The following is a 71,516-nucleotide window of genomic DNA, read 5'->3' on the forward strand; positions in this document are numbered from 1 at the left end:
CCTGAGGTCAAAATATCCAGGAAAGGACCACTTTTATGTTTAAAAGAAAAAGATGAAGCTAACTTGTGCAGTCTCTCATTCACTTAGTTCCAACACACAAAGCGTGCTGACTGCCGCACAGGAAAGAGTATTTCACAAGAGGCCCAAGAGAAAGGGCCAGTCAGTTGCTAAACACATTAATCAGCCAACAGCCAAGGAGGACGAAGGCCCGCCAACACCCAGCGAGTGAGCTTACAGGTGGGTTCTCTGGCTCCACTTGACATGATTACAAACCTGGATGACAACCTGACCCCAACCTCATGAAAGACCCTGAGCTAGAACCACCCAGGGAAGCTGCCGCTGGCCTCCTGACCCTCAGAAACTGTGAGATGATAAACATTCGTTTTAAGCTGTAGCAATAGATGACTAATGCGATCACCTCCCCGACCACCGCAGTCACACTTGACCTTTGCTGCGCTGTAAACTTGTCTTTCCATCTCTGTCCCCCGCACTGTCCTTGTCACGCCTTGTGCCTTCCTCCCATACCCTCATACCTAACCGTTCTCTCTGAGGCCAAACCCAGAAGTCATCAAACCTGCCGAATCAGTCAAACAGATGACCGGTTAAAATTGGTAATTTGAGAAAAGTTTACTATAGGGCCTATTTGCAAAACTGTGGGTTGCATGGAAGCCATCAGAAGGAATGACTAGGGCTAGCAAACATTGGATGCTGTTATGGCCTAAGGCCTGGAGAGGCAAAGGAAGGGACAGTTCCTGGAACCTGGAGACAGAGAGAGCTGTGCGAAGAAGGCCCTGGACAGGACCCGGGACCTCTGGATCCAGGACACAGCCAGCCCTGGCATGGGGCTGGGGGTAGCATGCAAGATACCTCAGCGCCTGCTGCTGCAGCCTTCTTAAATGAACCCAAAGGGAGGCTGGACACCAAGGATGTCTATCTTAGTCTGGGTTCCCTCAGAAGCAGACTATGGGGTAAGGGTTTAAGTGCAAGTCATTTATTTGAGAGGTTCAGAGTACACCAACCAGCAGGGAAGGGAGAAAGTGATACAGGGATGAGAAGGTGGCCAATACAATTGTCTTATTAAACCAGCTATCACAGTGGGTGACCATAGCTTAGTCCCACAGTGAAACCCTGGGAAGTAACCTAAACACACCCCTCAGAATTATTCCACCAGAGGGTGAAGACAGTGGGGTATCTACACCCCTAAAGTCTTGCGTTGAGGGCTACTCCTGGGGAGGTCTGCTCATGTCTGCATGCTTTTGCACTGTCAGGCTGGCAGGCTGGCTTCCTGTGGTTCTGGAAAAAACCCTCAGACACAAAGATGCAGATTCTGGCAATTGGAAGTCTGGGAAGCCCAGACGTGGGTAAAGCCCTGGGGATTTGGGCAGGGACTGGCAGTGTCTGCTGCAGGGCCATTGATGTGGTCCATACAGGTGCACCCCCTGTTCCCAGAGCAGGGTGGAGAAGCATGTGGAGGGAGAATCTGGAAGCACAGATAAAACTTAAGTGCATACTTAAAGTCAACCAGTAAAATTTACCAGTAGTCTCTTAAATTCAGTAGCACTGCATAGGTTTCAAAACAGTATTTTTTTCCTTTAAATTCTCACAGTTACTGTCCTCTGCCCTCTGTCATAATTGTGTATCTAGCTGTCTGATTGTGCCTGCGCGTTGTGCAATGTGCACTGCACACTCTGTGCTTGCACATCCGAGCGTGCCTCAGCGAGGGCAGGAATCACTCCATTCCACAGAGCAGAAAACAGAGGCAGAGAGGACCTAACACACAAGAATCAGGTGCAGAACATTTAGAATCATCCCTGCCACTTACTGGTTGGGTAATCCAAGACAAGTTAACGTATCCTCTTTGGGCCTCTGTTTTCTCAAGTGTAAAATGCGGGTTAATAACATTTTCACTATAGAATTGCTGTAAGGACTGAGCAGCATAATACATGTAAAATGCTTGCTATAAAATACAGGCTAAAAAAGTATTTTTTTAAGTAAATAATCTTTTTTTGGGAAAAAAAGGCAGATGCTTTTTATTATATATTTTTTCTTGAGACCACAGTTTACTTCAAAAGTTACGCTGACCAAACTGAGATATGTCTGTCAGTAATAGACATTCTGTTCTCTCCTTGCTACATAACTGTGTAATAATTGAACACGTTGGAATTAAGCCATGATAATTGATTCAAATAATTATAACCATTTGAATGAGACCACATGACCATCACTCCACTTCAAAGCTGTAAAACGAAACCCTTCCATTTCCTTTTGTTTCTTCCCGTCTGCTGGGCAACTTGCTTTTTATCTCAAATTCCACATGTTTTGAAAATCCCATCATTTTACCTTCCTTCTTAATCATTAATTCGATGAGGTATTTCAGCTGCAATAAAAAAAGTTTTAATTAAAATAAAAATCCCTGCATCTCATTTTTAGGCTAAAAGCTTATTTCTTTTGAAACTTAGCAAGCAAGTGGAGCTTCCTGGAAGAGTAAGAGGGCATTTTGCCCAAGGATCTGTAGAGTGAAAAGGACTTTGGGAATTTTCCTAAGGGCAAAGGGGAAGGGAGGAAGACCAGTAATCTCAGGAGTCCCAATGCCCACTGCCTGACTTTTGGGAAGAACTGAGCTGTTTAGGGGCCTGTAAGGGGTGTGGGGGTGCCTAATGCCTGAGGCAGGACACAGTCAGACATCAGTGGAACAAGTCAGATCACCCTACACAGACATGGTTTTTTTTTTTTTTGGACTTTTTTTTTTTTGAGACAGAGTCTCACTTTGTTGTCCAGGCTAGAGTGAGTGCCGTGTCATCAGCCTAGCTCACAGCAACTTCAAACTCCTGGGCTCAAGCAATCCTGCTGCCTCAGCCTCCTGAGTAGCTGGGACTACAGGCATGCACCATCATGCCCGGCTCATTTTTTCTATATATATTAGTTGGCCAATTAATTTCTTTCTATTTATAGTAGAGATGGGGTCTCGCTCTTGCTCAGGCTGGTCTTGAACTCCTGACCTCAAGCAATCCGCTTGCCTCAGCCTCCCAGAGTGCTAGGATTATAGGCATGAGCCACCATACTTGGCCAGACATGCTTTTTTAACTTAAAAATGTAGTAACCTTAAGATCCTTGGACTTTAAAAGAATTCTTGAGGTGCAAGTGACTTGAGAGAGTATCTAATTCAACTCCCTTCTTTTCACTCTTGGAGCCCAAAGATTTAGAAAGGGGAAGGGACTCGCTCAAGGTAAAATAGCAAACTAGTGACAAAGCCAGGACAAGAAGCCATAGTCCAGTACTGCTTAGTGCCAGCTTAGTGACTTTACATTGTGCCAAAGGCACCCACTTCCCTCTGTCCCGTAAGCCCTCCAGCGTCCCAATGGGACCCCTTTGCAACATCTGTCTGCTTGCATACCTCCAGTGTTGGGGAGCTCATCATGTCCCAAGAAAGCCCATTCTGTCCATTTTCAGGCAGCTTTCTTAAAACCTTGTTTCTTAGGGTAAACTGAGATCTGCCTGTCCTCAACTGACATTCTCTAGTTCCAGGTCTGCTCCCTCTGTCTCAGGATATGCTTCAGAGGTTTGCTCAAAGTCCCCACAGCCCACAAGTCCCCTTATCTCTAGTCCAAACATCCTGTTTTCTTACAATTCTTTTTTGTTCCTGTTTTAGGAGCACTTTATATTCTAGACACACCATCACCTAGTTAAGCTTTCCTTTAGACTATATGGTGGCCAGAAGGGAATACAAGTGCCATGGTTAATTTTATGTGCCAACTTGGCTCGGCCACCATACCCAGATATTTGTTCAAACACATCTGGATGTTGCTGTGAAGGTATTTTTGAGATGAGGTTAATATTTAAATTGGTAGGCTTTGAATAAAGATTACCCTCTATGTTGTGGGTGGGCCTTGTCCAGTTGGTTGAAGACCTTAAGGAAAAGACTGACCTCCTCCAAGGAAGAGGGAATTCTGCCAGGAGACTGCTTTCAGACTCAAGTTCCAACATCCCCTCCTTCTGAGTCTCTAGCTTGCTGGGCTACTCTGCAGACTCTGGGCTTGCCAGCCTTCAAAATCATGTGAGCTAACTCCTTAAAATCAATCTCTCTCTCTACTCTCTCTCCCTCTCTCCTTTCTCTCTCTTTCTCCCCCCCCCCCATACACCATCCAATTGGTATTGGTTCTGTTTTTCTGGAGAACTCTGACTTAATACAGTAGATTTCTAAACATACAACTTTGCTTTAGGCACAACCTCAGAAACTGAAAGAGAGAAGTCTTGGTTGACCTATCATCATCCTGTCATTTATTCAGCTAGTGGAGCACTTATTGTGCACCTAGGTGCTGCTGATAGAAAGGAAAATACTGCAACCAGAATTTTGAACTTAAGGAGGACCTTGAAAAATCAGACCCTGCTCAAAATTATTAGTGCAGAGTGGCATAAAATGTAGGCCCAGTAGTCAGACAGTCCTGGGTTCATATTCTGGCTCTAACAGTTGCCAGCTGGTGACTTTGGCAAGTCACTCAACCTCCACGAGCCTCAGTTTTCCCCATCTGTAAAAGGAAGAATTTGGAATAGATTATCTTTAGTTTTCCCTTCAGTTTTGGACATTTGGTGTCTCAATTTAGTGAAAATTCAGGGAAGAATTGTACATCATATGAGGGATCTACTTCAGGGCCCAGGAAAAAAACCTAAATAAGAATGTCATTCATACATACTATCTATACAAACAAGTAATATTTACCAGTCACATGCTCTTTCACATTCATGATTTCACTTGATCCTATTTCATCCTTGCTAATACTCCTCGAGGTAGGCATTCATTTTCATATTTTGTAGCAGGGAAAACTGAGGCTCATAGACATTAAATACTTTGTCCAAGGTCACACAGTAGGGGCCAGAACCAGGATTCAAACTCCATTTTCAAAAATTCTGAACCACATGATCTTGCATTACTTCCTCTTGCTTGGGAATTCTTAACATTTGGGATGAATGGCATGAATTCAGAAAGTCCAAGATCTGTTTCAGCAGCACTATGTTCTCCTCAAATAGTTTATAGTTTGTCAAATCATAGTTTTCCAAATGCTAAAAATATAATTTGTATGCATACACACAGAGAGCTTATATCAACGTTTTATTTAGATGTTTAATGAAGGAACCAGTAGGATGACAAGAAATGCTGAAACAAAATTGATAAGTTAGATGCAAAATTGGTGAATGATCTATAGGGCAATTAAAATATAACCTTTGGGGTTATCTTTTCTCTCAGGCAGAAATCATTTGCATCTCTACTGGACAAAACAAAACAAAACAAAACAAAAAACTGTACCATATCAAACTTTCTACAAGTTAGCATCTAACTTTATAGGGTAAATAGAATTTCATTCTATCATGACTGGAGAATATACTTTGTAAGATTTCAGTCTACTTAAATTTCTTGAGACTTGTTTTATGGCCTGGTACATGTAATGTTCTATGTGCATGTGAGAAGAGTGTGCATTCTTCTGTTGTTGGGTAGAGTGCTCCTTAGATGTGATTTAGTACTAGCTTTTGCATGGTATTGTTCAATTTTTCTACTTCCTTATCGATTCTCTGCTGGTTGTTCTATGCAATGTTGAAAGTAAATCTCTGACAATTGTTACATTGTCTATTTCTTCCTTCAGTTCTATCAGTCTTTATGTTATTTTTCTCTGCTGTTAGTGCATGTGTTTATAATTACTAAAATTTCCAGTTGGATTGACCCCTTAACATTATAAAATGTACCTATTTATCTCTAGTAACATTTTTTATTTTAAAGTCTATTGTATCTGTTAATACAGCCACTTCAGCTTTCTTTTTTTAAAACCAGTAATATGGTCCTTTGTTGTTATTACCACATGTTATGAACTGTACATAATTATATATGCTATACTTTTATATGACTGACAGCACAGTAGGTTTGTTTATACCAGTGCCACTACAAATATGTGAGTAATGCATTGTGCTATTACTTTGTGATGGCTATGATGTCACTAAGTAATAGAATTTTTCAGGTCTATTATAATCTTTTTTTTTCACTTCAGCTTTCTGATGTTGCTGTTTGAATTATATATTTTTTTCATTCCTTTACTTTCAATCTATCTGTGTGTTTGAATCTAAAGTGTGCCTCCTATAGACAGCGTATAGCTTGGATCCTGTTTTTTCTGTAAATCCAATCTGACAATCACTGACTTTTGACTGGACTGTTTAATCCATTTGCACTTATTATTATTAATATAGTTGGATTTACATCTGCTACTTCATTTTTAAAAATATCGTTCATGTATTTTTCTCTTCTATTTCTCTTTTACTACTTTCTTTCGCATCAAATGAATATTTTCTAGTGTAATGACTGATATTTTATTTATTTATTTACTTATTTTTGAGACAGAGTCTCACTCTGTTGCCTGGGCTAGAGTGCCGTGGTGACAGCCTAGCTCACAGCAACCTCAAACTCCTGGGCTCAAGCAATCCTCCTGCCTCAGCCTCCTGAGTAGCTGGAACTACAGGCATGCACCACGGTGCCCGGCTAGTTTTTCTTTTTTCTATTTTTAGTTGTTTGGCTAATTTCTTTCTATTTATAGTAGAGACGGGGTCTCACTCTTGCTCAGGCTGGTCTCACTCCCGATCTCAAGCAATCCTCCCACCTCGGCCTCCCAGAGTGCTAGGATTACAGGCGTGAGCCACTGCGCCTGCCCATGATTGATATTTTAAAATTTCTCTCCTTTGCTCATCTATTCCAATACCAGAAAACAAAAGCCAAGAAATTAGTCTTTTAAAAAAATTTTTTTCTTCAAAAGCACCAGTTTGGTGAAAAGAAATTAGTTTCTTTCAGGTTTTACATGCAGTCCTTAAAATTGAGTGACTTCCTCTTTTCTCAAGGTCCTCAGCATTTGCTCAGTTTGCTGCCTTGCCAGCAAGTAAACTTCCTTACTATCCTACTGAGGTAATGCTGGGACCTTATAAGCCAAAGAATAGGTATGCGACTAGTCACCTGGTAGGACTGTAGCCTTGCTTCCACCAAGGAAGCACAACTGTTGTTCCTCACTGGCTATGTGAATATAGCTGGCTAAATGAAATTTATTTTCAAATGTAAAACTGTTTGGATGGCTTTGATTATATAATAGATTTGTTCAATATATCCTGGCAAAGAGGAGGGCAGATTCTTTGAATCTATTCAAATAATTACATAGCCAGGGACTCAGTAAAAGTATTTACTCTTCATTTTAGAGCAGGCAGTGGGAATAAGATGTTATTCAAAAATATTTCATTTCAGTTTGCATAAGCATAGTTTGCTAAATTGAGTGTTAGCAACAGATCAAGGAGGAAGCAAAAAATAAAAAATGAAACATAAGGCCGGGCGCTGTGGCTCACGCCTGTAATCCTAGCTCTTGGGAGGCCGAGGCGGGCGGATTGCTCAAGGTCAGGAGTTCAAAACCAGCCTGAGCAAGAGCGAGACCCCGTCTCTACTATAAACAGAAAGAAATTAATTGGCCAACTGATATGTATATAAAAAATTAGCCGGGCATAGTGGCACATGCCTGTAGTCCCAGCTACTTGGGAGGCTGAGGCAGAAGGATCACTCGAGCCCAGGAGTTTGAGGTTGCTGTGAGCTAGGCTGACGCCACGGCACTCACTCTAGCCTGGACAACAAAGTGAGACTCTGTCTCAAAAAAAAAAAAAAAAAAAAAAATGAAACATAAAAGGACTTCCTCTTATGCACATCAGAAAGTAGAACATTAAGAACAATCCAGCAATAGTCCAAAACAAATAATCATGATTATATTTTCCTCATGAGCTTATTAGGCTTACATGATTTATTCTTGACTCACAAATCTTGGATCAACAATATACTTCCATGTTCATTTGCTTCTGAACTCAAAAGAGTCCTAGCAATCCTGATTCCGTCGTGTGGTTCAGCCTGTAGATGTCTACTTGTGGCTAGAATGCCAGCTAATACTGAGAAGCCTGGCCCTGCAAGGCTATTCCAGTTTAGAGTACCTGGTAAAATCTTTTCCACCAAGGTTTTGGGATCGTCCTTCTTTGTCGAATACTCTTTAGCTTATAGCAGAAGTTTTCTGGCAAGCATGGAAGGAAAGCAAAAACATCTGTTGTTGATTAAACTGAAGCTCTGTTAATTTCTTACAGTAGACAACAATATCAGAATAGGGAAGAATGAAATCCTCTTTTGGGCTGTCAGTGTTTCCTCAAGGGGAAGAATATACTGTGGACATGGGGACAATGACAAATCTACTTTAAAAAGTAGCTTAGGGAAGATAGAACTTATTTTTTTGATTGGGCAGTTTGTCACATTTTGTGGGCTTAATACATGATGCAATTTTTATAACGTTATTAAGCCAATTAGGAAATATGGAGCAGCTGGGCCTGGTGACTCACATCTGTAATCCCAGCACTTTGGGAGGGCAAGGCGAGAGGATCCCTTGAGGTCAGGAGTTTGAGACCAGCCTGAGCAAGATTGAGACTCTGTCTCTACAAAAAAAAAAAAAAAAAAGAAAGAAAGAAAAATTAACCAGGTGTGGTAGTGAGCACTTGTAGTCCCAGATACTTGGGAAGCTGAGGCAGATTGATCACTTGAGCTCAGAAGTTTGAGGGTGCAGGGAGCTATGATGATGATGCCACTGCACTGTAGCCCAGGAAAGAGAGAGATCCTGTCTCCAAAGCAAACAAGCAAGCAAACAAATATGGAGCAATCAAACATACCTAATTAATTCTAGCATCCCTCTTGCTTGTGAATGATACATCACGTGTTTTAAGACGAGAGACTAAAATACTAAATCTTTAGCATTTTAGCCATACAGAAAACACCAAAGATGGTTTGACATGTAAAAACACACTAACAATTACATTTTTCTAATATCTGGAACTGATCTTGAGAAGGCAACATTAAAAAGAATTTTCAGGCCGGGCACGGTGGCTCATGCCTGTAATCCTAGCACTCTGGGCGGCCGAGGCGGGTGGATTGCTCAAGGTCAGGAGTTCAAAACCAGCCTGAGCAAGAGTGAGACCTCATCTCTACTATAAATAGAAAGAAATTAATTGGACAACTAAATATATATATATATATATATATATATATATATTTAGCCAGGCATGGTGGTGCGTGCCTGTAGTCCCAGCTACTTGGGAGGCTGAGGCAGGAGGGTTGCTTGAGCCCAGGAGTTTGAGGTTGCTGTGAGCTAGGCTGACGCCACGGCACTCTAGCCCGGGCAACAAAAGTGAGACTCTGTCTCAAAAAAATAAAATAAAATAAAATAAAATATAAAAGAATTTTCACAGAAGAATAATCACTATCATAAGACAGAAACATAACCCCTAGGAAAAATGAGCAGTTATAGTTGGTTAGCTATTAACCAGAGCGACAGTACGATTACTAAGTAAACATAAAGGAAGGTATAATTATAAGGAACACCAGCTGTTTCAGAAATAAGGAACTTTTGCTATGGTTTTGTTTTATTTTTGGAAAATCAAGTGCATAACAAAGTCAGCACAAAGCACAGAAAGTTATTCTGGTTAAATACATAATATCTCCTATTTGGGCCAATTACTCAGAAGTTAAAAATAACTTTTACTATCTCTTGTCAAGAGCAAAGTTAATATTCCAATACTAGTTTGTCATTTTAACATAGAGAAAAAGAAAACTAAATTCTACTTTTGCATTAATATAACAATTGCAAGTAAAGGATTCAGACTCCCTTTTAAAAAGTCTCACAAGTAAGCCCATTAAAGCAGAGTCAATTTAGTCAAAATTTTAACATATTTCATTATTTCTTTCCAGACTCATTATTTGTAGGTATTATAGACCTACAATGTTTTCTTTTCCCTAAGCTTCTACAACTTGCTCATTCAAATATTAATTTTTACTAATCTTTACATTCTGGCACATTTATTTTACTTGCTGACGAAATTACTTACTCTTTCCCTTGATAAGCCAAACAACACTTATCATCGTACATGCACATTCATGTTTCTTTGCTACTTCAGCTTTTAGTATAGTCTCCATGGCCCATATAAATTACAACTTTTAACAAATGTAACTACTTTTATTTCCTCACAGAGATGCCTGCAGGCAAGTAACTGAGACTATTGTGAAATATACAAACATTTAGCAGACTAGCAAAGATCAGAAGCAATCGCTATCAAACCTCCTGTGGCCACAAAACCCTTTTACAATTCTTAAAGTGGAAAAATAGAACATATATATTATTAATACTGTAGCCCAATGGTCTATCTGCTGTCAAACATATAAAAATAAGAGGCAAAGATGTGCGCATGTGTGCACACACGAGGCTTGGTGACCAATGCTTTTGTATTCTATCTTCCTTAGAAATGTATCCAGGCAGCTAAAAATTATTCACCAATTTGCTTGGTTTAATATCAGTCTAAGTTCTCAAAGTTAATTAAAGACCCTGGAAATTGTGTTTAAACTGATATATTAGAGAGTAACATAATCATTGATGATATAAACAATTTAGGAAATTTAGATTAACTATAATCTCCATGATAAAATATTGTCTATCACTCTATCTCATCGACTTGTATTATGTTCTTCATGGTTTCACAAACAGATATTATAATGCTTGTTTATTTTCTTGTTTACTTATTTACTGTGAATATTTTCCCACTAGAGGTAAGCACCATAAATAAAGATAGTTTGTCTTACTACACACCTAGAACAGGTGTCAGGTTTCAGTCTGAAATGTTGGTTCTTGGGATTCCCATGGCTGAAGAATGACCAGACACACCAAAGTTAGGCAAGCACAAAAATGAGGTTTATTGAGGAAAGAAAGATAGGATTATAGAGCAAGGGTAAGATACAGGTTTACAGAACATGGTACATATGTCACATATAATGACTGGGCCCATGGTTGCAGCAGGGCAATCAAAAGGAAGGGCAAAGAGAGAGGTCAGCTATGGTCTGCATCTTATTTTATAGTGCCTATCGGACCTATTTTGTGGTTCAGAGGTCACTATGGAACCACTTTGATTGGACAGTTGGGAGTCACATGACCTGAAACTAAACTACACATGTGGGTGCTAGGTCACTTTCCAGACTTTATGGTACCTATGCTGCTTGGCCTGTGGGCTAGAAAGTTTTCTGCATTCTTTTGCAGCTGGCATGCAAAGTTCTGATTGGCAGATCTGTAGGGTATCCCCTCCTCCCTCAGGTATGGAGAATTAGGGTGGGGCAGGACCAAGTTAGGGGCAACAGCACCCACTTTTGTTCCTAGGAGACCCAGAATCCCATCCCTCGCTATCTACCTAACCCAGGTAGGAGATATTCAATGAATAGTTTTGAATGAAAGGATATAGCAAGTCTTCACTTAGTGCCCTTGATAGGTTCTTAGAAACTGTGACTTTAAGGGAGATGATGTAAAATGAAACCCAATTTTACCACAAGGTATTGATATAAATAAGAGTTAAGTTCCATAGCATATTTCTGGTCACAAAAACATCACTAAACTTATAAAGTCTAAAACACTTCTAATATTAAACACTGAAATAAAAGTGAGCTATAAATACAATTAAGAAAGATTAATAAAAAACAAGTAAGATAATTATTTACTCAATTATTCCAGTTCAGGTCCTGGGTGGCCAGAGCCTGTTCCGCATCTCAGAGTGTAGGGCGGGCACCAACCTTGGACAGACAGAACTCCATTCCACTGTAGGGAACAATCACACACCCGCCCACAGTCGCTCAGGCTGGGACAATTTAGACACCCCGATGCACCTAGCGTGCACATCTTTGGGACATGGCAGGAGACTGGAGGACCTGGAGAAACCCTATGAAGACATGGGGAGAATGCGAGCTCCACACAGACAGCGCTCTGGCTGGGAGTTGATTTTTTTTCTCTTTAATGTTATAATGAAAGAACTTTATTTGAGGACCTGCTGTACATGAATAAGATCTTTACTCATAATAATTGTATAAGACAGGAGGAGTAGATCTCATTATAATATTTTATAAGTGAGGAAACTGGGCATTAATGGTTCTGAGACTCAGAATTTTAGTTTCCTGATTTCCAGTCCAATATACCACATTATTCCCCATGACTAAATAAATATACTTGTCCAGGTAAAAAATGAAAAGAGGAAGTCTTATGTAGATATGATCCATAGACAGGGTTTCTGCTATGGATTGCATCTGAGTGGGGGGGGTCCCTTTAGGCCGGGGACCAATGTCATTAGTCTAAAAATTCTAAACAAATTTCCCCCACTATCAGGGATCTCCAAGTGAGTATTACTGATGCTCTGAGCTCCCGATGGTTTTCTCTTTGGAGTACTTGTAATTGGGGACCAAGGAAGTGAGATGTGAGTTGCTGCCTGGTTTTTATTGTAACAAAAGCTGGTGGTTGAAATTGGCTATTTTTATTTTTCCTCCTACACCCCCCCAACACAGCATCCATTACTCTTCCCTTCCAATCCCTTCTTTGCAAAAACAGTCCTGCTGAGGCAGCAGACTTAACATGGTACGCTTCCCATAGGATATTCAAACTTTCTTTTTTTGGCTTGCTTTTTGAGTCTAGGCAAATTGATATTAAAGAGATACTAATACACTGCTAAATGGGAAAGGCAGACTAAGCCTTTCTCTTCTGATTAAAACATGTTGTTGGGTGACCACCCTTGCTGGCTCCAGTCCTAAGCCTCAGAGGGAAGCCAATGTTCGGGGCAGGGCACAGGGACTTACCAGTTGTCCACCCAAAGGAGGCCCTATCTCCTTCCACTAACCAGGGAGCATTTTGTACTAAGATTGTCCTCCTTTAACTTTTTTTTCCCTATTAAACGAGAATTTTGTATTAAACTATTTAGAATTGGGTTGTGCTTGTTTTTAGGATCTTACACTTTTCTCTTCGCATTAACATGTCTCACCCAACTTGCTGTTGGGTAGCAACCCTTGGAACTTTTGTCAAATCATTTCTCACGTCAATCTTCATCCTCATTGTCCTCTAAAAAACTGGCATCTGGTAATGTTGATTTAGAAGTCATTTCTGCTGACCTCATCCCTGAATCAGAAGAAACAGCAGGGGGTAAGTTTAGGGCCTGTAGGATACCAAATTTAGGCCTGGGTAAGGCAGTGCGGTTCTTTCCATACCCATTGGGTAAAGGAAGAAATTGAAACACCACTGGGCTCCAAGACTGCTCAAGATCCCACTGACTGATACTCAAGGCCCGCGCTCCTTTTTTCAGAAGAGTAAGACTGAACAAAACTCCACAGCTGAATCAAAAAGTGTGGGCGCCAAGATACCACCGACCAGGAGTCCCCCTTCACTCCATGGATGGGGCGAGGGTGGGGGAGTGGGGGGCCGGGAGATTGCGGAATTGGCATTGCGCTATGTGGAAGCGGAGCCACCAACAGAGAGGGGGATGGGAAGGCTCTCAAAGGCCAATTTGTGATGGGCCATTGATCACCTTGGACTGGGCCACTTCACCGTTATCACAAAACAAACAGGATGCTCAGAGGCATGTTATGGCAGGCAACCTACCAATTTCACACTGGTCCTCCAAGTCAATCCTGGCAACCAGGCTGGGAGGCAGGTGTTACTATCCTCACAGTACAGAGAGGCGAAGGTACATTGCAAGGCAGGGACTCCGAGTCCGCCATCCAAACGCACTTGCTAGACTTTCCTATGTCTACACTGCATCTGGAAACGATCTTGGAGGACACATTTTAGGCCGACCCTCTCACTTTACAACACAAAGAGCGGGGCCCCCCGAGAAGCGCGAAGTGACGTGTTTAAGGCCGCGGGGCGAGCGTGTGGCGAGCGGACGAGGGGAACCCGAGACACCCCGGCCTCTTCCCTCTCGGGCCGGTTCCTTCCTCCCCCGCAGCCCTCAGGGGAGGCTGGGGGAGGAGCCGCGCCGGGCCGGGGTTTTCCGGGGGCGGTCCCCGGCGTAGGCGCATTCCAGAGCCCCGGCCGCCGCGCGTCCCGGCCGCTCCTGCGCGCTCCCGCCTCGCGGGCTCGGGGAGCCGGGGCGCGTCCGGGCGCGGGCTGGGGCTCCGCTTCCAGGCCTGGGGGCGCTTCCGCCTGCCCGATCCAGCGCGGTCCTGGGGACCCCGAGGAGCGCCGAGCCGTCCCTGCCCCGGGAACTTCCCGCAGACCCGCCGCGAGGTTCACAGGCAGCTGTGCGGATCCCGGGTGAGTGGGGCCATCGGGCGTCGTTCGTGGGGCGCTTCGGGATCGCGACCTAACTCTCGAGCGGCCCCTGCCCCAGAGGGCGCCCCACCCTCGCTGTATGCCCTCTCCTCCCTCACTGTCCCCTTCATCACTTTCGCATTTCTTCGCCTCACGCCCCCTTCCCTCGTGTCCCGCGGTCAGCCCCTAAGTTCCAGCCCCTTTCCGTGCACATCGCTGGGCCTCTGGGGTGAGCCCCCTCGGAGACGGGCTTCCCTCCGGGCTCCCGGCCCCTGCCTTCTCGGGAAGCGGCCCTGCTCGAGCAGACTGCCCCCTTTTGGCTCGCCAGGCCCGGCGGCAGTCGGGGTCGGCCCGCGCCTGAGGACCCGCCTGGGCGCTGCGCTGGGTTTGGGTCCCTGCACCACCCAGGACGGCGGATCGTCTGCCCGGCTCTTCTCCCAGCCCCGCGCGGAAGGCGCCAGGAGTTCGGAGTTGCGGCGCTGGTGCCGTCTCTAGCTGCTTCGCCTTCCTGTCTCCCAGCCTCGTTTCTCCATCTGCGAAATGGGGCAAACATCTTTTGTCTACAGAAAGCAAAAGAGAAAGGTGTGCAAAGTATCTTGGAGAGAAGCCTTTCCTCCCCCCTCCTCCTCCTCCTCCGCGCCTTTGCTTAGGACTCAGGTGTTCCACTTGCTGGTTCTTTTGCCCCCTACTCTTGTCCCGCCAATGTCTTGAGGGTGGGAACTTCCTGTCTACCCTCATTTCCGAGGCATCCTCAGCACGTGGCAAAGGGCCTTGCAAATAGTAGGTGCTCCATACATGTGCACTGAGTGAAAGAATGAAAAGTGTAAGCCGTAAACATTTGCACAAGCCTCAGGGGTTCTTCTGATTGAGGGCCAGGCTGGGTCCACTTGTTTCTTCCAGACTAGCATTGACCTTGCTGCGCCTGCGGGCTGGTTCTCCCCCTTGCCTGTAGATAGTGACCACTGAACTCCCCGACCCCAGGCGGCAGGGGAGGGGCTGCTCAGTCATCCCAGTAGCAGAGATTCCGCGAACATCTGCTGTGATCTGCCCTACCTCTGCAGTGGGCAAATAGTCTGGAAGGATTGGGAATGCCTGAATCGGGGTGGGGATGGGAGCCGGAGGAACAGTCCTCTAGAAGCCAGGAGACCCTCCGAGTTACCCGGCTGGGGCATTTTCCCCCTTCTGCACGTGGCCTCCCTCCCCCATCTGTGAAGTGGAGCCGGAGGTGGAATAGATACGCGTTTGTGGCCGAGCATGGCGTGCTTTTTGGGTTATGCGGGCCACACGGCAGCCCTCTGGACACACGCGGACACAGCCCAGCTGAGCTTTAGGACACCACATCTGCAGCGACAGCTGAAAAAGCCAAGAAGTGTTTCCTCATTTTAGCAGGGACCTCCCATCTCCAGCTGTCCTGGGGTTATGAGTCATGCTTGGGGGTTACAAGTCATGCTGCATGAAATCTCCCACACGCCGACCTCTCAGGACCTCAGAATTGTGGCTCCACTGCACAGGGGTCTGGGGAGTCCTCTTTCTGTCACAGCCAGAGAACCGCTGAGCCGTGGTGAGGTGCTGCTATAGACGCAAAACAAATTAGAGAGTGCCAGGGCCTGTGGTTGGCCTAGATACTGGGCTTTTTGGGGTGACAGACCAAGGGGTAAAGGGCAGTCACAACCTCGGACGCTTTCTCAGCCATATGCTGATCCTTTTTCTTTTTTTAAAGAACGTGCTTCTGTTTCTTCTCTGTGGATTAAAACATACGAAGGAAGGAAATGCCTCCAAGGAAAGAGAATCCTTGTATCGGTTAGTCTTACACTGCCAGTGTTGGCAGTGGCATGGCAAATAGACACATGTATTCACACTCACAGTTTATAGGAATAAGTGTTGGTGTTGCCGCCCCCATAGCCCCCCCACTCTGAACAGCCAGGTAAGCTGAACGACGTAATAATAGTCATACTTGACGTTTACTGAGTGCGTAGTATAAGCCGGGCATTATTCTAAGAATTTTACATGTATTAACTCATTTAGTCTTTACCACAGTCCTATTAGGGAGGGACCATCATTACGTCCATTTTATAGATGAGAAAACTGAGGTCCAGAGGGAGTCAGTAACTTACCCACGATCACATACGAAGTAAGCGTCAGAGCTGCAGTTTGAACCCAGGCAATCTGGTTCCAGGGTCTATCCTCTAAACTTCACTGGAGTTGGGGGGGGAACCAGGGTTCAAATCTTGCCTCTGTCACTTCCATGCAAGGTGACTTGGGAGAAGTTAAGTGAGAATTTGATAGCCACTGCACTAGCAGATCACTGGGGACCCTCCCAACTCACTGGGGAAACAGAAGGTGAACCTCAAGAGAGAATGGAGACATCTAGCAGGAAAGGCTTGGAGTTAGGTAGCCAGGAAGGAAAACAGGGCAGAATTACAATTGCCTGGTGTATTAAACAACGGCAAGCCAGATTCAAGGACTGAAGTGTACCTTAAATTGCTTAGTCGTGTGTAGATAGAGCTTATTTTATTGACTTGGACTCTGACTGGCTGATTGGGTATGTGACTTGCTGGTGACCTGTACATAGGATCAGGGAACATGAAATAGAGGAGGAGAAGAAGAGACAGAGAAAACTAAACTGGGCTCCCCAAATCAGTTTTAATTAATGATGACATGGATCTGGCACAGTTGCCACTACTCCCAACCCCCTGCCCCAGGCCAAGGTTGACAACCAGTACTTTGCACCTTAACTCAGTTTTCCGGACAGCCTCAACCCACTGCTTCTGGAGCTGTCATCTTGCTCTCCCAGACATCCCACCTCATTCCTCTGGGCTGTGGTCAATGAAGTTGCAAATGGTAAAACAGAAGACCTTTCTGTTTGAGTGCCCTGGGTGGTACCTTAGGAAACACGTTGGGGCTTTTTAAAGATTAATTTTCTCTTCCTTTCACTGTTTCTATTTTTCCTTTAAGGGTCTTCAACTGAAGACCATCGTGGAGCTGGGGACAGGGCTGTAGGGGAGGTAGTATGTCAGGAGAGCAGTCAGTCTTTGAGAGCTGGCCAGACCCTTAGAGGTCTCCTTGTCCCTCTTTTCCAATTGACAGACAGGAAAACTGAGGCCCATTTGGGAAGAATGACTTACTCAGGATCACACAATGTAGTGTTTTTTAATGCCACTGCAGCAAATTATCACAAATTTATTGGCTTAACAGGAACCCTGCAGATGAGAAGTTCGGTATGGGTTTCAAGAGAATAAAATCGAGGTGTCATTCTTCCTGGAGGCTCTAAGGGGAGATCAGTTTCCTGCTTATTTGAGGGTTGGCAGAATTCAGTTCCTGTGGTCGTAGGACCAAGGTCACCATTTTCTTGCTGGCTGTAAATCGAGAGCCAGCCCTTGCTCCTGGAGGCCGCTGTGTTCCTTGGCTCATAGCTCCCTTCCATCTTCAAAGCCAGCACCAGCAAATCAAGTCCTTCTCATGTCACATCTCTTCTGCCTTCGTCTTCACTGTTAAAGGCTCATGTGATTAGGTTGGGTTCACCTGCATGTCCAGGATAATCTCCCGTCTCAGAGTCCTCACCTTTAGTCTCATCTGCAGAGACCCTTCTGCCTGTGTTCCCTTGGCTTCACCCTCTGAATCATGCTTCCTTTTCCACATTCAAGATTCTGGGCCCCGTATGGTGGCTCACACCTGTAACCCCAACTCTGGGAGGCTGAGGTGAGAGGATCACTTGAGGCCAGGAGTTTGTCACCTGCCTAGGCAACATAGTGAGACTTCGTCCCTACAAAAATAAAACATTAGCTGGGCGTGGTGGCGCATGCCTGTAGTCCCAGCTGCTCGGGAGGCTGAGGCAGGAGGATCACATGAGCACAGGAGTTTGAGGTTGCAGTGAGCTATGGTCATGCCACTGTACTCTAGCCTGAGAGACAGAGCAAGACTCTGTCTCAAAAAAAAAAAAAAAAAAAGATTCTGGGGATCAGGATGTGGACTGGTGGTGGACAGGCATTATTCTGCCTTCCATACGCATGAGGCCCACTTTGGGAGACTGCCCTGTTCAGGATCACACAGTGAGTCAGGGAGTTAGCACCAGGGCTCTTGCAGCTGTACGATGGAGGCGTCCTGGCAGCCCCTCTCCCGGAGCGTCTCCTTTGTGAGCCCAGCATGCATAGTGACTGGCAGATAGCAATGATGGATGGTAGTGGCTTAAACAGGATGCTGTGGATTTGGCCGGGTTTTCGTCTCTGCTGATTCCCTCTTGGTTTCCAAGACTCTGTGATTGGCTGGGTCAGATAGTACGTGCAGTCTTGAACAGCTCTGGCTGTGTTCTGATCTCTTCAAAATATCTTGGTGTTTTTCCAGTTTTCTAGCCAGAGAGGAGCAGATAGAAACTCAGGCAGGGACTAAGTCTTTAGCCTGTTAGGAATTCTGGAGAGACAGGGGCTAGTTGGGGTGAAATGAGAACAGAGCGTTCCTTAGGGACCATGGGTCATCAAAGAAAGGCTTCTGATTGGATTCATTTCACATTTTTGATAGTTGCGTGTCCTGTCCAGTTTTTCCCCTGGCTCCTTCTTTGGAACAAAGGTCCCTAGTGGAATGACTCGTGCTTGGTTGGTGAATGCTTGAGGTTAACTATTATACAAGGGGGGGGGGCGGGGAAGAGGACTATTTCCAAGAGTAAATGTGAGGCCGGGATGTCCTTCTCACGTTGCACTTGGCATAGGAAACCCACCTCCACTTTTATCAGCCTCCCTGCCCTCTTCCAAGAACAGAGAAAGGAAGGTTCACACCTTGGAGGACAACTGCCCCGAACCACTCCCACCTCCATGCCCAGCTCCTGAGCACAGGGAGTCAAAGCTCCGATTTGAGCTTGCCAGCCCAGGCACGTCAACAAGAGGGAATCCTAGAGGACTTTATTCTGAAAGGCCAGTCCTCCTTCGCATGGCATGTACTGGGTAGGCTGGGAAAGACTCGGGTCCCCGTAATCCTTCCTGAATGTGCAGAGAACCCAGAAAATGATAGGACTAAAGGCTGTCTTTTTATTTTGGGGACAGGGTTCTGACTTTTAGGGTCAGTGCACCTCTTTCTGCACCTCCTCCGCCAGCTAGGTCCCCCAAGTTGAGCTCACGTCGGAAGTGCCCAGTCTTCATTTGTTCATGTCCTCATTGATCTTTGTTTATTGGCACTTGCGATGTGCCAGGCCCCTTGATAAACAAGAGAGACAGACGTCTGTTCTCCCCGTGCTTGCTTGCATTTGAGGGGGCAAAGGAACAGTCTTTAGCCTGTTAGGGGAAAAAGCCAATAAAAACAAATAAGCAACAAATAAGCTAATTTTAGATTGTAAAAAGTATACGAAGAAAATAAAAGCCCCAGGGAGAGAGGTCATTAGGTGCCCCAGGCTGCCGGGTGTCCTGTGGGGCCTTTCTTGGAACTTGAGCTGCCCTCTCTGCGTGGTCTGAATGTCCTACTCCTCCCTGCCGCTCTCCGCAGCTCCTGCTGAGGGTGGAGCCCTAGGAAGGGGTCCTGTAAGGCGGACGATGCTGGCAGACCCTGAGTCCTGTGTCCTGGGAACCGTCAGCCTTCCTGTTCACTTTCTGCCAGGTACTTAAAGAGTCAGGCATCTTCCGACGCCCCCAGCAACAGTGACTCAGAGATGGTTCTAGCTGCCTCCTCTCTGGCCTCCTTGTCTACTGGAGAGGAAGCAGGGGCAGCACCAGCCCTGGGCAGTGAGGGACTAAGGCCACACCTGCAGGAAACCACCTGCCTCTATCTGCCTTTTCTCCCACTTTGGGATAATTAAGCTTGCCTGCCAGCAGGAAGTCATTTCTTTTATTGCCTTCTTCCTCAATGAACTCCTTGGCAGTGAAACCGGTTGGATAACCATTGGAAAGCTCTCAAAAGTTAACTGTTAACCGCAGCTCAGATGTGGAGGGTGTGCATTTCCGGAGGAAGATCAAAGCTGGTGACAGACTGTTACCAGAGGCTATTTGCTTATGAAAGTGTCACTGTGGTTTCCTATGTTGGGTCACAGCACCAGAATGGCAGGGCCTCTGAACTCTTTTAATTTAGGAACTATGCTGTGAACGCAGCCCTTATTGTGTACCAGGCATCGTCTTAAGTGCTTTATGTGCATTAGCTCATTTGACCTCCACAGCATCCCAATGGAGTAGTTACTGTTATTAGTTATTATTCCCATCTTACAAATGAGGAAACTGGAGCTTGAAGAGGTTAAGCCTCCTGCCAAAGCCACCAGGACTGACACACCATCTAGCTCATCACCTCTGGGCTTTGTTGATGACATCTGTTCTGCTCATCCTGCCTTTTCCCTCCTTCCATCCTTTTGCACTCCTACTTATCCTCCAAAGCCCATATCGAAGGCCCCTTTCTTTGTAGGATTATATTTTACTTAGGCAAAAACAAAGCAATGAGGATTAATGTTTTTTTTTGAACATCTGTTATGTCCCAGGATTCTTTACATGTTGTCTCACTTTATCCTTGTGACAAGATGCTGCAATGTAGTGCAGCATCCCTATTTTACAGATGAGAAGACTGAGGTTTAGAGATTTTTAAATAACTCGCCCAAAGTTTCATCTCTACTAAGGGTGGAAGGTAGGAGTCAAATTAAAATCCTCAGCTCCAAAGTCCATGCTCTTTCCACTTCTTTCCTGTTCTCCAACAGCAAGTGGTTTGTACCTTTAGTGTAGCACTTCTCTGCCTAGCACTGTGATTAGTGCTTATGATTGATGCTTTTTTTCATTCCAGAACAGAATGAGTTTCTTAAGGGCAAACACCGTATTTTATTAATCTCTGTCTCGACACCCACTTCCCGATCCCTAGTGTAGATCACGGTGCCGTAAACGTTTATCAAGTTTCATATTTGGGCTGGAAGAATAGGTCAGTTTAATCGATCACTCTGCTGGTTGATTTTTTAAAAAATCATTAATATAGATTCATGATCTATCATCTTCGTTGAGAAAGTAAAGACATGGTCCAAGTCTGGGATGTTAACAAACTCTAGCTGAAGGAGGGGACTGCTCAGGTCAGAGAGTCCCGGAAGCCAGACGTTATTAACATAACAAGAATTAACATTTGTAGAGTGCTGGCTCTGTGTGGGAGTGCTGTTAGTACTGTGCGTGATTCTTATGTCATTCTCCCAGCTCCATGAGGTGGATACTATTTTCCCATTTTTGTTTTTTTTTTCTTTTTCAGTTGGGTTAAATGGTATAAGGAAGTTTAAGTAACTTGTTCAAGGTCGCTCAGATGGAGCTGCATTTTAAATCTAAGCAGACTGGCTTCAGAGTCTGGGACTTTAACACTACCCTGTGGTGTGAATGCAAGGGAAAGAATCTCCCCATAGTCCCTGTTGTTTCCAAATATTCCTTCTACTTGGAAGAATTTCCATGGCCATTCCATGGCCCTATTGGAATACAGGAGCTTGGAGATGTATTGGATTTAGAAAAAATGTTTATAAGTACCTAAACTGCTGGGTAGAGAAGGAGGGCATTCTCTGCAGGAGAGGCAGAAGCGAGCTGTGTTGAGCAAGTCAGTGCTGGGACGGAGTTGGAACCTAGGCAAAGTTGTCCTTGCCATCTTCTCCCAGGCCCTCATTCTGGGGAATGAAGTCGCTTAGGTTCCTTTGTGAAGTTCGTTTAGGCTCTGGGCCTCAATAAGCTTTTACATAGCAAAGAGGCATAGTCAAGAAAACTGCCTGGCCCTCATCCTTTATTCTGCCACCATGATGCCACCACTTTCTCCAAACAGCTGCCGCTTTCTTCCTCCAGCTCCAAATTTAATTCTCTTAGCCTCCTGAGTCTGTCGGAAGAACTGCTCAGTCTGCATTTTCCACTAGGGGAAAAGCTGCCCTAAAAGGCAGGCTCACCTCCCTGGATTTTTGCCTTCTCCCACATCTTAGCCTGGTAGTTCTTCATTATTTTGTTAGTTCTTAGTGCCTTCAAGCAGATTTTTTTTTTGGGGGGGCCCACTTTTCTAGTTGTCTTTAGTAAAAGGACTGGTGCAAATTGCCTAGTTGGCCATTACCAGAATTGGAAGTCCTGGTCTTTGCAGAACAAATCTCTTCTTAATTCCCTAAATCTGGAATGGCCTTGGCCAAAAACAGTAAGAGTCTGACCTGGATTTAGAAGAGAACTGTTGGTCTAGTATATATACTCCATGCTTATACATCTAGATCTGTGTGGACTCTTTGGATCCTGTAAGTACAGTGTCAGAAGACCTGAGTTTGAATCCCATTCACTTAGCTTTATGATCAGTGGCTGGTTAACCCCTCTCAACTTTAGTTTCCATAGTTGTAAAAATAATATACCCCACGTAGGATTATTGTGAAGGTTTAACAAGTTAATAAGTAGGACAAGGCCAGCATAGAACTTAGTATTTGGTTTTTGTTAATCAAATACAAATAATACAAATTTGCTAAATAAAATTTATTTTTGTTTTTACTAATTTAAACAAATACTATTTGTTAAACAAATGCTGAGTTGTATGATCCTGTGTTTGAGGAAATAAGGGGAGGGGGACTTCACTTCTCTGTGCTTCTTGGAAGTAAGAGCCATATGATGAGTAAATAATAGTAACTCTTAAAAGAGTATCTTGCATATAGCAAGTATTTGACAGATGAATAAATGAATGAAAATCCTGGACAGAGTTACTTGTCCTGATAGTACTCAATCAAAAATAAAAACAATGTTGCCCTGTCAAAGAGGTAAAAGTTGCTTGCTGGTAAGTCTAGTGACTAGATGGCACAGGTTTACTGCCTCGAATCCAATTATTCTAGAACTACCAACTTGTTGGAAATTTTACTTTATGAAATATAAATAATTCTTCTTAGAATTAGAAAATGTGTTACATGGTGGGATTGGCTGGAACAACGATTCCAGCCAAAAGCAAAAGGACTTTTAGATGCTTTAAAAAAATGGTCCCAAATGTAAAACTTGGTGTTTCCTAATTAGGCAGAAGGCTGTCCCCTTTCCAGCCTAAATTGGATCAAGGGGGAGTACTTGATAGATGGGATGAATTTTCCACCTTTGGAAAAAGTATGATTTTTTTTTTCCTCTTTTGGAGAAACTACATTTTTTTTTTTTTTTTACTCTTACACTCAGTCTTGTTAGTGGATACAAAACAGTCATTTTGAGATTATTGACTTTTCCATTAAATCGGATAAATTGCGTAAGCCCTGTGCACTGAGGACGAGCAGTGATGTGTCTGGCTCGCAGGGCTGGTGTTGTGGGGTCCGGGATCTGACGGGGCGGCAGATTTGGTAGTAGCGGCTCCTCGTGAGCTCAGGGTGATGTTAATGCAGTTTCTTAGACAAATTTATTTTGAACATATATGAAAGGCTATTATTCATTGAGAAGGCAGACAATAAAGTATGCTGGTTCATAATGGCAGGAGTTTAGGCCTGACTGCTGTTTTACTTCCTGTGGTCATAAAAACATCATATTCTTATCAGTGAAGAGGTTAAATTTGTGACATGAATGGCTTGGGCCATATTCCGACAAGAACCATTAATCAGAAATAACAAGCACTATATTTGCAAAGCAAATGATAAGCAAATTGATCTATAACTATCAATTAGATGTACCAAGAAACAAGGTTTTGTGCACTCATGAGATATACCCGGATGACAAACGGGGGTCAAATGGAAGTCAGCTGGGAGAGGCTTGGTGTCCTGCTTTTTCTCAAGCAAATTTTTTCTGGTACGCAATTAAAGATGCTGAACATATGGTTTTGGGGACAAAATTTTTCTTTCCTAGTGAAGTGGGGAGAGGTGGAAGTGACTGGGACTCCTATTACACGGGGAGGAACAGCCCATGGAAGGATACGCATGCGAGGATGGAGAAGAGTGAAACGGGGAGATAGAGCTCCCTGTGCCTGGTGCCTGTCCACGTCTACGGCCAGGAAGCCTCAGAATCCTGGAGCAGTAGCCCTGGAAGGGCCCTTGGAGAATGCTGCAAACTGTGGCTTTCACACTGTGTTCTGAGGAGCCCACGAAGTCAAGGGGAAACCGAACAGTGATGTAGCACCAAGTAAACAGACTGCACCAAATAGGGACACCAAAAAAAAAAAAAACACAAAAAACTGGGAAAAGTTATTTTCTCAGATTTTTTTTTCAATTAGAAGGAAAAATGTCTTTAATCATGACATATAAATTTGATGTGTTATGGTTCAGTGTTGCTTTTAGTTTGAACTGCCTGCGTGAAGTGGGTAAGCACCCTACTCTCTAGTGCTTAGGGTGTCCAAGGCTATTTATTCAGCTCTGCCGAGTGAATAGAACTGATTCTATTAGAGCAGCTTTACGTTTGTCAGTTTTTGTGATGTGGGTCGTAAATACAATTTCATTTGTGAAAGAGTAATATTGGTACAGTCTAGGATACAGGTTATAGAAAAAGTTTCATGTATTCATCGACTTGGCCTGTTTTGTTTTCTTTTTCATTAGGGGCAGTGACATGATCAAATTTATGTATTTGAATGATTATGCTGGAGTGGGGGTAGGATGTAGGATTGAAGGTGGGGAAAGACCCCTGGACCTCAGTTTCTCCATCTGTGAAACGGGACTGGTTTTTAGCTTTAATGTTTCATAATTCTTGATGGTGGGTGAGCCCTGAGTTCCTGTAAATGACAGGCTTTGCTTATGAAAATCAGCCGGGGCGACGATGTATTCCTGGCATTTGGAGTCACGGAGACTATTTGAAGTTAATGTGTTTACAGGAAGGGGGTTTTGTGGGGTTCCTTTGGCCTAAGGCAGGCTAGCTGTTGATGTAATCAGGAGCCCACAAAGATCGACACCCCCCCTGTCTCCTGTGACTCATGCTTCCGTGTCTTAGGCCTTGGAGAGAGTGATTCCATCTTCAAGGCCGAGGTGGAGCCAGCCTGTGCTTCCTCCTCCCCTGCAGGCCCCAGCGTGATAGTCCTGTGGCCCTGGGGAACTCTGCCAGAGGCTTCTCCTTCAACTTGGAACTTACCCAGATCTGCCCAGCCTGGCTACAGAGCACCTAGGAGTCGATTCCCAAATCTTAGTGTTGGAAGGGTCTGAGAGACCTTAGAGGTTGTTGAGCCCGCAGGGCGGTGTACCGAACCTGGCTGCACATGCAAATCACCTGGGAAACGGGGGAGGGGGGGGCTGGCCCCTCCATCCCCTTGTTTGTATAATTCAGTAAATCTGCATAGGGATCCGGAAATCAGTGTTTTTATACTGTCTTAAGGTCGCTTACCATGGTATATGGCATTTGGTAACCACTGATCTAGTCTCATATCTTAATTTCATTTGGTTTAAAAATTATATATGTTTGTATTTACTCTTTTTAATACAGAGAATTATCAAGGAAAAAAATGCTAAAATCCTATTTCCCTTCATCCCAGTTGGTGTAAAAAATTAGAATTAGTACATGGTCATGTTTAGAAAATTAAAATGATATAAAAATGTGAAAAATGAAAAGCGAAAACCTCTCTTGTCTCTAGTCTACCACCCCCCCCCAAAGGTAACTACTATTAACACTTTCTTGGGATTACACTCAGAAAATAATTTTCATGTCTTGTATCCTTGCCTGTCTGCCTTCTTAATTCTACAAAATCTGAACCAAAGGAATTATCCTCTATTTTTGCACACTATCCTGCACCTTGTCTATTTTTTTCCACTTAAAATATTTTATAGCTCACTGCACATCAGATTCTTTTTAATAACTAGTAAATAAGTTGATTTTTTAAAAATCTCAAACACTTATCATGTATTTCCCCTGTCTAACTGAAACATTGTTAGACCAACCTCTCTCCATTTCCCCCACCTCCTTGCCTCTGGTAACTACCATTCTACTGTCTGCTTCTATGTGTTAGATTTTTTTTTTTAGGCTCCATGTACAAGTGAAAACACGAGGTATTTGTCTTTCTGTGCCTGGCCTTATTCACTTAGCATAACATCCCCCAGGCTCATCCATATTGTCGCAAATGACATAATTTCTCTCTTTTTAAAGGCTGCATAGTATTCCATTGTATATACACCCCATTTTCTTTATCCATTCATGGTTGATGGACCCTTAGGTTGAGTCCATAATTTGGCTGTTGTGAATAATGTTGAAATAAACATGGAAGTACAGAGGTCTCTGACATAGCGGTATCAAATCTTTTGTTTATGCGCTCAGAAGTGGGGTTACTAGGATTATTATGGTAACTCTGTTTCTAGTTTTTTGAGGAATCTCCAGATTGTTTTCCATAATAGCTGTATTAGTTAAATAAATTAATATTGGTAATGCATCTGGAGTAATGCTTGAGGTATAGTAAGCACTGTATGTTTGTTAAATGAATGAATGAACAAATGGGTGAATGAATGAGTACATGATAATAGCTGCATGGTGATCTATTATATGGATATACCTTACTTTATTTTACTCTCTGTGTATACCAGTGGTCCCCAACCTTTTTGGGTTCAGGTGCTCAAATAAGGTCATCAAGGCTTCATCTGTCTGTCCATCACTGTGACAGATTCTCCACCTATGAGCAAGAGAGCCCAAGGCCCATCCTTTCCAGACTCACACCCTTTCAGGTCAGCAATCCCAGCAGAAAGGGTCATCTTTCCCAAGAGCTTGTGCATAAAAGCCCTGGGGAAGACTTTGGATGACTTGGCTTGGGTCACTTTCCTGCCCCTGAATTGTGGTTATGGAGATTTGTAATGGCCAAGCTTAGGTCACACGCCCATGATCAGTTGAGTGTCTCAACCAAACTACATAGAATAAGCGAGTCCTTCCCAGAAAAGAGGGAATTCTGTTCCCAGGAGAATGGGAGAAGAAGTACAGGACCCAAAACAGTGAATTTCTCATTTTACAGATGAGGGAACAGACCAGTAGTATGGTAGTTTAATAGTTAAGCATGGAAGCTCCGGAGTTCCACCCACTTGGATTCATTTTCTTGGTAAGGTTAACGGCTTTAGGGTCTGCATCTGTAAAATGGGCATAACTGAAGATAAAGGGCAAGAATAAAATGGACAGTAATATAGTCTCTGCATCATAGGGTCAGTGGTCCGAGGGAGGGACTGAATGGGTTAAAAGACATAAAAGCGCCTAGCACAGGCTTGGTAGTAGGAAGCCGTTGGTAAATGAAGCCATTTACTGTAATGTCATTAATAATCAAGGAGCCTTGAAGATGACGTGTCTGGTAAGTCACTCCAGCTTCTGGCTCCTGGGGGTTTCCTTCTAACTTGGGAGGCAGGGAGACTACGCAGCAGTGACTTTGCTTTCCTTCCTGTTGCAGAGTCAAGCAGCATGGATGCAGTCAGCCAAGTCCCCATGGAAGTCGGGCTCCCCAAGCACATCCTGGACATCTGGGTCATTGTCCTCATCATCCTGGCCACCATTGTCATCATGACCTCCTTGTTGCTGTGCCCAGCCACTGCGGTCATCATCTACCGTATGCGGACTCATCCGGTCATCAGTGGGGCTGTCTGAGAACCTTCTGGGAGGGCCAGGTGAGGGATGAGGACAGGAGTCCCTCCCCCAGCCTCATCCCTGTTCTCAGAAAAGCAGAGCAGCAGGAGGGACTTTGGAGCTTGGACCTCCGTTCTGGTTTTGATTCCGCCACCGACCAGCTGTGCGAATTTGGTTGAGAGTCCTAACTCTATGAGTTCCAGGTTCCTTATCTTTCAAATGGGGGTTGTGTTCCCTGCCCTTCCTACCTCATAGGGTTGTAAGAACCAAAGGACTTAGTCGCGCCGAAAGCCGTTTATGAGCAGTAAAGTCGCCACAGACACACACACACACACACACACACACACACACACACACACAATGTGATGCTGAGCGCTGAGAAGCTTTGAAGAACCAAAGGACCTGGTTGCTGGTGATGGCCTCAGCGGTAGCGAGGGAGAGCCTGGCATCGCAGCAGCCTTTGCCTGTGCCCCTCAGGTCGAACCACGCAAAGGACACCCTATACACCCTATCCTTATCCCTAGGGGCCAGCGATACATTGGCTCAAAGTTATTCTCTTCAAGGTGGCCCTGCCTTGTGTTTTCTCAGTTGGGAGGGAACTGAGTATGGCAGGGGGGAGGGAGATGGGTAGAACTTCCCAGAACCTTCTCTGTGCCAGAATCTCCGACCCTATGTAATCCGGAGGAGGGTTCTGCCACCTATTTCCAATGACAAGGGAGTTGGGGTGATGGGCTTCTTCCTGCACTGGAGTCTCATGTCTTTGTTAGCTTTGACACTTAAGCAATGTTGGAAAATGTAGGATGGCTGAGTTCCTTGCCCAGCTTTTAGGACCTCCAGCCCCCACGCCCTCGTGTGCCCCACCCTAGGGGAGGCTGTGTCCCTCTGCCCAGCTCCTGCAACAGTTAGCTCCGTGTATACTCCTTCACTCCCTCCCACCAGCGCTGCAGCCGATCCAAGGAACTTATTTTTATTTTTTTATTTTTTTTTGAGACAGAGTCTCACTTTGTTGCCCAGGCTAGAGTGAGTGCCGTGGCGTCAGCCTAGCTCACAGCAACCTCAAACTCCTGGGCTCAAGCGATCCTCCTGCCTCAGCCTCCCGAGTAGCTGGGACTACAGGCATGCGCCACCATGCCCGGCTAATTTTTTTCTATATATAATAGTTGGTCAATTAATTTCTTTTTTTTAAATTTATAGTAGAGACGAGGGTCTCACTCTTGCTCAGGCTGGTTTCGAACTCCTGACCTCGAGCAATCCTCCCGCCTCGGCCTCCCAGAGTGGGAACTTATGTTTTAAGAGACGTTTCCAGGACTTTTGGAACCAAGTCAAGACAGTGATGGTTATTTTAGACGCTACGATTTATATTTATATAGAGATATTTCTGGACCATGCAAGCTCTTTGTTATCAAAATCAAGAGCATCTGGGGATTTATTAAATTATGTACGAAGATAGCACAGATATTGGGATATTATTGTGTGAAAATGAAGCTTTTTACCTTGATCTGATTTCATTGATGTACACAACCAATTTCCAATAAAGTGCTAGAATGAGCATGGCTGAGGTCTTTCTTTCAAGAGCACCTATTAAACTCAGGACTCAGGTAAAAGGATTTCACTGAATTTATGGGCTTTAGACACCGTTGGAATGTAGGAACAGAAAGGGGAAGAGAAGAAGCAAATTAACTTCCAGGGTTCCAGTTTCAGCAAGTGGGTGAAGTTGTGCAGTTTACACAGGCAGATAATGCAGGGGGAAGAGTACATTTTCGATGTAAGATACCGAATTTAGTATTGGACGTATTGAGTCTGAGGTGCTTTGATATTCAGGGGGACGCTTTCAGGATGCAGTTGGAAAGCTGGGTCTATTCTTGGGCAGGATTTTGTGGCTGTGGTTATGGTTTGGGGGATCATCACGTATGATAGGTCTGCCATACAAGAGGGCTGGGTCAGAGCGTACAGACTGACAGGAGTGAGCTGCTAAATGCAGAGCTCGGAGGACACTAAACAGTGGAAAGGGAATAGAGGGGAGAAAGCAGGGAGATTGAGAAGGTCCTATGCAGGGAGGTGTTTCAGTAGGGCTGCCGTCATATTTTGTGGGTGAGGGAAGGAGTGGGAGGTTGGGAAGCTGAGACAGCGAGAAGAGGCAGCTCTTCCCAGAAGCAGCACGAGGGTGTCATGAGAAAGTGGTGGAGGACATTTGTCCTAGTCCATTTGGGCTGCTGTAACAAAATAGCCGAGACCGGGTAATTTAGAAACAACACAAATTGATTGCTCCTGGATCTGGAGGCAGGGAAATTCACAATCAAGGCACCAGCAGATCAGGGGTCTGTTGAGGGCCCACTCATAGATGGCAGACGGGTGTCCTTACATGGCAGAGGGGGCAGACGGGCGCCCCCTGGCCCCTTATACAAGGGCATTAATCCCCTCCACGAGATCAGAGTCCTTATGACCTACTCACCTCCAAAGGCCCCACCTCTCAATACCATCAGCAAGGCTGGGTTTCAACATACGTATTTGGGGGGGGGGGGCACAGACATTCAGACCAAATCAAGGGGACAGATATATATGTGATAAGATTCGGATTGCCTTGCTCAACCTCTCTTCCAGCTTTTTTTCTTTTGTGCTTTCCTGGATGTCGAAGGCTGGAAAGTGAAAAACTACATTGAAAATGAAAACCTGCATTTCCCTAAATACGCTGTTGCTAGAGATTCAGAAGTGACTTAGGCTTTGCTCTCCAGATGCATGCACGCTGGGTTTTAGTTTGGAACCCTTTGGGACCCAGCTGAGCTGCAAGAGAGAGATGACAGGATGTGAGGCATTCACAGTGCTGGTGTGAATCCCACGGCTGGTGCAGAGTCTGATACCTGGATCGCAGTTGAGGTGGAACAGTACTGCAGCCCACAGCCAAGATTGTGGCTTTCTTATTCCCTAGCGTACCAATTTTTGCAGAAGTAGCAATTCCCTAAGGTGGCTGGCTTTGCAGCATTCATCTGGAAGGAATTCTAGTATCCCCTGCCTTCTCTGCTCCTGCAATCCTTTTAATGATTTTAAGTGCATAATTCCCTTTATTAAAGGCTATTTAACTAACAGAGTACACCTTGATTGATCCAGATGGAAGAAAAATCTATTAATTCCTATCAATTATTGACCTAGCAATTCTACATCTAAGCCCACCATGTGATTTAGCATCGGTGGGGGAAGAACTCTGTGAATGAGAGGCCAATGGTCTTGGAGAAATAAGATGCCAAGGAACTGGTGGTCTCAAGGAGATCTCAGAGAGATTGGTGGTGATGGCATGAAAACTTTGCTCAACAGTTTCTGAAATAGTACTATAAGGATAGTGAAATAATTATGTGAACATCATCTGAAGGTGTGAGACAACATATAGTGTTTTTTGAAAAGAGAATGAAAATATAAATTTCAAATCCAAATTTCTTGTCCATTTGGAAAAATAAAGAGCTGGTAATAACAGTTTAGAAAATTGCATCTATTGAAATTACTCCTTACCTTGTGCTATTTAGTTGTGTGGACTGATTTAAATAAAACAAAAAAAGTAAAAAGAATGTGTGTGCACCTATAGGTGAGAATAGTACATGAACATATTTTCCATATGCTCCTGATACATGTCAGTTCACATTTCCACATTTAACACTTACTCTCCTTACTGGAGTTAGCAGAAATACCATTTTGGAAGAAAAAGATGTTTGGTAAATCAGAACATTATTTCTTGTAATAACTGAAGAGCATTAATAACCCTTCTTCCACACTCCTCCCTCCCCAACCCCAACTCCAGAAATAACCAACTAATTTGAGAATGACTATAAGAAATATGAGAGGCCGGGCGCGGTGGCTCACACCTACAATCCTAGTACTCTGGGAGGCTGAGGCGGGCGGATGGCTCGAGGTCAGGAGTTCAAAACCAGCCTGAGCAAGAGCGAGACCCCGTCTCTACTATAAATAGAAAGAAATTAATTGGCCAAATAATATACATAGAAAAAATTAGCCAGGCATGGTGGCACATGCCTGTAGTCCCAGCTACTTGGGAGGCTGAGGCAGTAGGATTGCTTGAGCCCAGGAGTTTGAGGTTGCTGTGAGCGAGGCTGATGCCACGGCACTCACTCTAGCCTGGCAACAAAGTGAGACTCCGTCTCAAAAAAAAAAAAAAAAAAAAAAAAGAAATATGAGAAACAATTGCAATGTTTTTATAGTCAGAGAAATGACCTGGTAAATATGGTACAAACAATGGAATGAAACACAGCAACTGAGCACTATCTATTACAATGGTAAGCAACAAAAAGTAAATTACAAAATTGTACCTTCTCAGTGGTACCTTCAGAATTTTTATACAATGGACCAAGGTTGGTAATCTAGTTGGAAAATGCAACATGAACTGCTATTATTTTTCATAGTCCTTTTATATAAGACTTGGAATAGGTCAACTGCACATACAAAGAAATTTGGAGGTGCTACAAGTAGAGATACTATTTGGAATATATATGCATCCAAACAAGATGGCAAAGAGAATAGAGAAGATTAAAGTAACTTTATTGGAGGCCATGAGATTATGACGACCATTTCTTGTGTTTGATTCTTCATGAGTTACAACTGTCGTGAATGCATGTATTGTCAACAAAATCATGAATACACGTATTGTCATTTTGCCACTAATAAAATTATTTCTGTGTCATTTTGTTCCATTTCTTGTTACAGGGGCAATTTCTGCTGTTATATTTCTTTTTTCCTTCCTTTCCTGGTTCTCAAGCTTTAGTTTGCACCAGAATCACCTGGAGAGGTTTTTTTAAATACAAAATTCCGGTCCCTATTTCACAAAGATTCTGATTCAGTGAGTTTATGATACAGCCAAGAATTCTGCATTATTAAGGCAGCGCCCCATCCCTTGAGAAACATTGCACTGAAATAGCTGGAAACTTTGTTTCCCTATGAGAGCTGTCTAGAACTTACACCTTCTTTGCATTGCCAGCTGGAGGAAACCTGGAAAATTTTGTGATTGAGGAAGCAATTGAAGCCCATGAGAAGCAGTAGGCGGGGAATTGGTGGGTGTGGGACCTCGGCTCTCTGTGTGTGCCTAGACTTTACGGAGAAAAGGAAAAACCTTCTGAGTCTGGTTTCCTGGTCTGTGAAATGTGCTGCGTATCGGAATTGAATGAGAAAATCATTCCATGCTCCTAACGGTCAATGAATGTGAAGAGCTTTTAGGCAGTCCACCAGATGGCGGTACAACCCTTTCTCTTGTACCCAAGTTTTGAGTGTCAATCCTATCACATTCCCAGCGGATCTACATTTTATCTTTACAGTTCTGGTTTCAGAGACTATGGCGGTAGCATGGGGGCACTCGCTCTGTGACAGTCCGGTTGCCAGTTGTTGCCTGTTCAGTATTTCTCCTCTTTGGTCCTGGACTGCCTGCAGCAGGTTCACCCAGGAGCATCTGTTGACAAATGCAGCTTCCAGGGCCCTGCCAGAGACATTCTGCCTGAGAATCCCTGGGATTCTTGAGTATCTGCTTTTTTTTTTTTTTTTTTTACTTTGTAAACTGCTTTTTATTTATTTATATTTTCTTTAAATTTTTTTTTTATTTCAGGGTATTATGGGGATACAAACGCTTTGTATAAATTGCCTTTGCACCGCCCGACAAGCGTGTCCATCCCCAGAAGGCACACTCTGCATCCGTTAGGTGTGGACTTAGACCCATCCCCTCCTCCCCACTCCCACCTGCCTGACACCATATGAATGTTCCTTCCCATATGTGCACATTAGTGTTGATCATTTAGTACCAATTTAACGGAGAGTACATGTGGTGTTCGTTTTTTCATTCTTGTGATACTTCCTTTAGAAGAATCGGCTCTGGCTCTATTCAGGATAATACAATAGGCAGTTCATTGTTTTTTTTATGGCTGAATTGTATCCATGGTATACATATACCTTATTTTATTTATTTATTTATAAATAAAAATATTGTTATGCTAAAAAAGGCATGTGCATACCTTTGACCTAGAAAATAATTCCACTTACTATTTTTAGCCTAGACAAATAATTGTAGATGTGTGTAAAGATTCATACACAACGATGTTCATCTCAATTTTTAAATAAATAATGAAAAATTGAATATAACCTAAATGTTTAATTGCAGCCACTAAAAATTATGTTTTAGAAGAATATTTAATAATGTGGAAAATAAATATGACATTAAGAGGAAAAATGGAAGGTACAGGGATGGAAACATTAACAATTAAAAATCAATCAAATGAAAGCTTTTTTTTTTAATTTCTTTTTATTTTTTGTTTATTTTTCTTTACAAAAATCAAAAGGTCAGTAAAATGAAAGCTTTTATAGTTATAATAATACCAAATTAGTCTTTAAGGAAGCATTACTAGTGATAAATAAAGTACTTGCTAATAAAATTGCTAATGAAAAATAATATCTAAAAATTCTAATTTTATGTATAATTTCATAGCTTTAAATAATATATATAATAAAGATGACAGAACTGTAAGAAAAAAAACCAAAGAAATTCAGATACATAATTGGACATCAACACACTTCTCTTGACAATAAATAGAAGAAGAGTTAAGAAAAGACTCAACATGATATTGGACTTATTTTAATTAAATTATATATAACAATACACCTCAGTCTAAAGAAGAACATATATTCCTTTTGAGTTTATATGCAACAGATACCTCTCTCTCTCTTTTTGTTTCCTTTTTTTTTTGAGTAGAGTCTCACTCTGTTGCCCAGGCTAAAGTGCCGTGGCATCAGCCTAGCTCACAGCAACCTCAAACTCCTGGGCTCAAGCAATCCTTCTGCCTCAACCTCCCGAGTAGCTGGGACTACAGGCATGTGCCACCATGCCTGGCTATTTTCTTTGTATATTTTTGGTTGTCCTGTTAATTTCTTTCTATTTTTAGTAGAGAGAGGGTCTCGCTCTTGTTCAGTCTGGTCTTGAACTCTTGAGCTCAAAGGATCCAACCACCTTGGCCTCCCAGAGTGCTGGGATTATAGGTGTGAGCCACCGCGCCTGGCCCTCTTTCTCTCTCTCTCTCTCTCTTTTTTTTTGAAACAGAATCTCACTCTGTTGCCCAGGCTAGAATGCCATGGCATCAGCCTAACTCACAGCAACCTCAAACTCCTGGGCTCAAGCAATCCTCCTGCCTCAGCCTCCCAAGTAGCTGGGACTACAGGCGTGTGCCACAATGCCAGGCTATTTTTTCTATTTTTAGTAGAGGTGGGGGTCTCACTCTTGCTCAGGCTGGTCTCGAACTCCTGAGCATAAGTGATCCTCCTGCCTCAGCCTCCCAGAGTGCAAAGATTATAGGCATGAGCCAATGTACCTGGTCAACAGATATCTTAAAAGACCACATACTGGGCCAAAAAACGAAGCTCTCCAGAATTTTAATGTGTCAAAATCATAGTGATTATTTTATCCGTCAACAGTGGAGTTAAACTAGAAATTGTTATTAGAATGATATTGAAAAAAAAAGCTTCTAAGTTTGGAAATTATACAATACACTGCAAGATACTTCCAAAGAAAATTAAAATGAATATTACAAAATATTTTATATTGAATAATGATTACATATAGCATATTCATTTATGGATTGCAGCTAAAGGTGTGCTAAATCTATGCTGTAATATATATACTAGAAAGGGAGAAAAATCCCATAAAAACTGTCACAACCAATATTAGCAGATCTCCAGAAAACTGTCAAAGTTGAACAATAACCAAGTGAATGCTAGATCAGATAAAGGTCAATAAAAAGGGGTAGAAACTAGCAGGCATTCCTCAAAAACACTGTAATACAACAAAACAATCCACTCCCATTGGTGCAAAAGATTACAGCCGAGGCAAGTAATAGAGCATCAAAATCATAAAAGGAAAAGTGGGAGACCAAGTCTCTTTAGGAAATTAGGGCCTATGTGTACTAGGAAATTAGAAAGTCAAGATAGTCACGTGCATGCCCATGATAGGACATATGCTCAGAGAAAGCTTGAGAAAAAACAGCACTGAGGTTCTTTAAAAAAATGAAAAATAAAACTATCACATGATCCAGCAATCCCCTGCTTGGATATATATCCAAAGGAAATAAAATTAGTATGTCAGAGAAAGATCTACACTCCCATGTTCACTGTAGCATTATTTACAATAACCAAGACATGGAATAAACCTAAGCATCCATCAATGGGTGAATGGATTAAAAAAATGTCATGTACATACACAATGGAATACTATTCAGCCATAACAAAGAAGGAACTCCTGTCGTTTGTGACAATCATGGATAAGCCTGGAGGACATCATGCTAAGTGCCATAAGCCAAGCACAGAAAGACAAGCTACCTCATGATCTGACCTGTCTAACATCTAAAAATCTAAAAAGTTGAACTTATAGAAAAAGAGAATAGAATGGTGGTTTCCAGGGACTCCATAGCGGTTGGAATTGGGGAGGTGTTGGTCATCGGATACAAAATTTCAGTTAGATAGGAGGAATAAGTTGAAGAGATCTATTGTATAACATCATGCCTAAAGCTAACAACAAGTATTTTTTTCTTGAAAATTGTTAAAAGGTATAATACAACTGTTCTCATAAAAAGTGATAAATATGTAAGGTATTATATACAGGGTATCCCAAAAGTTGCCATACATAGGGAAAATGGAAAATTGTAGCTAAGTGTACTTTTATTTAAAAACTATTTATTTTAAAATTTTACAGAAATTTTCCTTGTATGGAGACTTTTGGGATACCCTGTATATTTTAATTACCTTAATTTAGCCATTGCACAATGTATGCATATGTCAAAACATGTTGTACATAATAAATATATACAGTTTTTACTTGCTTATTTAAATAAATAAAATTGAATGCATATAAAAAAGAAGATGAATCAGAAGAAAGAATAAACCTGAGAAGACCTTCAGCTTTCACTTCTGCCTGATAGGTAGGTCAGTGCAAGCTTGAAGTGAAGGCTAAGGCAGAATTTTAAACAGCCTGTTTAAGCATTGACACGGTGCCCTGGTACCACGGTAATCTGCAATGATTGGGAGAGGGCTTTTTTTCTCTTGCTGTTTTCTTTCTTTCTTTATTTTTGGGAAGGAAATAAACTAAACACAGAAGAAGGTAGTAAGAAGAAATGGGGGGGGCGGATATGTATAATACAGAAAGAAAAAGTAAAATGGCAAAAGTAAGTTCTTCCTTATCAGTGATTACTGATTACTAAGTGAATTAAACTTCCTAGTCAAAAAGCAGACTGGTATAGATTCACTTCAGATCTGAAGACACAGACACAGGTTAAAAGTGAAAGGATGGAAAAAGATATTTCATGCAAATAACAATGAAAAGAGATCAGGGTGGAAATGTCCACAATAGTAGTTGGAAAATTCAATATTCCACTTTCAATAATGGATGCACCCTCCAGACAGAAGACCAATAAGGAAACAGAGAAATTGAGCAGCACTATAAACTAAATAACACTAACAACATAGAACAACATATTCAACCAGACCAGGTTATATATATTTTCTCAAGAGCACATGGAACATTCTTCAGGATGTTAGCCACAAAACAAGGCTCAGTAAATTAAAAAATATTGAAATCATACAAAGTATCTTTTCTGACTACCAAAGAATGAAGCTAGAAATCAATAAGAGACAGGAACCCAGAAAATTCACAAATATGTGGAATTAACACATTCTTACATATCCAGTAGGTCAAAGGAGAAATCACAATGGAAATTACAATACACTTTGAGACGAATGAGAGTAAAAACACAACATACCAAAACTGACAGGATATAGGGAAAGAAGTGTTCAGAGGAAAATTTACAACTGCATTTAAAAAGAGGAAATATCTCAATAACATAACTTTACACCTTGAAGAACTAGAAAAAAAGGGAAAACTAAACTCAAAATTAATAGAAGGAAATAATAAAGATGAGAAGGGAATTAAGTGAAGTTGAAATAGATAAACAATAGAAAGAAGTCTTAAGAGCAACGGTTGGTTCTTTGAAAAGCTGTGATAAACCTTTAGCTAGACTAACAAAAAAAAAAAAAAAAAGAGGAAACACAAATAGCTAAATTTGGAAATGAAAATGAGGACTTGACTACCAACCTGGCAGAAATACAGGAGGATTATCAGAGAGAATAGTGACAAATTATTCACGGGCAAGTTTGATAACCAAGTGAAATGGACAAATTACTACATATACAAATGACAAAAACTGACTTAAGAAAAAGTCGAAGATCTGAACAAACCTACAAAAACTAAACAAATTGAATTAATGATCCTAAAACTCTCTGTGGAGTAATGTTAGCAAGAAGGAAGAATAGGAGGCTTGGCACTCTCAATTCACCCACAGATTCATCAGAGAAGCAGTTCTAAGTGGACGAGTTCCCAGAGAAAACCCCAGAAACTAGTTATGAAACTCCTGTGCATTGGGGTACCGAAGAAATAACCGCTTGGAAACAGGTAGGAAAAGCTGAGACACACCCTCACCACAAACCCCACCCCTGGCATGGCCCCATCCAGCCACAGGACAACCCCCACCCCCAGCTTCTCCTTGAGGAGCAAAGGGTTTGGACACCACAGATGGCACCCCAGGCTTTACAGCTGCTACTCACGATCGCACATCTAACACCTTTACTTTTCCAGCTGCTGCAGAAGAGTCTGAGACCAGGGAGTTGAAATGTCTGGAGTGATGCAAAAAAACAGGAGTACGAGACAGGAAGTGCATTCTTATTTCACAGGCTCACCTGAGACACCTCCCTTCATCTTCTTGGCTGGGAGCCACAGTTTTGTTCCTGGCCAAGGAGACCCACTTATAAGGCAAAGGGCTGTGTGAACCTCTCATCTTGAGAGGTTCACACAGCCCTTTGTGATTTAAATAAACAGATTATGTGTGTGTGCGCTTATTTGTGCTGGACAAGCTATTAAAATCAGCACACCCTGTCTGCCCTGAACCAGCCCCTTACACCAGGGAGCAGGTAGTCCAGGGAACTCCTCAAACACCCACACCTTGGAGGCAGAGGGGTCCAAAGTCATAACCAAAGTTGTTCATCCCTGTGCAAATCCTATAGGAACCAGTTACAGAAAAGAGAAACATTTTCCCGGAGAAAGTGACATCCTGAAATTTATTGCCACACACAGAATGTGGGCAAATTTATTGCCCACATTCAGAAATTTGTATGATTGCATAGCTCTTCTCATTTGGAAAATAGATCTGATCAACCCACCCCCATCTTTTGTTCTTTGTTTACTATTACTTCAGTGGGATTCAAGAAAAGAAAAGAGATACATGCAAGTGTTCCATTCTACACCGTGACATGGAGCCAAGTTTACTTTCAATCCATTCATCCCCTTGGTGAATTTAAATGGTATGAAACAATAGCAAGAGAGGGATAAGCTATAGAAGAAACCTTTCAGTATCATAAAATGAGTGATAGAAATGTCAGATTACCATCCCAGACATGGAAGATAAATTTCATAAACATTTCTAAAGGATATCTGGGGGATAGACATACTGGAATCATTGGGGCATGCACTCAAGTTCCTCCTAAAGATGACAACAATCTTCGTTTTCTATAATTCCCAGTTCTTCTAAGATCCACCATAGTTTAAGAAATAAACACAGTGAAATTCTTACTTTCATTCCATCTAATCTTAGAGGTATTTGGCTAAGCTATTTTAGTTTGGGTTCCAAAAAAGCAATGCCAAAAACAAAGACTTGGTTACAGATGGTTTATCTGGTAGATGGTCCTGCCTTACACAACTGGGGCTCAATGTAACACACACATGTCCCAAAACTTTCCGCCTGAGACAATGTAGGCAGCTTGGACCCAGTTCCCAACTCATATTGATAAAAGGATGCCCCTCCCCACTGCATTAATATTACCTATTATACTTACCATTAATAATACTTACCAATATATACTTAATATACTTACCATAATATACTTACCAATAATAATATTACCATTAATATTACCTGTATACTTCCGGGCTGCACAAACAAACTGGGCAAATGGGCCATCTTGGATTTGAAGACAGTTCTAAAGCAGAATAGCAGAGAGAAACACTGGGAAGACACCTCATTCAAGTTAATAGAGCTGGCCTGTGCACACACACTCTCTTCCTCTCTCCCTCCCTCCCTTGCAGGGGTGGGAAACCTGTGTCCTTGGGGCAACATCTGGCCTTCTGGATCCTTGAGTGGGGCCTTTTGACTGAATCCAAATTTTACAGAACAAAGCATTTTAATAAAGGGATTTCTTCTGTGAAGTTTGGATTCTGGTGAGGAGCTGCACTTGGGGATCTTGAGGGCCACAGGTGTCTTTGAGGCCACAGGTAGAGGCAGATCTGGGGAGCTATGTCGCCTCGGGATCTACTGATAACAGCATCTTCACCGAGCACCCTCCATGCTGTGTGCCAGCAAACTCCTGGTGTCAACGGTGGGAGGTGGTTCTGTGAGTCTGTGTTCAGGCCATCTCTGTTGGTTAAATATTTTTAATGTCACCCATGGATACGCAGGTAAAGTCAGCAACATGCAGAGCTGAGGAGTTCATAGGAGGCAATGACCGAGTAGCACAAGGACGGAAGAGAAACTGCCTTCAATGGATGGGAAGCAACTCTTGTCCCTGGTCACTCCTGCCTCTGCTTCTCTCTGCTAGAGACCTAGATGCACAGCACACGTGCCCTTTTACCCCTGGCTGCTACCCACCCTCTACCTGAGCTGGATAAGAAACACTTTGTCCTGTGTCCTTGGATGAACATCAACCAGAACAATAGAATAATTGCAAGACCATAAATCACTAAATTCTTCAGATTTCTATAGTGCCTACACATACATTATCCCTACTTCATCTTCATAAACCCTGAATAAAATGAGGAATCATTTGAACATGATGAATCCCAAACACAAAGTGAGAGGATGCTCCAGACATTAGCTGAGAAGGACCCAGGACCTCAGCCCCCTCTGGGACACTTACCCTAGTATCAGATGCCTCTTCACCCCTCTGTTTGTAGCCTTCCCCACCCACAGACAATCCATCAGAAAAATCCATCCAGATCTCTTCCTTCTCTCGCAGATTTCTCATGAAAGGCATCTCTTCTTGCTGCCTTCTACTTATCTAGCTACACTTGACACTTAGCTCTGGCCACTCTCATCCCATCTGTTCTTCCAAGAATGTCAAATCTGATGGATGTACATGTTATCTGTTTGGGCAACAGTTGCCTGTTCCCAAAACAAAGAGGGAAGAAGTTCTGGCAAAATCCTTTGAATCTTCTTCCCTTGCTCTGGCTGAGCCAGGATGGGCAGGGATGGCAAGAGACACAGGCCCTCTCGCCATGAAAGAACTCTGGGTTGGGATCCCAGGGCACAATGGGTTTTCTTAGCATGGTTCCCACACCCTTGAGGGCTACCATTGCTAATTAATCTTCAAAGAGCCTGAGGCCCAAGGCAGAGAGAGTGAGCTCCAAATCTCTGACTAGGTGGAAGACTGGGGTTCACACCTGATTTGTTTGTTTGTTGTTGTTTTTTTTTTTTACACCAATCACAGTATATGGAACAGAAATGTCTGATTTGCCTATTAAAAAGTGGGAAGATGTTGGAATTTCAGTTAGCGATTCTACCTTTTTCTTAAAAGTTCCATATATTAATGGGAAAAGTGAAATCAGATTATGTTTTCTTCTATTGCGATAAAGCAGGAGTTTCTGGGAATACGAAAGTGAAAGGCTTTGACCACTAACTATTCAGGTCAGTAAGAGAGGAAATGGCAAGACACCAGTTGGGCCAGGACTAGGGCTCTCCATGACAGACAGGAATGCACAAGGCTTCAGTGAGCAGAACTGGTGTTGAGAGTGACGGACCAGGATTCTGGGCCAGTGTAAATGCAGTGAGGCCCTCCTCCTTCTCTTCTTTCCCACCCAGCCCCTGGGGCCTCCTCCCTCTACAGCCAGTGCTGGGCAGACCGAGGTCCCTTCACTGCCCATGACCCTATTCACTGAAGGGATCTGGCCCTTGGGTTCCAGGAACACAGTGAGGTGGAAGTGAGGAATCTTCTCTGGGACCAACGAAAGCAACTTGATTCCCTTCATCTGCCCCCTGCGTCACTGCTCCAACAGGGACGCACGGTATTCCCCAGTAACTGACCAAAATGTTACGCAGGAATTATTAGTATTCCCTGGCCATGCTCAGGAAATATCCTCTCTCCTGGTCACACTCAAGTCATGAGAAGTCCAGACATTCTGATAAACCAACCCCAGACCCTTGTCAAACCTAAATCTCCCTCACCCCAGTCAGTCCAACGTCAGACTGAGAAATCAGCAGTAGGAACAAATTGTCAGCTCTGGTCTTTCCCTTCTCCCTCCTCTTCTGCTTTGAGTCTCTGCTGTTTGGGACCCTTGGAGGGTAGAGGGGTGGGGAGCAGAGAGGCAGCAGGGAAAAGCAGGCAAGTCTCACTCATGTGGGACATACAGCTGCAGTCGGCCTCCATGGCCTCTGGGGTGGCGAATGCTACTTCCTACCCTCTAGAATGAGGGCCAGGAGGGGCTCACTGGGATACTCTGTGGGATCTTTGGGATAGGAAAAGCCCCAATCCACAGGCCGCCTCTTGCCTCTTCAGTCTCTGCAACAGGTGGGTATTTCTAGTGCATTTTGATGGAGGTCATCCAGCCCCTGGAGAGCTGGGCCCTGCACACTGGGCTCCTCCTTCTAGCCCTGAGCATTGTTCTTCGGCAAAAGCACATCCACAGGCTCCTTACCGCGATCCTGTTGTCCTGTCTCCTCAATCTGACACTTGTTCTGTTCTGATCAGGGCAAGGATTCAAGGGTGGCAAAGCCAATTTCACAATCTCTTAGCTGCATAAGTGGTCTTGCAATTGCTAATCCCTGGAAAAGAGACACACTCTATCATCTTGTTATAATCTCACAGCCCCCTTGCCCTGGGGCATCTATCTCTTCACTTACTTTAAACATCCTGGGGAGCTTTTTGTAGTGACCCCATTTGAAACAGAGGACAAGGGCATCACTGAGAGATTAAGCAGCTGTTCAGGATCGTGTAGCAAGTAGTGTGTACTGTTGGCACTCAAACCTTGACCTTCTCATGTTGGCCAGTTGTCTTAGTCCATTTGCATTCCTGTAATAAGAAACGTTGGAGTGGGTGGACTCTCATAAACAGCAGCGAATTATTGCTCATAGTTTTGGAAGCTGGGAAGTCCCAGATCAAGGAGTCAGCAGATTTCTTGTCTGGTGAGGGCTCGCTCTGCTTCACAGATGGCACCTTCTGTGTGTCCTCACATGGCAAAAGGGACAAACACAGGCTCCCTCAGCCCTCAAGCCTTTTGTATAACATCACTAATGCCATTCAATCACCCCCTAAAGGCTCCACTTCTTGATACAGTTGCTCTGGTGATTAGGTTTCAACATGTAAATTTGGGGGACACAAAGATTCAAATGCGGCACCAGTCACAAGTGGCCCTGTGTGCACAGGGCTGAGATCTGAGGCTACAGAGCAAACAATATGAGCGTGGTGCCTCAGATTTCTCCGTCTGTATCTAGTGCAGAGCATGGCTGTCAGCGAGGCTTCTACAGTCTCGTGTTAGGGGTTCCGGACGTGCACAGTGGCCGAGGCGTGTGGGAGCAGGTAACAGGAGCTGCCTCGGTGGGGTCCTGTGAATGGAGGGAGGACGACAAGGCAGAGGAGTGCCCTGCTGAAGGGCACATGCCACAGCCCAGGGAGGAACTAGGGTGGGGTGAGGTGGGGAGAATACTAGACCCAGGCAGGAGCAAGGCAACCAGGGAGATGACTGCTCAATGCGTCTGCACTTCCCTGCGGCTCCAGGCTTCACCTGGGGTTGCACGTCCACAGTCGCACGGGACTCGGCACCAAAGCAGGAGGTCACAGGCCCTGGGGTGAGGAGGCAGGCAGGGCCTTTATGGGCCTCTGTGGCACCCAGTTGACCTCTGCTTGGGCAGCAGGAACCCCAACGATGGCCGCCCTGCCCAAGTGGCAAAGGACAGTGTTGCTCTGCCTCCTGTACCATTTGGATCCTGGTGCTTCTAGGCATGAGAAAGTGAAACCCTTTCTACTTCTGGAAATGAGTCATTTCCAGGAAAGAAATGGGAAGCTGCCCCATCAAACCCTCCCCCTGGGCTGTGGGCTGTGGTGGGAGGGGGAGGACTTTGGTATAAAAACAGGGCAGCAGTGAGAGCTGACCCACCCACCAGCCAGGGCCAGGAAGGTAGTAGCTCCTGACTCTCAGCCTGCCGCTTTCCACTCCTCTCTCCAGGTATTTCTCTGCTCTTTCTACAACTTCCATCCCTTTTACTTCATCTTTTTGGAGCCAACTGGGGCTGGTATTAAGGTTTGGATAATCCTAGAGGGAACTGCTTCTGTCTGGAAGGGCTGTGGCCACTTCCCTAGGGAAGGGCAAAGTACCAGGAGATGCCTTGACTTCTGATCATAGACATTCTACTTTTAGCTCCTGGTAAGCAAGAGGGCTGGTCAGAGGGCAGCTTGGCTGAAAACTGGGCTCCTGTGAAGACAGCAGGAGGTGAAGCCCTGACACGCAGGATAGGAAAGCTTCGGGTCTGGCTTGTTTCATTTCAGTGATGAATTTAGAGCAGGTCTCCCTTCTGACATCAATCAGGTTCTGATTACAACACTCTCAAATCCTTCTGCTGCTCCAGACCCTTTCAATGCGCAAGTGTGGGAGGCCGTGCTTCCCTCATGCAGATCCCCTGGTATATGGAGGTTTCTGGTAGGGATGAATTTGGACAAACAAGGCGGGACATGTTGCTCATCATATTCTTCAGAGACTAAGTTGGAATCTCTTGACATTCAATGTGTAGACAGCATCCTGAGATCTGGATTGGCTGCAGGCAATGTCTAGGATGGCCTAGAATTGTCCATCAGTCAGTTGGCCAGGCTAGATCACCCAAGGAATAGGGAGCTGGAGCCTGGGAGTTTAGAAGTTAGGTCTAACTGACCTTTTAATTCCTCTAAATTAAAATGTTGATCTGCAGTTGAGAGCCCTGTTCTTATGACAGGGCACTAAATCTTTCCTTTGTAGATGACTTTAAGAAGTGTGTGTGCCTCTGTGTGTGTGTGTGTGTGTGTGTGTGTGTGTGTGTGTGTGTGTGTTGAGCGAAGGAAAGGGGGGTGGCAGTTGCAACTATCTTAAGAAAGTCCCTGTCCAGCATATACACTGTTGACCTGTGTAAATGTGTTGTGCTATTCCGGAATAAATCCTACTGGTTTTTCCTTCAGCCTTTTCTGATAATGATCACATAGGAAAAAAGGTTGGGATTTGGTCCACATTGGTTTTTGGGCTCATGGACTTCTCTGATGTCCCAGACTCTATATCAGTGCTAAAGCCAGGTTCTACTTCACTGCAAGTACCTTTTTTGGGGGATCAGATTAATTGGGCTTGGAATGAAGTATAACTTTGCATGGGGAACCCGCTCATCTATGTTCTTCATTCTGTGTGCCTTGGCTCATGAAATTAATTTAGTGGGTTATGACCAGCATTAAAAAAACAAACAGATGAAAGAAAGAACTTGTATAGAATGGAATGGAATAGAATAGAATAAGATATCAGAGTATAGAGTGGTTTCAGGCAATTTGCTTTGCTGTGTCTGTGTGTTTGTGTACTTGGTTCCTATATGAAATGTATCTCATTCAGTCAGTTCATGAAGAAGCTCCTTCCAGAGTCTGGTTCTCCTTTTTTGCTATGGTTGCCACTCTCTAGTTGAACTGGGTCTCCGGGCTCCCTTTAGATGGGCCTCCTCATCTTCTCCAGGACTCCTCAGCCCCTGTCTGGAGAAGGGTATCCAGCGATATAATCAGGGCAGGATACTCAAAGAGCAGAGCTTGGGGGCAATTGCTATCAAGGGTGACTTTGATAACCTCTCCTAAACTTCCAGGTCGGTGCTCCTGGAGGCTCGTGCACACAAACACACAGGCACACTGACACTTCATGGAAGATCATCCAGCCTCATGCAGAGCAAACCATGCCCTTCCTGGCCTGGCAGTGACACATGGGCCCGGGTGGCCACAGCCACAGAAGAGTCCCGGGGCGGGGGTGTGTCTTAGGCAGGTCCTTGGTGTAGCTGGTGAACCAGCACTCTGGGCACAGGACAAATGGATCATAGGAGCAAGGACTGCGGCAAGACAGTGGGAGCTGTGCTGCAGGGTCTGCAGCTCCCTTCCGTGTGGCTCAGCACTGGTGACAGGTGGGCAGACAGGTTTGGAGATGCTGGCTTGATTCACAGTCATGGTCACAAAGAGTGTCTGGAAAAGTATGGGTTTTTTTGCTGAACTCCCACACTTAACATGGATAGTCAATGCCCTGCAGAGCATACTTTAGAGTGGGGTGCACACAAGTGGGCTCCAGGCTCAGCAGGTAGATGGAGTATAGAAAGGGAAGTTAATTTATCTGTCATCTAATAAGTTAATAACATACACAAAGTGTATGGTATTTCATTACTCAAATGAAAATACATTATACAACTTCTGGGTGCTAGGGGTAAAGACACTGGTAAAGAGTCTAGTGGAAATATTTTATGGTAAGAGCCAAGATTTGCGTATGCATAATATGACACCAAGCATTTCACACCAGATGAAGCAGCACTTTCTGGGAGTATTTGGGTTAAAAAATGGCCCAGCCCAGGGCTCCGCCCGGTCTTCCATGTGCATGTGCTCCAGCTGTGCTCCCCTGTGCAGGTGTCTAATATCATGTTGTGGGGAAGGGGAGCCCTGATTCCTCACCTGAACCACCCCACCAGCTATCCACACAGAGACACGAGGTCTGAGAGCCAGACGTCCCTACTGCATTCTCCTGCCAGGCTGCGGGGGGATTCCACTCCAACCTGGCAACTGCCCTACTCCCTTCCCCCAGCTTCCGCGGGTTACCTCTTCCCCTTTGTGGACCGGCTGAGAGCGACTGTAGTCTGAGTAGCCTTTGATGAGAAGAAACTGGTTATTTCCATAAACCAAAGTAATTATTGTTACAACTTAGAGACTATATTTAGCAGATACGTTGTTTAGCAACAGATGAAGTCAATGATCAGTTGCTGCCCTTACCATGAGGTGGCTCACAAATTCTTCCCAAGTCAAGTGAGCCACCACGAGATTGAGGACGTACACACAGCACAAAAAATGAGGGCTCTCTGGCCCTGCTGATTGGTCCTTTCCTCATATCCCATAGGTGGGCAGCGGGAGCCAGTTCTCTATTTCCTGGTCCCTCTAATAGGAACGAGGACTGGGCATCGTCCTGGGCACTCAGCAGGCAAAATTCTGTGTGTGCATGAGCGTGTGAGCATGTGCCATGCGGGAGTGTGTGTGGGTATTCCGCACACCCAGCATGAGGGAGCGTGTGTGGGGGAGTGACCGTGTGTCAGCCTAAGAGTGTGTATATCTGTGTGCACAGCGTGTGTGGAAGCATGGATGCGGCACATGCCAGATGTATGAACATGAATCACCGTGGATGAACATGTATGATTGTGTTTAGCAGGAAAGAATGAGTGTGTATATACAGTGGTGTTTACATGTGTCAGCTCAGATGTGTTAGGGTGTGTGCACGTGTGTCAGTGTGAAATGGTGTGTGCGGGCATGTGCACAGAGTGTGAGTGTGAGCCGACGGCCAGTGTGCGTGGGCATGACTGCACGTGATGGGCATGGGTGAGTGTGCACACTAAGTGTGAGTGGGTGTGTGCAGTGCTGTGAGTGTGCAAGTGTGTGTCCACACTGAGTGTGTGAAATAGGCCCACCAGGCCATTTTAGGAGCTGAGAATCACCTTTCAATCAGTGCAAATGCCCGGCCCCGTGAGGAACCTGCAGGAACCAGGCCTGGGGGTTGCAATGAGGACCAATTGCTGCATCGCTGCCCTGAAGAGCAGAACATTTGAGAAGACTCGCTCCCCCCTCACCCCAGCTGGGCCCAGTATGACAATACTAGTGGAAGCTCAGGGAAGGTCAAAAGAAGGCGGCTTACTTCCTATGTTTTGCAGCATTTCAATATCGTTTTTCAAGTGAGCCCTCCTGCGGGAGGAGGTTAAATGTGAAACAGGAACAGACCATGACTTCAAACAGCCAATCGGAATCGGATGTTTTATGTCCTCTGGTGCCACCTACAGTAGAGAAATATATAGGTGACTTAAAAAAAACTTTTTATATATACTTATCTATTTTTTTATTTCAGAATATTACGGAGGTACAAACGTTTTGGTTGCATAAATTACCTTTGTGCTGTTTGAGTCAAAGGTACAAGTGTGCCCATCCCCCAGATAGTGGGCATTGTAGCCGTTAGGTATGAATTTACCCATCCCCTCCTCCCCCACAACCTGCTTGATTTCCGATGAACGTTATTTCCACATGTGCACATACGTGTTGATTGATTATTTCCAAGCGATGGGGAGTACATGTGGTGTTTGTTTTTCTATTCTTGTGATACTTCACTTAGAAGAATGGTCTCCAGTTCCACCCAGGTTAAAACAAGAGTTATGAGTTCACCATTGTTTTATGGCTGAGTAGGACTCCATGGTATACATATACGACATTTTAATAATCCACTCCTGTATTGATGGGCACTTGGGTTGTTTCCACATCTTTGCAATTACGAATGGTGCTGCTATAAACATTCTAGTGCAGGTGTCTTTTCCATAGAATGTCTTTTTTTCCTTTGAGTAGATACCCAGTAGTGGTATTGCTGGATCAAATGGTAGTTCTACTTTTCCTTCTTTGAGGTATCTCCCTAGTCTTGTCCAGAGAGGTTGTACTAGTTTTCAGTCCCACCAACAGTATATGAGTGTTCCTATCTCTCTGCATCCACACCAGCATTTGTTGTTTTGGGACTTTTTGACAAAAGCCATTCTCACTGGAGTAAAGTGATATCTCTCTGTGGTTTTGATTTGCATTTTCCTTATAATTAGAGATGTTGAGCACTTTTTCGTATGTTTGTTGGCCATTAGTCTGTCTTCTTTTGAAAACTTTCTGTTTATGTCTTTTGCCCAATTTTAATGGGGTTGTTTGATTTTTCCTTGCTGATTTCCTTGAGTTCTTTATAGATTCTTGTTATCAGCCCTTTATTGGATGTACGGCATGCAACAATTCTGTAGGTTGTCTATTCTCACGATTGTTTCCTTGGGTATGCAGAAGCTTTTTAATTTGATCAGGTGTATAGGTGACTTTTACTTGCCTGGTCTTTTCCTGGCCATAAAATATGCGCTGAAGATTGTGAAGGCACAGACCTATGTCAGTGTAGAGTAGTAGAATAAAAGACCAAAATCCTTTGTGGGGCCATCTGGGAGACTGGGTTTCTTCTGCTACTCAAGTCCTCTCCTGACCACGTTCCTGCTTTGGAGGCTGACTACTGGGGGCACAACAGGCCTCAGAGCGTTCTTCAGGGGCCTCGCCTTTTCCACTGCTGGAAGGAAAGCACACGTTGCTTGAAGGAGCGAATTTTGCTTGATTTGATGTTAATACAGCTGTCTTTTCTGTGGTCGTCGTTGACAGAGAAAACCCTGAGCCGGAGATGCTGAGTCAGATGACCCTGATGCACCCTCCTAACTCACCTGCTCTTCTGCCTCTGCAGGTTCCTCCACTGCTCACTGATGTGACAGCATTCCCTCTGTCCCCTCACACTCCGTTATCTGCATCCTTAACCGCTGTCTTGCCACAGTGTAAGGACTGGAGTATGTTATCCAAGGTAGAGGCCCTGAGCATTGAGAAAGCCATAGCAGGTGGGAACTTGCCGGAGCTGGTCTCTGCCGTCAGGGAGACTGTGAAGATGGTGTCCAGGACACCGGTCAATGTTGCTGTGACAGGGGACTCCGGCAATGGCATGTCCAGCTTCATCAATGCGCTTCGGAACATAGGACATGAGGAGGAGGCCTCAGCTCCTGTCGGGGTGCTAAAAACTACCCAAACACATGCCTGCTATCTATCTCCCCACTTCCCCAATGTGGTGCTGTGGGACCTGCCTGGCACAGTGTCCGCCGCCCAAAGCCTGGAGAACTATGCGACGGAAATGCAGTTCAGCCGATATGACTTCTTCATCATCATCGCGTCTGAACAGTTCAGCATGAATCACGTGATGCTTGCCAAAACAGTGGAGGACATGGGAAAACAGTTCTACATTGTCTGGACCAAGCTGGACATGGATCTCAACACAAGTGCCCTCCCCAAAGGGCAGCTGGGGAAGATTATCAGGGAAAATATTCTGGAAAATCTCCAGAAGCAGCGGGTGTGTGAACCCCCTATATTCCTTGTCTCCAGCTTTGATCCTTTATCGTATGACTTCCCAAAGCTTAGAGACTCATTGCAAATGGATCTCATGAAAAATAGGCGCCATGAGCTCCTTCAAAACCTGTCCCATACGTGTGAGAGGGCTGTTAATGACAAAGTGTCCTTCCTGCAGAAGAAAATAGCCACAGAGTCTCTCCAGGATGCCTGTGGCATCTCGGATGCAGATGACTTGGCTGCATGTCTGAAAGCCTACCAATTGCTGTTTGGTGTGGACGATGAATCTCTCTGGCAGGTGGCACAGAGAGTGGGGAGGACATTCGCAGACTACACGAACATCACGAAGTCCTGTGATGTGCAAGGTCTCAGCACGAGGAATTGGAAACTGACTTGTATGACTTGTACAGTCTTCAGGGCATTCCTTGGTTTACTTAGATGTATCCCATGGTTAGGTAATCTCACCATCCACTACTTTAGACGAAAGAAACAAAGGTGTTTACTTGAGATAGTTGCCGAGGACACCAAGGCGATCCTAAGAAAAGTCCTGGAAGACTCCATCATCCCACAGTGAAAGCCAACTTGGGAAAAGCCCGGCAGGCTCTTCTGTCAGGTGGCACGAAGGACCTCTGGGAGTCCTCTTCTCGATAGGATACCCCTTTCTCCACTCCCAATCAGAGAGTTCGGTTAATATTTTCCTCTATTTCTTAGTGTTATAAATTCCTTTAAATGAATTACGGAAATCGCTTATCTGAGTAGCACAAATCAATGTACCATTCATCTGAGCAACAGTCGTGTTGTTGCTGTTGAAGTCATTTAATCAGTTTCCCAGAACTGCCATATGGAAATCGTGCTTTCAGTTGCAAAGCGGCATGCCTGTCCAGATCAGTATCTTACCCACCTGCTTCATTAAAATTCTTCACTGAATCTTTCATTCTCCCTTTTGCACTTATTTTTCCCCCTTCACTTCACTGGACTCAACGAGACACACCGGTGCAGGGGCTGTCACAGATTTAGGGGAGCAGACAGAGAGTGTGGTTGAAACTGTACTTTGAAACTTATTGGGTGTTGGGCCAAGTTTCCCAGGGCAACCTGCCTGCTTCAAATGTCCTTTCCCCTCACGGCACTCTCTACCAGGTCCCTAAAAATGATCAGTAATTTGAAAGCCGATATAGGCTTCTATCATCCAGGTCTCGGCAGGAAGGTTATGGCACCCTCAAACCGGGTCATTTGAGAAGACTTTAATAATGAGGGTATTTTCAAGAGTAAGGGCATATGGCAGGGGCATATGGCAGGGAGACCACCAAGACAAAGTGTTGACTCCAGGGCAAGAGATGGAGGGGAGGAGCCGTCTCCTCACTTGGACAGGCAGGTGGTGGGGCGGGTTGCTTGAATCTGAAGGTGGTGTCTGCTAGAGAGGCCCACCTGATAGGAGCTGTGGCCGCAGTAGAGGTTTGCAACCTAACACCTGTGGCCTACCAGGGGGAGTGGAGAAGATGAAACCCTGCCCTCACCTTCCTCCCTCCTAGGCTCCTGCAAGCGATGTCCATGGCAAAATCCAGACAGATCCAGAGGGCCAGATACCCATCGATATAGTCCATACAGGTCAGAGTGGAGGACAGCTGGTAAACTGGTGGGAATGAAAGATAATCATCTCAGGAGTATACTCCAAGTAATTGCAAAGCAAGTGTATTCCAATGCCATGGGCAGAGAAAATTGCCAATCTGAACAGTAAACCCGGACATTCATGACATATGTGCAAAGCAGTACACGTCCCTCAGTTTATTTTTGGCATTTCCTCTTCATTATACTTTTACTGACATATCTCTGAATTAGGTATGTGCATACCATTGTCCCTCCAGCTTAGGATAGGCATAACGCAATTATCACCTTGTATGTGCTTTTGTCCCTGACACTGTTCCTTTTTTTAACCTGCCATTAGTTCCGATCATTCATGGATCAAGGACCTGACACAAAGAGTTTGATTCCCCCTCTTTTTTTACCCTTGTCACACCTCAAAATATCCAAGCTCTATTCACTCAATGTGCTAATTTTAATCACAAGTATATCTCTCCCCTGCTCACCAATTCCCATCTGGATTGTAAGAGTGGCTTTCGTCTTCTCATCCCTCCCATCCATTCTCCATACCACCTCCCAGACTGACTTAGTTCACCCTCATCTGTAGGATGCCCATCAGCACAGCATGGCTAGAAAAGTTCCACTTTTCACTGACTGTCAACATGTCATCATCTGGGTGATGAATTCTATGATCACCTTATAAGCCTTACTTCTCTGCCTAGTAACTCCTGGAAGGGGAAGACCTGTTAGCTTCATGATTTACTCAAGAATTTCTTGTATCTCTCCCCTCATTTCCCACTACTGAGCTGGCACGTTCAGTTCTAGCAACCGTAGTCAACTTCCAGGTCCCCAGATGGACCAAGCTTTTTTACACTTTTGGGTTTTTGTTCATGATCACCTCTTTACCATTGTATTTACCAGGTTAGTACTTACCTAGAATATATAGAATAATAATGTATTGAGTACTTGCAGTTTGCTGAGTAGATTTTAATTATTCTCACCCCACACATCCCCCCCCCACACACAAGTGCATGTGTGCACACAAAAGGTAATCATGTAAGGTGATGACTACATTAATGTGCTTTAATGTGGTACTTATGTCACAATGTATATGTATGCCAAAACATCACGCTATGCATCTTAAATATATGCACTTTTGTTTGTCAGTTATAGCTCAATAAAGCTAAAAAAATCTAAAACAATACTGTGAGGTGACCGGCCAATTATATTCAGTGAACGTTTGCTAGACACTGTGTGTGTATTGGGCAGACAAGTGGATGTTGACATACTAAGCACAGCGGGACAAAATCAGAACGTGACGTGGAGGACCCCACAGACAGATATCTTTTATTCTCCCAGCTCAATATTGCAGGCAGATTCTGAATCCCTCTGTTTTTTCAGTATGCTTCAAGTCTGTGTCTTTTGATGAATGTGACCTTCATAATACATCTGAGAGGAATTTTAGTGTCACCAGCCCCTAAACTAGGAGGTAGGAATGTAGATTCTAGAGAAAAGGTCTATATGAAGTGAAGACCACTAGCAACAGGACCACCCTGCAGTGAGCTGATTTTTTTCAATGTACTTAAAAGTGTGTCCCCTCTGCCATTAAACTCTTTAATTGGAAACAAATTTAGAGGAATGGAGGAACAGGCTCTGGCATTGATTAAGATTCCCTTCTGCTTACTCCCATGATAATCACCGTTGATTCCTCTCATAGGAAAGTGGCCCAAATGTATACTTGCAGTGGCCTCCAGCCAGGTCTTCCTCATGACGGCATCCCTGGTACAAAACCCACTTGATCATGGTGTATTATTCTTTTGATGTGCTGTGGGATTCAATTTGCTAGTACTTTTTTTTTTTTTTTTAGCATGTTTATGTCTATGTTCATCAGGGACACTGGTCTGTATTTTTCTTGTTTTTTTGTTGTGTGCTTGTTTGGTTTTGGTGTCGGAGTGTCGCCGGCTTCATAGAATTAGTTGCGGAGAATTCCTTCCTCCTTAATATTTTGGGAATGGTTTCAGGATGATTGGTATTAGTTCTTTGTATGTTTGGTAGAATTTAGCTGTGAATCCATCTGGTCCTGGGCTTTTTTTGGTTGGGACATTTTATTTATTACTGACTCAATCTCGGTACTCATTATTGGTCTATTCAGGAGTTCTATTTCCTCCTGGTTCGAGCTCAGGAGGTTGTGTGTTTCCAGGAAATTATGCACTTTCTCTAGGTTTTCTAGTTTGTGAGCATATAATTATTCATAATAATCTCTGATGATGTTTTGTATTTCTGTGGTGTCAGTTGTGATGTCTCACTTTTCATTTCAGAATAATTTGGATTGTAGTCTTCTTTTCTTGGTTAGTCTAGCTAGTGGTTTCTCGATTTTGTTTATCTTTTTAAAGAACCAACTTTTTGTTTCATTGATCATTTGTATATTTTTGGAGTGATCTCTGTTTAATTTAGTTCTGCTCTGATCTTTGTTATTTCTTTTCTTCTGCTAACTTTGTTTTGTTTTGTTTTTCTAGTTCTTTCAGGTGTGGCATTGGGTTATTAAATTTCAGTCTTTTCTTTTTTTTTTTTTTTTTTTGAGACAGAGTCTAGCTTTCTTGCCTAGGCTAGAGTGAGTGCCGTGGCGTCAGCCTAGCTCACAGCAACCTCAAACTCCTGGGCTCAAGCCATCCTCCTGCCTCAGCCTCCCAAGTAGCTGGGACTACAGGCACAAGCCACCATGCCCGGCTGATTTTTATATATATATATATTAGTTGGCCAATTAATTTCTTTCTATTTTTATGGTAGAGACGGGGTCTCGCTCAGGCTGGTTTTGAACTCCTGACCTTGAGCAATCCACCCGCCTCGGCCTCCCAGAGTGCTAGGATTACAGGCGTGAGCCACCCCGCCCGGCCTCAGTCTTTTCTTTTTTTGATGTAGGCATTTAATGTTATAAACTTCCCTCTTACCATTGTTTTTTCTGTATCCCACAGGTTTTGGTATGTTGGTTTTTATTTTTAATTGTTTCAAAAATTGTAAATTTCCATCTTATTTTCTTTATTGACCTGGTGATCATCAGCCTGAGGGCCAGACAAGCACAGTGTTCACTTCAGAAGGTGGGGCCTTGGTCCCACAGCCAGAGAGGGTTGGCCCCTTTCAGGCAAGCGGCTTAGGCATCAAGCTGTGGGGAGTGTGATCCGTGTGCATCTGGGTCTCACAGCAGCCTGTTGCAGGGTGGTGGGTATCGTCTTAGGTATGCTTAGAAGAGCCTGGTTTCCTCTCTCTCCTTAGCTGGATTATCTGCTGCCCAAACTGTGCAAGTGCAGGGTCCCGTGTAGCATTAGACTCTCAAAATGGCACCTGGGTCTCAGGAACAGAGACAGTGGGCCCTTTCCAGGCAAGCAGTGTGGGCAAGAAGCTATGGGGAGTGTGATCTACTCACATCTTAGTCTCAATAGCAGCCTGCAGCAGGGTAGTGGGGACCTTCCCAGAGTTGTCTGGGAGCCCTCAGTCTCCCTCTCCCTCCTGAGAGCAGCACAGCAGCAGCAGCTGTGTTTTTAGAGCCCCAATATCTAGACTCTCAGAACCACACCCGGCTGCAGGTGCACTAGGCTGAACTGCCTGTGGGATTCCACTTGGGTTTCCTTTTTGGAGCAGCGCCTCTGTGCAATCTCTAGGCAGTTCCCTAAGGTAGGCCCGAGGCTCACATGAGTCAAGGAATTCTCCGACAGCCAAAATTGTGCAAGCCCATTTCAGAGTGTGGAGACCTGGTGATGTCTCTCTTACTGTTTCCCCACATCCAGGACCTTCTCCCAGCTCTCAGCCAGTCCCTGGCTGGGCAAGCAGCCTTGAACCCTCTCCTCACTTACTTCTAGTGCTTCCTGTCATTTCTCTGGTGAATCCTAGCATGCCTTCCTAGATGATCTGTTTAGTTTATTTTCATTTTTTTAATTTACTTTTATTTTTACTGTTTTTGACACTGAGTCTCACTCTGTTGCCCAGCCTGGCGTCAGCCTAGCTCACAGCAACCTCAAAGTCCTGGACTCGAGCAATCCTATTGCCTCAGCCTCCCAGGTAGCTGAGACTACAGGCATGCACCACCATGCCCGGCTAATTTTTTTAATATATATATATATATATATATATATATATATATATATATATATTTTAGTTGTCCAGCTAATTTTTTCTATTTTTTTTAAAAGAGACAGAGTCTGGCTCTTGCTCAGGCTGGTCTCCAACCCCTGAGTTCAAAGGATCCGTCCACCTAGGCCTCCCAGAATATTAAGATTACAGGCGTGAGCCACCTAGCCCAGCCTAGATGATCTGTTTAAACGTCAGTATCTACTTACTATTCCAGTTCCCCTTCCTGGAGGAGGCACATGCTACCTGCGTTCAGTCAGCCATCTTGATCCTATCCTGCCTGTTGATCATTTATGTTGTAATTGGTAAGCTGAATCCACCTTATAGTATTCATTGAAATTCATTTTATATCAGTACTTCTTTCTGTCACCTTACTCCCTACTCTCTAATTGTGCTTACTTTATTACCTCTTTCTGTGTCCTCCTTCCCTTCAATAGTTGAAGATTGAATGTCTTCTAAGTTTTGTATGTTATGTCTCTAAATTAATGACAACAGCTCATAGACAAAATATTCTGACTAGTGGAAACTCCAGAACACTAATTGTCAACACATTTGGCTATACTCCGTTTCTGCACATCATTGGGTTTAGGGTCAAATATCATTTTTTTCCTCCCTCAAATCATGATTCCAGCTATTTTTATGAGAGTAGATTAAAGACAATTCAATCAGATAAAAGGTGTTAACTTGTGACTGGTCTTAGATTTGCTATGGAGTAATTCAGTGTTCTTAGATGAAATTAGATGGGCCATGTTTGATAGTTGTTGAAGCTGGCTAATGGACACATGGGGTTTATTATATTATTCTCCCCAGATTTGTTCAAGTTTAAAATCTCCATAATCAGAAGTTTAAATAAGTGAAGGTAGATTGACATGGACACTAATCTGTGTCAGGACATAACTGAGAGAAGCTGCAGTACTTCTGCTAAGAGTCAAGAACAAAGATGTTCTTCGGGCATAGTAATCTATTTCAAAATAACTCTTCTTTCTTTTAGATCCTTTATCTGCTCACAGTCATGGATCAATTTTCCTCTGCTACGTCTCATGATGGAGAACACCAAGATTTGGCCTCTAGCTTTAGTGCATATTTTAACAACTTTAGGGTGGGAAGCAAAATCATCTCTAGGGAAACCACTGTATCTATCGAGTCACACTTGGGAAATGGAAACATTGTGGCAGCACACTCTGTAATAGAGGATGCCTTAAAGGAAATTGATAATGCTACACTGAACATCGCTGTGACAGGGGAGTCTGGAGCGGGAAAGTCCAGTTTCATCAATGCCCTGAGAGAGCTTGGACCTGAAGACGAAGGTGCGGCTCCCACTGGGGTGGTGGAGACCACCATGGAGAGGAAGCCATACAAACACCCGAAGTTTCCCCGTGTGACACTATGGGACCTGCCTGGCATTGGAAGCACCAATTTCCAGCCAAAAGATTATCTACAGAAAGTACAACTTGTTGAATATGACTTCTTTATTATTGTCTCTGCTACACGCTTCAAGAACAATGATATGCAACTGGCTAAAGTGATCAAATCTATGAAGAAGAATTTTTACTTTGTGAGATCCAAGGTGGATTGTGATTTAAGAAATGAACAGGAGAGTAAACCAAAATCGTTTAATAAAGAAAAAGTCCTGCAGCAGATGCGAAACAACTGTCTTTGCATTTTCAATGAGAATAAGATTGATGAAGCACCAGTCTTCTTAATCTCCAACAGAGAGTTATCCAAGTATGATTTCCCAATCCTGATCGACACCCTATCAAAGGATCTCCCTGCTCAAAAGCACCACATTTTTATGCTTTCCCTGCCCAATATTACTGACGCAGCCATTGAAAGTAAGAGGAATTCTTTGGAGCAGCATATTTGGCTAGAAGCCTTCAGAGATGCATTAATGGCTGGAGTGCCTATCATCAGCATCTTCAGTGACAGCGAAGAGGAAAAGCTCAAGGAGATCTTAAACAACTATCAAGTTCTCTTTGGAGTGGACGATGAATCCCTGCAACATTTGGCTAAGCATTTGCAAGTACCTGTGGAACAACTTAAAGCAGGCCTTAAATCTCCAGGTTTATTGAAGAAGAAGAAAGAATTAACAGGGAACACACTTAAGGGAGTTATGAAGAAGTTATTTTCAGTTTTTGGAGGTGTCATAAGAGGAGTTTATTACTTTGGGAAAATCTACTACTTGCGATTTAATTTCCTTGACACAGTGGCCAATGATGCCAAAGTTCTCCTTAAGGAGACATATTCAAGAAAAGTTTGATTTCCCATTAGACTAAAATTCTCTGGATGTTGAAATCCAAATTCATGATGCTTATGGCCATCATAGCAGATGGCCATAAACAACATAATGAGCTTAATGGGGTTGTCTAGGCTTCAAGGCATACTTACAGATTGCATATCCCTGGTAGCTGGACCACAGGTATGGCTCATCTTTGTATAGGTCCTCATAGGCAAAGAGCTAAGTACCCCTCACTCACTCCCAGTAAATCACCATATCAGATGATTTCCCTTTTGTCATAAAAGTGTTTTATATAGATGCCACCTTGGCATCCATTTTTAGGCCTCACATAAGTTGTTTAAAAGTCAGTTCTACCCTGTTACCTTCGCCCTAGCCGAAATTCCCATACAGAAACCACCTCTGGTTGTATAACTTGCTGTTCCTTCATCTCACTGACCCAAGCCCAATACACCCCACAGCTGTTGTCCATAGTAAAGCCTAAAGGCCAACGTTAGAGTCATGTATATATGTTCCCCCCTCACCTTCTCACATGTGTTCTTTAAAGTAGTGGATCCACAAACCCCATGGAAATCCCTAAAAGCTATAATGCCCATGGATTGTAATAAACGCAGAGGCCACAGGTTCTTTCCCTTCTTGCTCTCTACTCATTGGGTGAGCTCCCTGCCACCTCTTGACTTCCTATCGTCCTCCTGTCTGCACCCCTAACCTCTCTGGGAACCTGTGAGTAATCAATTTCTTCTGTTTCATGCATCTTGGATTTGCCTCCTCATTGTGTGTTGCCTGAAACACACTCCTAAACCTAACTTTCCCCTCATCAGGGCTGTCCTGGAGAGCACTTATCTTGCCTTATGGCCACTCTCAACACAGGGACCTCAAGACCAAAGTAGAAAGAAGCCATAACAATTGAAATCAAAACAACTCTGATCAATGATTAACCAATTTCCAAGAATCCCATTTAGTCAGAATCCTCCTTGAGAAAATAACTAAAGAAAATCTATAATTCTATGTGGAAACAGTGGGGAACCCCATGAGATTTCTTTGATTGATGACCATCACTGATTGTCATGATTGCGAGGATTTGCTTTAACCTATATCAGATACCAATAGGTGCTTAATAAATGCTTGGTGAAAAAAGGTACATGATGTTAGTATTGGACATTCTCAATAAACCCACGATAGCTTCATATTGATTATTGTGAATGTTATTTTTTGTCACTGATAATTTCCTTGTTCATTCCTTAGCCTATCACTTGTTTTCCTCAAAATGAAATACAAGAAATGGTACCTGGGTTAGATAGACTGAAAGAGACACAGAGAGGAAGAAGGGGGAAATGATTCATTGGTGAGTGGTAGTATCTCAGTCAGTTCAGGCTGCTATAACAGAATACCTTAAATTGGGTGGACTGAAAAACAGAAGTTTATTTCTCACACTTCTGGATTCTGGAAGTCTGAGATCTGAGTGCCAGCGTGGTCAGGAACTTGGGAAGGACACTCTTTCTAGTTGTGTTCTCACATGGCCTTCCTTGCTACATGCACACGCAGAGATTCCCTTGTCTCCTTACCCTCCGAAAGCCCCACCTCCTAATATTATCCCCATCTAATAGGATCCCATTGGGGCTTAGGGTATTAACATATGAATTTTGGGGAAACAAACAAACATGCAGATAAGGTTATACAAGCTATGCATTAAGTACAGTTGCTTTCTTAGTAGAACCTATGATTACTCCCCATCTACCAACACCAAACACTCCAAAATATAAACCCAATTTATGAACATAAATTGAGATATTCAAAACTAACCACAAAAGGAAGAGCACTAGTAGAGAAATGAGAAAAATCTATGTGAGATTGGCCTGTATCAAGAAATCCCAAAACAACAAATGCTGGCGAGGGTGTGGAGAGACAGGCATACTCTTACACTGCTGGTGGGACTGCAAATTAGTGCAACTTTTGTGGAAAAGAATTTGGAGATACCTCAAAGAGCTAAAAATAGAAATACCATTTGACCCAGCAAATAGCATTATTAGACATCTATCCAAAAGAGCATAATACATTCTATTATAAAGACATCGTCATCCGAATGTTTATGGCAGCACAATTCACTATTGCAAGGATGTGGAAACAACCCAAGTGTCCATCCATTCATGAGTGGATTATTAAAATTTGGTATATGTTTACAATGGAATATTACTCAATTCTAAGAAACAACAGCAAGCTAGCACCGCTTATATTATCCTGGATTGAGGTTAAGCCCATTATCCAAAGTGTGGTGACACAAGATCAGAATAATGGGCTCCACATATACTCTCCATCAAATTGGTACCAACTGATTAACACTATGGTGCTCAAAGGGTGGTGGTGTTCACCAGAGATTCGGGGGCTGGCGGGTAGACCGACATCTGAGAGATGTGGTGAGCATTGTGGAGGGGAAGGGCATACCTGTAACCCTTGCTAGGGAGAGGCAAAGATATAAAATGTAACCAAAATGTCAAAAGAAAAACCACCAAAAAACAAATGTTTATCGGGTGTCAGGCAGGTGGGAGGGGGGAGGATGGGATGGGTATTTACACAGATAGTGAGTGGGATTTGCACCATCTGGGGGATGGCCAGGTTTGAAGCTCTGACTCGAGGGGCAGGGGTGGGGGGCAAGGGCAATGTACATAACCTTAACGTTTGTATCCCCATATTATGCTGAAATAAAAAAATAAAGAAAAATAAAGAAATTAATTAATGGCAGCAGAAGAGAAAATAAGTGTTGGCATGGCATTAGGGTGAGGTTACGGACTACAGAATCACAATGGTGCCACTGTTAGGGACAGGTGCTGGTGGGCACATTTCCACTTCCAAACACAAAATTTCCCATCAGTTTTAAAAAGCCATTACCAAACTGTTATTTTACTACTTCTACTTTTAAATACATCAAGCACTTCTAAATATCTAGAAAAACTAGATATTTCATATAAGAACTTGTCCACTATGTACACAGCACTGTTAAATAAAATTGCACATACAGCAATGGCTCTAATCTGAAGTATCATCTAAATATGACCATTTTGGCCTTGAACCATTCCCTCCTCATTTCTTCTCTCTGCCTTATATCCAGTGGACAAGTACAGGCAAGTGTAATACTTAGCAATGGTTGAACAAATTCATATTCAAAAGTCATTTACAGAGGACAAGCTTTCCTATGAATTTCAGCACAAAGTGTAAAAAATGTGCTAATTTTACTAAGTACTTTGTCATTCACTGGCAACCTCTTTAACATCTAGAAAGACTAAATGCAAATTAGGACCTGTTTGTCCATTACACACACTACATACACAGGTAAGTAAGACCAAATACACAGACACAGGAACAACGGTTAATCTTGTCTCGCTATAAGCACACTGGCATAGAGCTCTTCCTTCTTCTCCCCCTACCCTGAACCCACGCTGCACAAACACAATGGGTGCTGCTCAAGAGGAGGTTTAGCCATTCCCTCGCCCCCAAGATTTCGTATGAACTTTAACAAAAATGTATTTACAAAGGGTGTTACTACTTTCACTTTTAACATGTATCAGACACTTCAGAACATCTGGAAAGACTAGATATTTCAAAAAAAGTACTTAGTATTGTCAACTATATTTACAGTAATGAGGAATAAAATACACACACAAAACAATGCTTATGATATGAAAATGTCTTCTAAATACGACCAGTCTGGCACAGAATCTTCTTTTCCTTCTCAAGGTCTTCTTCTGCTCCATGTCCTCTAACCCACCCAACAAACGTGGAGGCGTGTCACTTCCAGAGGTGGCCTAACAATTGCATTTCAAAAACTCATTTCCAGAAGACATTTTTTTCCCCTTTGATTTTTTTTTAAACAAAGAACATTTATAAGATGTGTTACTGCCAGAGCCAGCCTGCGACGTGCGTGCAGCACCTGGAGTTAGGGGGCGAGGCTGAGAAATGAAGAGACAACAAAAAGATGGGGACGGGAGGACGGAGTCCTTGGTGACTGCCGCGCCTAGTTTATTTCAGTTGCTGTATTTATACAGATAAGAACAAAGGAGAAGCGAAATGCATTGGAATAGGTGGTGCATGTCTTCATTAAACCAGAAAGCAAATTAGTTCTTGTTTTTTCTCAACCATGCGTCACTTTGATAGCCCCTTTCCTTGCTTAAGAAGTTTTCTAATCTACAACTTAACTTTTTTCTGATATCAAAAAAGCTACAAATACTCAACTATGATCACTCAGACAGTTCAAGGAAAAGAGCACCCAAGTGTAATTAACAATTCTGGGAAAGGAGTGTGCAGGGCCTGGGGGGGGGGCTATAAGCTACGAGGGCTGCGTGCACAGGGTTACTTCAGTGACCTTCTATAACTGCTACTGCTATCTCCAGCACCCTCCGTGAGCTGGAAGAAAGGCCAAGAATGTCAGAGCTCTGAGTTAAGGCGCCAGGTGCTGTGTCTCAAGGACCCCAGTGTTCCGGGCAACAACTGCACTTTAATTCTCCCATGTTCGGGACAGCTCCCAACATGTTACTTTCTAAGTCTATCCTACCTCGGCAACCTCTTTACATCTAGAAGGCTTGGTTAAAGCAAACGTTTTCTTTTCAAAGGCTGGGGGAAAGTGGAGAGCAGCTTGTTCGTATTACATACACAGGCCTTCTTCTACAACCAGCCGGTAAATCTTCCCAAACGGTGGTGGGCATTTCCAAACGGGGCATCTTTTTCCTTCTGTCTGGTGGCAGAACCAAGACCAACCCTCCCCGCACCCCCCTTGGCCACTAACCGTACACCCATCAGCATCCGGGGCTCTGCGCGCCTTCCAGGCCTCTTAAGACCTTCGTCCGTCCTTGTGGGGACTAAGCAGGGCTCGCCCCGTGGGGACAGGGCGGTCACACCAGGACCCGGGTCTGCGTGGCTCCACGGCCAAGGAGGTGACGAGCTTGAGTTCACAGACCCTTCTCGGGCTCAAACCCTCAGGGCCTCCGCGGAGTATGGGCGGCCCGAGGCGCCGCCTTCTGCAGGCTTGGGGGGGCCTCGCCCGGGCGGGCAGGGCAGGCCGGGAGACCAGGTGGGAGACCAGGTGGCCGGCGGAGTCCAGCCCCTGAGAGGCCGCCGCCACCGTCAGGTCACCGAGGTGGGGCTGGAAGACGCGGTCGCTGCTGCTCCTACGCCTGGGCCTGGCGGGCGGGTGTCTGCGGGCCAGGGGCCGCGGCGGTCCCGGCCCAGCGCTGGAACTCGGCCCGGAGGCCCCGCTGGAACCGGTCGCGCTCCCAGCTCTCCGCGCTCTGTGCCAGGAGTCTCTAGTTTCCTTCAGCCACGTTTTGCGTTTGCAGTGTGCATATCTCTTACCTCCCTGGTTACATTTATTCCTGTATGTTTTACTCTTGTGGACCCTCTTCTAAATAGAACTGTTTTCTTAATTTCATCTGCAAAACGTTCATCCCTGTTGTATGAAAACACAGCTGATTCTTGTGTGCTGATGTTTACCATGCAACATTCTGAATTTATTTATATGCTCTAGCTGTGTGTGCGCGCGCGCGCGCGTGTGTGTGTGTGTGTGTGTGTGTGTGTGCACGCGCTCCTTGGGATTTTCTGTATATTGTGGGGTTAGGTCATCTGCTAACAGAGATAGTTTTACTTCTTCCTTTCCAATTTGGACGGCTTTTATTTCATTCTTTTGCCTGACTTCTCTGACTAGAATAGCCAGTAAATTTTGAATGGCAGTGGTGAAAGCAGGTGTTCTTGTCTTGTTCCTGATCTTGAGGGAAAAGCTTTCAACCTTTAACCATTGAGTGTGATGTTAGCATAGTGTTTTATATAATGCCCTTTATTGTGTTGAGGAAGTTCCTCTCTCCTCTTACTTTTCTTAGTGTTTTTTTTTCCAGTTTAACACCATCTTTTTATTTAATATTCTTTTCCTAATATTTATGTACAGTAAAGGCTTATTGCAAAAGTGACATTTAATTAATAGACAAAATTATAATACCCATTGTGTGTGCAAATTGGAATAAAGTAAAAAAAAATTTGTATTCTTTTGGTCATACTATGGTTTGGAACAATAATGAGAAAATCGTATAATTGTAAAGGAACCTCGCCTTTGAGATTTAAACTAAAAGAAATCCAGAAAATCTGGGTGTTGTCTTGGCTACAATAACTTTTTTTTCATTTCAGAATATTATGGGGCTATAAACATTTGGTTTCATGTGATGCCTTTGCCTTGCCCAAGCCAAGGCTAGAAGTGTGCCCTTCCCCCATACAGTGCCCGCCATCTCCATTAGCTGTGAGTTTACACACCCCCACTACCCCCACCTGACCAGCACCCAATGAATATTACTATCATGTGAGCACCTTAGTGTTGATTGTTAGTACCAATTGGATAGTGAGTACATGTCGTGCTTGTTTTTCCATTCTTGTGATACCTCACTTTGAAGGATGGGCTCAAGCTCTATCCAGGGTAATATAGGAGGTGCTAGATCACCATCCTTTTTTGTAGTTGAGTAGTATTCCATGGTATACATATACCACATTTTATTAATCCACTCATGTATTGATAGCCACTTGGGTTGTTTCCACATCTTTGCAATTGTGAATTGTACTGCCATAAGCATTGGACTGCAGATGTCTTTATTATAGAATGTGCCTTTTTTCCTTTGGGTAGATGCTTAGTAGTGGGATTGCTGGGTCAAATGGTATTTCTATTTTTAGCTCTTTGAGGTATCTCCAAATTACCTTCCACAGGGGTTGTACTAAACTTACTCTAGAAACAAGGTCATCATTACACAATGATAAAAGGCTCAGTTGAACAAGAAAATATAACACTTATAAGCATATTAAATATATGCACCCAACACAAGAGCACCTAAGTATATAAAGCAAATATTGATATATCTGAAAGAAGAAATTGACAGCAGTATAGTAATAGTCAGAGAATTAAATACCCTACTTTCAATAATAGATTAAACATCCAGACAGAAAATTAATAAAGAAACAGTGGAATTAAAAAATACTGTAGGTCAAATGGGCTTAACAGACATACAGAACTTTTCACCCAACAGTAGGAGGGTATATATTCTTCACAAGTGTACACAGAACATTCTTTGGGAAGGATCACATCTTCAGTCACAAAAACAAGTCTTGACAAATTTAAGAAAATTGCCATTATACCAAATATCTTCTTTGACTATAATGGAATAAAAATAGAAATCAATAACAGCAAGAAAATGAGAAAATTCAGAAACACTTGGAAACTAAAGTATACAACTTTGAACAGTCATAGGTTTAAAGAGGAAATCAAAAGGGAATTTTAAAAATACCTTGAGGAACATTTATTCTATACCTCATTCATTGGACATGTTTACATGAAGGGAGGTTGAATTCTTTCAAGTGCTTTTTCTGAATCTATTGATATGATCATGTGGTTTTTGACCTTTGTTCCATTAATGTGGTATAAATTTGCATATTTTGAACCATCCTTGCATCCCAGGGATAAATCCCACTTGATCACAGTGAATGACCCTTTTGACATCCTGTTGAATTTGTTTTGCTAATATTTTGTGGAGAATTTTTGCATCTCTGTTAATGAGAGTTATTGGGCTGTGGTTTCCTTTCCTTGTGGTGTTTTCGTATAGCTTTGGTATCAGATTAATGCTGGCCTTCCAAAGAAGACATAAAAATGGTCAATAGGTATATGAAAAGGCGCTGAACATCACTAATTATCAGAGAATGCAAATCCAAACCACAAGATATTGCCTCACAATTGTTAGGGTGGCCATCAAAAAGGCAAGAGATAACAAGTGTTGGCAAGGGTGTAGAGAAACGGAACCCCTGTACACTGTTGGTGGAAAGATAAAATGCTGAAGCTACTATGGAAAGCATAGTAAGCATATGGAAAGCATAAGTTTTTGAGGAACCTACCATATGATCCAGAAATCCCACTTCTTGGTGTATATATCCAAAAGAATTGAAATCAGGATGTCCAAGAGTTATCTGCACTCCCACGTCCATTGCAGCATTATTCACAATTTCCAAGACGTGGAAACAACCAATGTCCATCGTCAGATGAATGGATAAAGAAAATGTGGTATATACATACAATTTAGTATTATATTATTCAGCCTTATAAAAAAAGAAACAACAGGAATGAACCAGGAAGACATTGTGCTAAGTGAAACAAGCTAGTCACAGAGAAGAAGTACTCCATGATTCTTCTTATATGAAGTATCTGAAATAGTTGACATTACAGAGGCAGACAGTAGAATATTGATTGCCAGGGGCTTGACAGCAGGTGGGAATGGGGAGTTGTTATTCCATAAGTATTAAGTTTCAGTTATATAAGATGAGTAATTCTAGATATCTGTTGTACAACATAGTGCCTGTTATTAACAATACTGTATTATATACTTAAAAATTTGTTAAGAGAGGAGATCTCATATTACATGTTCTTACCACAATTAAATAAGTAAATAAACAAACCAAAAACCTTGTTTCACTTGATCTTAGCCAAAAGGCTGAGAAGTAATAAAACCTTATTTTAAGAAAATGTGACTTCTATTATGCTAGCAGACTCTTCTTCTTTCTGGCTTTGATAAAGGAAATTGCCATGTTAAAGAGGCCCATGTGACAAGGAACTGAAGGTGGCCTTCCATCAACAGCCAGCAAAGAACTAAAATCTACAGTCCAACAGTCTGTGAGGAGCTAAATCAAACAAGTGCGTATGTCAACAGAAGAGAAGATCCTTCCCCAACTAGACCAATGTCTGAAAGGGTTTTCCCAACATCTTCTTCTGGCATTCTTAAGGTTTCATGACTTAGGTTTAAGTCTATTATTCACCTTGAGTGGATTTTTGTCAGAGGTGAGAGGTAGGGATCCTGATTCATTCTTCTGCATGTAGCTACCCAGTTTCCCCAGCACCATGTATTGAAGAGAGATTCTTTTCCCCATTGTATATTTTCCCCTGATGAATACAGATGCAAAAATCCTCAACAAAATTTTAGGCATTAATTTATTTTTTGCTCTCTTCTTCATATTTTTCTTCTCTTGTTTCACATAGATTTTTTCCCATTTCTCTACTATTGCTCTTCCTTCTGTTGATATTTTCAAATATCTCAATTTATGTTCATAAATTGGGTTTATATTTTGGAGTGTTTGGTGTTGGTAGATGGGGAGTAATCATAGGTTCTACTAAGAAAGCAACTGTACTTAATGCATAGCTTGTATAACCTTATCTGCATGTTTGTTTGTTTCCCCAAAATTCATATGTTAATACCCTAAACCCCAATGGGATCCTATTAGATGGGGATAATATTAGGAGGTGGGGCTTTCGGAGGGTAAGGAGACAAAGGAATCTCTGCGTGTGCATGTAGCAAGGAAGGCCATGTGAGAACACAACTAGAAAGAGTATCCTTCCCAAGTTCCTGACCATGCTGGCACTCATATCTCAGACTTCCAGAATCCAGAAGTGTGAGAAATAAACTTCTGTTTTTCAGTCCACCCAATTTAAGGTATTCTGTTATAGCAGCCTGAACTGACTGAGATACTACCACTCACCAATGAATCGTTTCCCCTTTGTCCTCTCTGTGTCTCTTTCAGTCTATCTAACCCAGGTACCATTTCTTGTATTTCATTTTGAGGAAAATAAGTGATAGGCCAAGGAATGAACAAGGAAATTATCAGTGACTAAAAATAACATTCACAATAATCAATATGGAGCTATCATGAGTATATTGAGAATGTCCAACACTAACATCAAATACCTTTTTTCACCAAGCGTTTGTTAAGTACCTATTGGTATCTGATACAGGCTAAAGCAATTCCTCGCCATCATGGCAATCAGTGATGGTCATCAATCAAAGAAATCTCATGGGGTTCCCCACTGTTTCCGCACAGAATTATAGATTTTCTTTAGTTATTTTCTCAAGAAGGATTCTGACTAAATAGGATTCTTAGGAATTGGTTAATCATTGATCAGAGTTGTTTTGATTTCAATTGTTATGGCTTCTTTCTACTTTGGTCTTGAGGTCCCTGTGTTGAGAGTGACCATAAGCCAAGATAAGTGCTCTCTGGGACAGCCCTGATGAGGGGAAAGTTAGTTTTAGGAGTGTGTTTCAGGCAAGACACAATGAGGAGGCAAATCCAAGATGCAGGAAATAGAAGAAATTGATTACTCGAAGCTTCCCAGAGAGGATAGGGGTGCAGACAGGAGGATGATAGGAAGTACAGAGGTGGCAGGGAGCTCACCCAATGGGTGGAGAGCAAGAGAGGGAAAGACCCTGCGGCCTCTGCATTTATTACGGACGATGGCCATTATAGCTTTTAGGGATTTCCATGGGGTTTGTGGATCCACTACTTTAAAGAGAAGATGTGAGAAGGTGGGTGTGGGACATATTTACATGACTCTAGCGTTGACCATTAGGTTTTACTGTGGACAACAGCTGTGGGGTGTATTGGGCTTGGGTCAGTGAGATGAGGGAAAAGCAAGTTATGTAATCAGAGGTGGTTTCTGTATGGGAATTTTAACTAGGGTGCAGGTAACAGGGTAGAACTGGGTCTTAAACAACTTATGTCAGGCCTAAAAATGGATGCCAGGCTGGCAGCTATATGAAACAGTTTTATGACAAAAGGAAAATCATCTGATGTGGTCATTTACTGGGAGTGAGCGAGGGGTACTTAGCTCTTTGCCTCTGAGGACGTACACAAAGATGATCCACACCTGTGGTCTCAGGCTGCCAGGGATATGCAATCCATAGGTATGCCTTGAAGGCTAGACAACCTCAATAAACCGATTATATTGTTTATGGCCATCCGCTGTGATATTTTTCCATCATGAATTTGGATTTCAACATCCAGAGGATTTTAGTTTATTGGGAAATCTAACTTTTTTTTTGTTGAGTATGTCTCTTTAAGGAGAACTTTGGCATCATCGGCCACTGTGTCAAGGAATTGAAGTTGCAAGTAGTAGATTTTGCTAAACGTAAATGCTCCTCTTAAGAGAAATATATTAGATGGAATGAAGTTCTCCAAATTTGTCAAAAGTATGTACTCTATTGATTTAGCCTTTTTTTCCAATAAACCTGGAGATATAAGGCCTGCCTTAAGTTGTTCCACTGGTACTTGCAAGTCCTTAGCCAAACGTTGCAGGGATTCATCATCCACTCCAAAGAGGACTCGGTAGTTGCTTAAGATCTCCTTGAGCTTCTCCACTTCTCCGTCACAGAAGATGTCCAATATGGGCACTGCAGCATTTACTGCAGCCTTTACTGCAGTCTTTACTGTAGCCTTTAAGTCAGACTCTAAGACAGCCTCTAAGCCAGCCTTTAAGCCAGCCTTGAAGGCTTCTAGCCAAATACGCTGCTTCAAAGAATCCCTCTTACTTTCAATGGCTGCCTCGTTAATATCGGGCTTGAAAAGCATAAACATGTGGTGCTTCGGAGTAGGAAGATCCCTTAATAGGGTGTCGATCAGGATTGGGAAATCATACTCTGATAAATCTCTGTTGGAGATTAAGAAGACTGGTGCTTCATCAATATTATTCTCATTGAAAATACGAAGACAGTTGTTTCGGATCTGCTGCAGGACTTTTGCTCTGTCAAAGGATTTTGGTTTACTCTCCTGTTCATTTCTTAAATCAATATCCACCTTAGATCTCACAAAGTAAAAATTCTTCTTCATAGATTTGATCATTTTGGCCAGTTCTATATCATTGTTCTTGAAGCGTGTAGCAGAGACAATAATAAAGAAGTCATATTCAACAAATTTTACTTTCTGTAGATAATCTTTTGGCGGGAAATTGGTGCTTCCAATGCCAGGCAGGTCCCATAGTGTCACACGGGGAAACTTCGGGTGTTTGTATGGAATCCTCTCCATGGTGGTCTCCACCACCCCAGTGGGAGCCGCACCTTCGTCTTCAGGTCCAAGCTCTCTCAGGGCATTGATGAAACTGGACTTTCCTGCTCCAGACTCCCCTGTCACAGCGATGTTCAGTGTAGCATTATCAATTTCTTTTAACGCATCACTGATTACAGAGTTTGCCGCCTGAATGTTTCCATTTCTCAAGTGTGACTCGATCAATGCACTGATTGCCTGAGAGATGATGTTGCGTCCCACGCTAAAGTTGCTAAAATATGCACTAAAGCTGGAGGCCAAATCCTGGTGTTGTTCATCATGAGACGTAACAAAGGAAAATTGACCAATGACTGTGAGCAGATAAAGGATCTAAAAGAAAGAAGAGTTGTTTTGAAATAGATTACTATGCCAGAAGAACATCTTTGTTCTTGACTTTTAGCAGAAGTACTGCAGCTACCCTCAGTTATGTCCTGACACAGATTAGTGTCCATGTCAATCTACCTTCTCTTATTTAAACTTCTGATTATGGAGATTTTAAAACTTAAACAAAGCTAGGGAGAATAATGTAATAAACCCATTAAATTAACCCAAATAAATAAATAAACAAACAAACAAATAAATAAAATAAACCCAAATAAAAATAAATAATGTCATAAAACCATTAGTCAGCTACAACAACTATCAAACATGGCCCATCCAATTTCATCTAAGAACGCTGAATTACTCTACAGCAAATCCAAGACCAGTCACAAGTTAGCAATTTTTATCTGATTGAATTGTCTTTAATCTACTCTCATAAAAATAGCTGGAATCATGATTTTGGGGAGGAAAAAATGATTTTGACCCTGAAGCCCAATGATGTGCAGAAACAGATTATAGCCAAATGAGTTGAAAATTAGTGTTCAGGAGTTTCCACTAGTCAGAATATTTTGTCTATGAGGTGTTCTCATTAATTTAGAGACATAACATACAAAACTTAGAAGACCTTCAATCTGCAACTATAGAATGGAAAGAGAGCACAGAAAGAGGTAATAAAGTAAGCACAATAAGTAGAGAGTAGGGAATAAGGTGACAGAAAGAAGTACTGATATAAAATCAATTTCAATAAATACTATAAGGTGGATTCAGCTTACCAATTATAACATAAATAATCAACAGGCAGGGTAGGATCAAGATGGCTGACTGAACCCAGGTAGCATGTCCCTTGCCAGGAAGAGGAACCAGAATAGTAAGTAGGTACTCACATTTAAACAGATCATCTGGGCCATGCTCAATGGCTCACACCTGTAATCGTAGCACTCTGGGAGGCTCAGGTAGGTGGATTGTTTGAACTCAGGAGTTCAAGACCAGCCTGAGCAAGAGTGAGACCCCGTCTCTACTAAAAAAATAGAAAAAATTAGCTGGACATCTAAAAACATACGTGTGTGTATGTATATATATATGTGAAAAAATTAGCCAGTCATGGTGGCGCATGCCTGTAGTCCCAGCTACTCGGGAGGCTGAGGCAGGAGGATTGCTTGAGCCCAGGAGTTTGAGGTTGCTGTGAGCTAGGCTGACGCCACGGCACTCTAGGCTGGGCAATGGATTGAGATTCTGTCTCAAAAAATAATAATAAAAAATGAAAATAAAGTAAACAGATCATCTAGGAAGGCATGCTAGAATTCACCAAGACATGACAGGAAGCACTGGAAGTAAGTGAGGAGAGGGTTCAAGGCTGCTTGCCCAGCCAGGGACTGGCTGAGAGCTGGGAGAAGGTCCTGGATGTGGGGAAACAGTAAGAGAGACATCACCAGGTCTCCACACTCTGAAATGGGCTTGTACAATCTTGGCTGTGGGAGAATTCCTTGACTCATGTGAGCCTCGGGGCCTGACATAGGAACTGCCTAGAGATTGCACAGAGGCGCTGCTCCAAAAAGGAAACCCACGTGGAATCCCACAGGCAGCTGAGCCTAGAGCACCTGC

General features: G+C 43.4%; 3 protein-coding genes across 6 annotated transcripts; 2 read left to right on the forward strand and 1 right to left on the reverse strand.

The window, feature by feature from the left end:
- Positions 1 to 213: 213 nt before the first annotated feature.
- On the forward strand, positions 214 to 27,961 carry SMIM3 (small integral membrane protein 3). 2 transcript variants are annotated; one of them, XM_012791222.3, is made up of 2 exons: positions 214 to 237; positions 27,378 to 27,961. In XM_012791222.3, exon 2 carries the CDS (start codon positions 27,389 to 27,391, stop codon positions 27,569 to 27,571), a length of 183 nt encoding a protein of 60 aa, XP_012646676.1. In that variant the 5' UTR covers positions 214 to 237; positions 27,378 to 27,388; the 3' UTR covers positions 27,572 to 27,961. The 2 variants fall into 2 exon arrangements, with proteins under 2 accessions (XP_012646676.1, XP_012646655.1); XM_012791201.3 differs by lacking the exon at positions 214 to 237 and adding an exon at positions 13,880 to 14,147.
- Positions 27,962 to 43,738: 15,777 nt separating this feature from the next.
- Positions 43,739 to 58,906, forward strand: IRGM (immunity related GTPase M). Of its 3 annotated transcripts, XM_020283700.2 has the most exons (3): positions 43,739 to 43,835; positions 55,704 to 55,791; positions 56,478 to 58,906. In XM_020283700.2, exon 3 carries the CDS (start codon positions 56,499 to 56,501, stop codon positions 57,741 to 57,743), a length of 1,245 nt encoding a protein of 414 aa, XP_020139289.2. In that variant the 5' UTR covers positions 43,739 to 43,835; positions 55,704 to 55,791; positions 56,478 to 56,498; the 3' UTR covers positions 57,744 to 58,906. The 3 variants fall into 3 exon arrangements, with proteins under 3 accessions (XP_020139289.2, XP_020139288.2, XP_075852338.1); XM_020283699.2 differs by lacking the exon at positions 55,704 to 55,791 and having other exon boundaries at positions 43,746 to 43,835; XM_075996223.1 differs by lacking the exons at positions 55,704 to 55,791; positions 56,478 to 58,906 and adding an exon at positions 49,140 to 50,711 and having other exon boundaries at positions 43,746 to 43,835.
- A 6,085-nt stretch (positions 58,907 to 64,991) lies between these two features.
- LOC105858044 (interferon-inducible GTPase 1-like) lies at positions 64,992 to 70,967 on the reverse strand. Its single transcript, XM_012740898.3, has 2 exons — positions 70,799 to 70,967; positions 64,992 to 69,923 (listed from the first exon to the last, which is right to left on the reverse strand). Exons 1-2 carry the CDS (start codon positions 70,820 to 70,822, stop codon positions 68,565 to 68,567), a joined length of 1,383 nt encoding a protein of 460 aa, XP_012596352.2. The 5' UTR covers positions 70,823 to 70,967; the 3' UTR covers positions 64,992 to 68,564.
- Positions 70,968 to 71,516: the final 549 nt, after the last annotated feature.

Source organism: Microcebus murinus, chromosome 21, assembly GCF_040939455.1.
Source record: "Microcebus murinus isolate Inina chromosome 21, M.murinus_Inina_mat1.0, whole genome shotgun sequence".
Classification (NCBI taxonomy): Eukaryota; Metazoa; Chordata; class Mammalia; order Primates; family Cheirogaleidae; genus Microcebus; species Microcebus murinus.

Bases quoted from the DNA above. Each gene is read 5' to 3' on its own strand.
- SMIM3 (XM_012791222.3), top strand. From the start codon at position 27,389: ATGGATGCAGTCAGCCAAGTCCCCATGGAAGTCGGGCTCCCCAAGCAC.
- IRGM (XM_020283700.2), top strand. From the start codon at position 56,499: ATGGATCAATTTTCCTCTGCTACGTCTCATGATGGAGAACACCAAGAT.
- LOC105858044 (XM_012740898.3), bottom strand. From the start codon at position 70,822: ATGGCCCAGATGATCTGTTTAAAT. The intron at 69,924-70,798 runs GTGAGTACCTAC...TCTTTCTTTTAG, and splicing joins CCCAGATGATCTGTTTAAAT to ATCCTTTATCTGCTCACAGT.